This window comes from Pyrus communis, chromosome 1 (assembly GCF_963583255.1).
Source record: "Pyrus communis chromosome 1, drPyrComm1.1, whole genome shotgun sequence".
NCBI classification, from domain to species: Eukaryota; Viridiplantae; Streptophyta; class Magnoliopsida; order Rosales; family Rosaceae; genus Pyrus; species Pyrus communis.
Genome location: NC_084803.1, coordinates 22,851,041 through 22,923,129, shown reverse-complemented (window position 1 = coordinate 22,923,129; position 72,089 = coordinate 22,851,041). Strand labels below are relative to the sequence as shown.

At 37.3% G+C, this 72,089-nt stretch overlaps 5 protein-coding genes across 5 annotated transcripts; 2 read left to right on the top strand and 3 right to left on the bottom strand.

Annotated features, from left to right (window-relative positions):
• Window positions 1-29,653: 29,653 nt before the first annotated feature.
• On the top strand, window positions 29,654-34,612 carry LOC137717825 (AP2-like ethylene-responsive transcription factor AIL6). Its single transcript, XM_068457313.1, has 9 exons — window positions 29,654-29,880; window positions 30,228-30,834; window positions 31,162-31,244; window positions 32,941-32,949; window positions 33,052-33,140; window positions 33,238-33,311; window positions 33,400-33,450; window positions 33,574-33,650; window positions 33,934-34,612. The coding sequence occupies exons 1-9, from the start codon at window positions 29,727-29,729 to the stop codon at window positions 34,386-34,388; spliced, it is 1,599 nt and encodes a 532-aa protein (XP_068313414.1). The 5' UTR covers window positions 29,654-29,726; the 3' UTR covers window positions 34,389-34,612.
• A 358-nt stretch (window positions 34,613-34,970) lies between these two features.
• Window positions 34,971-36,022, bottom strand: LOC137745663 (uncharacterized). The gene has a single exon (XM_068485662.1). It carries the CDS (start codon window positions 35,746-35,748, stop codon window positions 35,107-35,109), a length of 642 nt encoding a protein of 213 aa, XP_068341763.1. The 5' UTR covers window positions 35,749-36,022; the 3' UTR covers window positions 34,971-35,106.
• Window positions 36,023-36,036: 14 nt separating this feature from the next.
• On the bottom strand, window positions 36,037-39,882 carry LOC137745655 (receptor-like cytosolic serine/threonine-protein kinase RBK1). Its single transcript, XM_068485650.1, has 8 exons — window positions 39,569-39,882; window positions 38,563-39,024; window positions 37,586-37,849; window positions 37,339-37,493; window positions 37,172-37,251; window positions 36,945-37,080; window positions 36,629-36,778; window positions 36,037-36,540 (listed from the first exon to the last, which is right to left on the bottom strand). The coding sequence occupies exons 1-8, from the start codon at window positions 39,579-39,581 to the stop codon at window positions 36,376-36,378; spliced, it is 1,425 nt and encodes a 474-aa protein (XP_068341751.1). The 5' UTR covers window positions 39,582-39,882; the 3' UTR covers window positions 36,037-36,375.
• Window positions 39,883-62,733: 22,851 nt separating this feature from the next.
• LOC137745545 (uncharacterized) lies at window positions 62,734-66,339 on the top strand. The gene is made up of 6 exons (XM_068485506.1): window positions 62,734-63,083; window positions 63,164-63,261; window positions 63,813-64,627; window positions 65,292-65,421; window positions 65,685-66,043; window positions 66,130-66,339. Exons 1-6 carry the CDS (start codon window positions 62,786-62,788, stop codon window positions 66,251-66,253), a joined length of 1,824 nt encoding a protein of 607 aa, XP_068341607.1. The 5' UTR covers window positions 62,734-62,785; the 3' UTR covers window positions 66,254-66,339.
• A 10-nt stretch (window positions 66,340-66,349) lies between these two features.
• Window positions 66,350-68,025, bottom strand: LOC137724810 (putative UDP-rhamnose:rhamnosyltransferase 1). Its single transcript, XM_068463498.1, has one exon. The coding sequence runs from the start codon at window positions 68,023-68,025 to the stop codon at window positions 66,595-66,597; it is 1,431 nt and encodes a 476-aa protein (XP_068319599.1). The 3' UTR covers window positions 66,350-66,594.
• Window positions 68,026-72,089: the final 4,064 nt, after the last annotated feature.

The window sequence follows — 72,089 nt, the reverse complement described above, 5'->3', positions numbered from 1 at the left end:
ACTGTATAAGGCTTGATATAACATACTCAGTGAGTAGATTGAATAGATATACAAGCAATCCAGGGCATGATCATTGGGAAGCTTTAATTCAAGTATTAAGATACTTAAAGCATACAATGAATTATGGATTGCATTATACGAGGTATCCTCCTGTACTTGAAGGATTTACTTATGCGAATTGGATATCTAATAGTACCGATAGGAAACCCACAAGTGGATATGTATTTACTTTAAGAGGAGTAGCAATATCTTGGAAATCTTCCAAACAAATATGCATAGCCTGATGGGAAGTCTATAAAATTAGACGAAGGCATAATACAATAAAGCAATGGCTCTCTAGTGGTGTAATTTATATTGACTATGTTAAGTCAAAAGATAATATTACGAATCTGCTTACTAAAGGTTTGTTTAGAAAGCAAGTTAAGCATACATCGAGGGGAATGGGTTTAAAGCTAATAAAGTAAAATGAAACTACCAAACGGAAACCTAACCGAGTCGATTGGAGATCCCATGGTCTAGGTTCAATAGGCAAATTGGTTTGGCTAGATTCAAAGAAGAAACACACTTACATACCCATTCCTATGATGGAAGAAGTATGGTGACTGCTGATGGTTGGAGGATACAATAGTTTAATGATATTGATACTTGTAAATCAAGTGGAATAGTAGCAGCCTATTCCTAATCAATATCACCTATATGAGAGTTAATTTGGGGTTGCATTTATGAGAATTACATGGCGACATTCTCTAAAGCTCTTATGAATCCAGGATTTGTTCATGACCAAAAAGAACACAAAATTATGAATTTGTGATGTGTTGGTGTGACATATGTTTTGCTTATTGTCTTGATTTACTGCGGAGATGAACAATTCAAGATTTTATATTCACTGTGTCATCTAGTAAATCCGATAAGTATATATTAAGGTAGGTTCAAGTCCAAAAGACACCTCTCCTGATGTATGTCACATTTATTGTTTACTCTCGTATACTCAAAATGTGGGGTATTGTTGAAGTTTTAAGAGTCCATGTCCCACATCAGGGAACATATGGTTCCCAGTGGCCTTATATAGGTTTAGTCCTTTATACTAGTAGTTAAGATTTTGACCATTTAGAAAAAGGATTGAAGGCTTGGGCCTTATGGTTATGTAGATTAGGTTTGTAAAATATAGCCTAATATAATTAATATTAATTAATCAAGACAAGGGCCTTGGGCCTTGGGGAACTTGAGGTCTTGGAAGTTAAAATTAAAAATTAATCAGTGATGCAGGACAGAACCAAGGGTATCGAGGAGAGAGAGAGAGATATATAACTTGGGAATCACTTAACCAGGGGCAATGAAGCTAGCTCACGTCGCTAGTCATGGATTTGCTCACACGACCAAGCCAAATGCTTGATCGGGGAAGGAGAAATCACTCACTTCAATTGCACAAAGCAAAATATATATTAATTCATTCAAGTCTACCATTCAAGGCTTTTTAGTACAATATTTATAAGTGTTTACAAATTAATAGACTTTAAGTTTCCATGACACCCTTACAACTCCCAAAATAACTTAACAAATTCCTAAGTAATTAAAATACAAAACCTTTGTTATTCCAAAGCATATTAATGGTTTCAAATTGTTTTCTCCAAGTCTACCTCCCACATCAATCATTCTCCTCTTCTCAAAAAAAAAAAAACTCGTCCTCGAGTTTCAATTGACCTCTTTCTTTTTTTTTTTTTTTTTTTTTTTTTTCTTCCTTGACCTTTTGTATGTCCAACCAAGATGTTCCACAATACCCAATTTAGCACCAAATTTTTCCAAGTTCCTATAGACCATGCACACATTAATCTTTTCTTCGTGAAAATAATCACCTTGAAATAGTGCTTCCAAATCACTTCTTCAAATGAGCAGAGAGATTTCAAATTGTGTTGAAAAGTTCTTTTATCAAAGAGCTCTCCTCTCATATCTTGAGCAACGAAACTGTCCAAAAAAGGATCATGAATGCTACAGATATTAAGAGCTTGTACTGCATGATATAGTTATTCCAAAGCATATTAATGGTTTCAAATTGTTTTCTCCAAGTCTACTTCCCGCATCAATCAGAGTTCATTAATTTTAATTTCGGATTAATTTTTTAATTAACATATTAATTAAAAACCGTTTTGATTAAGAGATACAGTTTTTAGAAAGAGTTTTGTACTTTCAAATACATTCAACATGTATTTGAAAGGGTATATATATTTGCAATCTCAGTTTCTAATAGAATCATCTTTTCTTCCTCTTTCTATTCTGTACAAAATTTCCAGAGAGTAAACACACAAAATAATTCACCAAAATTCTATAATCTAGTGTGGGTTGTAGAATTAGATAGTTGTATCTTGGTCGAGCAGATGTCGTAGAACCACAAGCACAAGAGTGGAACAGAAATACTGTTTAAATGACATAGCTTTTGCGCTAGCCTCTATCTGTGATTCAATCAAGTTAGTATAATGTTAATTCTTGTAATTATTTTTGTTATTTCATTTTGTATTGCAAGTTTTTTTTCGTTAATAAAGAATTAGTATTTCAAGTTATGTTATTTTTATTTATTTTTGAATTGTTCTCCAATCCCATATAGAAGTGAGTGTAAAAAGTATGAATGAAATAAAGCAAGAGTTTAAAAATAAGAGTGAAAGAAGAGTGCGGAGTAAATGTGATTAACCTTAAATAAATGCATGTAAACGAAAGTATAGAATGTAGCACATCCAAAGACGTTAATTACAAAGTTACTAAGAATAATTCCTACACTGAAGAGGGAAGATTATGCCACCACACCTAAACATCAAGTGCTCTAAAGCCTACTAATTTTGGAGGGGAACAAAATAAAGGGTGTCAGTGGGAAAAAAATAAAGATTTCTAAAATTAATTTACACTTTCAAACATACTAACCCTTCGTTGTAAAAACCTGTATAATAACACAAAATGATACTACATCGTAAGTATGAAAAACCAAGGCAATAGCAGGAAATCACTTATTAGAAAGTTGGTTTTGAGCATCTCTCGGAGCATCCCTAGAGCTTTTGTAGTTCAATGGTCTACAACATTCTTGATTCTCTGACAACTCCGGATTGTCAAAGATAAGATGCTTGGGTTCCACTCGTGAGGCTTTCGAAGTGTCCGGAGGCCTGATATATTGCATTGAACTAGGATCCTGCCTGTGGTGGTATTATTAACTATCTGATCTTCAAGTCATTCTGTGCGTTGATTCGGATCAAGAATTTCCATCAAGTCTGGGAGAGAGGTTCCGATAGGCTGTCCATTCGGATTTGAGGTACTTAGAAGTTTGAACTTGGAGACTGGGACTTGAGTTTGCGATGTAGTTCCATGAGTGTTATCCAAGGCCTTCATTCGCCTCTCGAAATCAAAATAGTTCAAACGGTTCCTTGCCTGAGAAGCCGTCAAGGTCTTATGGAGATCATCAAAACTAGCACTGATCTTCGTCAAAATAGTCTCCCAAATCTGGTCCATGGTAGGAGGTGCCTCGCCATCTGGAGTGGTTTTGTGGAGTTGCTAAGTTCTTGGTAAGTTGGTGGACATGGTGAGCGCTCGGTTATGGTGAGAACATGAATTTGGTTCTCAATGAAAGCATCAATTGCTGGAACAAATTTGTGTACCACGGGAACGAGAAGTTGTGCTAGAATGACCACCTACAAGCAAAAACAAGCAACTGTGAATTACTTAGGGTGCCACGGGGATGGAGAAGTTATACCAATGACTCTTCGATAGTCAAATGAGTATAACTCTTAAAACTCAAGCAGTGGTTAAGAGAGCAAAGTATGTGTATAAAAACGTTACTATTGCCGAGTCTAGGTAGCATATTTATACTAGTCAGGAAAGAGTCATTTTAGGATGTAGAATCCATATTAAACTGGGAGAAGCCAAGATGATATTTAACATAAGGTTTTTTTTTTTTTTTTTTTTTTTGGCTTCCTTTTTGGATTGTAATTACTTGCGATGCATGTTAATCCCTAGATTATAGGAATCTCCAAGAATATAGAAAATCAATCTGATCCCTCCTCCGATCAAGATTTCATGTCTTGCAAAGCAAACATGGTTGACCAACGAGGTTTGTGGACCTCGCCTACCATTTCGGAACCCAGCAGGGTGTGTGGTGCCACTGTTGGTTTGTTTAGGTGGCTTAGCCCTATCAGAGCCGTTGAGTCCATAACTAAACTTCTGAAGCACTCTCATTTCGATTCACCTTACGCTGGCCCAGGAAAATTCATAGTCCCAATTGGCTTACCTCCAAAAGTAATCAAGTTTGAAGGTCATTCATAGAGGCATCAAGGATACTTATGTTTTCAACTCAAAAATATCTAACTTTGGATTGGCCAAGCTTGATGAAGTGGATAATATTTGTATCCTCTTACATTGAGAATGTGCATATCTGAAAGGGATTAAAGTTGCTTTGATACCCTATTAAAAAAAAATTAAATCAATGAAGAACAAAATGATTAGGAAGTCAACCTCTCATTCCATTCCATAGACATAAAAGTAAAGAAGAAGATTAAAAAATTTCAAGAAGGTAATATGACTCAAAAAAACTACATCTTGTCAGACTTAATCTTTCAGTAATCCTGTTACAAGGTGTATTTATAAAGATCTAATTCTGAATATAACTGGAAAATCTAACCCTAGTAAGAAATAAGAAAATAATCATAATACTTAATCTACTAGAAAACCCTAGTCCATACAAAACAAACAAAAAAAAAATATCCTCCAATACAAATAAACAAAATTGCTAGCTAGTTTTCAACAAGTCTCCTGTCAATGATACAATATCATTTGAATTAAAAAGTATACATTTTTATATAATTGACATCAAACATTATGATAACGATATACTAGTGCCATATAAATATTTCTTACACCATGAACTGTCAAAGAACTGTTGCATGTTGGTCCTAGCTTGGAAGTGCCGGTTAAGGTACCATTTGAACTTCAACGTATTTTCCTAACATGGTTTATTTAGGAGTGTGTATACTAATATAGAAATCTTCTAATTATTGCAAGTAATTACCTACGGAAAAGTTTGGGATGGCCGTAGAGGATATATAGAGAATTGGTTTGCTGAACGGAAACACAGTCATGGCTCATGGCCATGCATGTGGATCTCCACCTACATATTATATAGAGAGAAACAAAATTACAATTTGCACGGTTGCATTGCATACTTGCATTATAATTGTTACAATTGAAAGCAGCCAAACAGCGTGCATGCATGTCTGAAAACCAGAGAAAAAGCTAATATAATTGATTTTTATGACTCAAAGAGGAGCCCAGAAGCAGGTGTCCCTCTCACAGTACTGATGTATCATAAATCTCATGATAAACATTGGATGAACGCTGTGAGAGGAGGCCACGTCTCATGCAAAATTAGCAGGGGCGGGCCCATTTGCTCAACTAATTATAATAAAATAAAACAGAAACGTCAAGACCTACTTTGCTGTTTTGCTTGCTGTTTTGCTGTTTTGCTGTTTTGCTGTTTAGCCATCTGTACTTTAGTTAACATGGTGTTTGTGGAACACTGTCAAACGATATATAGAATTTGAAAGTTTTCTTAAAAATAATCTGTATAGAACTCGAAACGCGTCTATTTGTATCAAGGGTCATAGATATGTAACTGCTTAAAACATTATCTTACCAACTTCTATAAAAATTGTTGACAATAACAGTATATAGCTAGCCTAACATAACCATATATATATATATATATATATATATATATATATATATATATATATATTATATCATGTCTATCGTGGTTTAGCTAGGGAGATGTGAAGTATTCAAGTGAAGTTTCACAAATCCAAATGTTAAACTGGAATTAAAACCATTATTGACTACGTATAGTGGTACTTTTAGTAAAGGGATTCTTTCTGGATCCCTTCCTCCTAATTCATCAAATCAGTAGATCCGTGTCATTGAAATTTGATCAAACAGCTGAAGTTATTATAACTTTTAAAGTAGGCCCCTGTTTGTAGTTGTTGGATCAAATTTTAATGGCACGGATCCACTGGTTTGGTGGATTAGGATGAAGGGATCTGGAGAGAATCCCTAGGTAGGTCGCATAATTTGCTAGTTAGGTCACATAATTTGGAGAGAATCCGTACTTTTATGCAATGATATTCTACTCTAGGTAGGTCACATAATTTGCTAGTTATTACTAGGTATCGAATTCCACACAAATTTTATACGTCATAGTCTTTCGTATAAGTCAAACTTGAGATGTCTCACAAACAAATAAAAAAAAAAAATTACCATTGAATCATAGTACTCCTTGATACCTAGAATAGTATTTAAACGATTATTCAACAATGATGCGCTAGTTTGCAAAAATTAATACAGGTGATACTATCAACATACTCTTTTTATTTTCCACACACCCCTCTCAATATTCGGTCGTCAGGTCGAATAAAATGAAGATGATCAAATGACAGAAATTAATAAAGAATATGTAGAAGGTAAAAAAAGATACGTGAATAACATCACCTTTAGTATAATGCAGAGGTGAAAGAATTACTATTATTAACATTGTAGTTTTTTTGGTAATTATCATATCCTAACACTGACTTTGACTGAAGTCCAAAAGCTCTAGGGTACGTTTGTTACACCGGACTGTTTCTAAACTGGATTGATTTAGTGAAACGTTTAGTGCAATAGCGGACTTAAAAAAAGAATAATAAAAAATTTTAATATTATATTATTTAATTCATATTTATTAATGTTTTATTAATACTTCTGTCTTTTTTTAAAAAAAAAAAAATTTATAAACCTCTTCTTCCTATTTTTATCCGTCCATCTCCCTCTTTTCTTCCTGGGCTAACTTCCATCTATCTCCCTCTTTTTGTCCCATCTCTTTCTTTGCCATCTCGATCTCAAATTGTAGAATAGGAAAAACCTTTGCTTCCTACTTTTCTCCGTCCATCTCCTCATTTTCTTCCTGGACTAGCTTGTGTCCCTCTTCCTTTTTTCCCCTTTCTCTCTTTGCCTTCTTGATCTCAAATCACAAAAAGGGAGAAAAGCTTGCTCTGATTCACCTGCACGTCCATGCAAGACCTAACGTTGTGAGTGATTTTGTAAATTTTTTTTGCTGTTTTATCACTTGGGTTTTATCTTCTGGATTTAGAAGATTAGGTATCAAAAATCAAACCACTTTCATTTTTCCAGGCCCCAGATCCAGCCGATCCAAACTCTTCTTGGAGCTGGAACCCAGCTATTTGAGACCTGTTGGGGCAGTTGGTGCGTTAGGTCGACGATTCAATGATAAAGGCTATGAAAGTCCAAGCTTTTCCGATGGATGTGCGGCAAGCTGCGTAGAGAATAAGTAGACTAGCATGGCAAATGAATGAAGCAGGTCTTAGCTCGTCCCATTATTTTCAGAAACTCTCACTAAGAACCTCTAACGACTCTATGAGTCCCTACGACTCCCGGCTAAAATCATTAATGTTAGTCCCGCATGATAACAAATACTGGAGTATACTAGGAGTTAGTCAGTCTAGTTCAATGATAGTCTAGTCTAGTCTAATAAAACTTAGTGGCTGAGCCAATATGTGTTCATTGACTGCTCATGACCCCAATAATTTCATAACCTCAATGTAAATTTGTAAATGACTCATTCATAACTGCAATAAACTGAAACAATGAGTCAAAAATACTATTACAACCTACATAGGGTTGGAAATGTGCCCTCAAACCTGCATAGGGTTTGTAAATAAAATAAAATAAAAGTATTAATCAATCTGCATAAAGTTAGAAATGTGCCCTCAAACCAATCATATGATGATACTTTACGGACATTTCACATATTAAACTAATCTAGTTTAATATAAAGGGCAAATATTATTGTTTTAAGCCGTGTCATATAAATGTTATATGCTTAAACGATAAGTCCAAGGAATATGTAATTGGGAGAATGTGATCTAAAGAAGTTAGATTCAAGAGACAATTCTCTTTCTTATACATATCCTAAACGTTCCTAATCATAGGATTGCCAATTGGGCATTGACAGTCCGTTAAGATCAATACATGCTATGTCTTCTCTTTGGGAGAGTGATTGGTCTCGAGTCATTGGTGTGATCGACACTAAGACAAGCATGTAGGTGCTCAATAAAGAATGAGTCCACTGAACATGATCAACGAGGAGTTCTCATACTCATGTCACATGAGAACTCATGGTTAGGATAATGCAAAGTAGTTATTTGACCTAAGGCATCATAGTTGTCTTGTGGTTAGGTCCTTGATCTTTGACTATGTCAAAGTCACTCCGTCAAAGCGTGTCCACGACATAGTTAGGGTTAAGCCACTTAGCCACAGAGGCAAGTTAATGCGCAACAAGGGATCTCTAGCCTTCAAACCGTTTGAGGGCGAATACATTATGATATGATTAAGAATCTGTGGCCAGAGTATGAATGAGATTTAGGAAGTCATTCCAAATTACATTCAAGGTAATCATATAAGTAAGAGAATCACATTGGATAGTAGACATGAATAACTATCAAACCAAACAATGTGGTCAAGAGTATTGTATTAGAGAAAGACTGTATTGCATTGTAATCCTAAAATGAATAGGTTCTCCACCTCTTCTGATTAGCTTGGGTGGCCATGACATACTGCTAGGTGTCACTCATGGTTTATGGAAGCCCTAAAGGTGAGTAATCACAAAAGGGAGAATTGAAAGTAAGTTTCAATTCACAATCGATTTGAAGAGTTCTAATCGCCCACTACCTCACTAAAAGGAACCTAATGAATCGTACACCGAGTAAGGTAGAGATTGAAGAAACAACGAAGATGAGTAAGGATAATTAAATGGTTTAATTATTTATGTCTAGGATTAATTAATATGTTAATTAATCAAACGAATATGTTTGTTATAGACCTTGGATTAGTTTTGGGCCACAAGACCCAATGGGATTTGAATGTCAAGCCCATTAACTCAAGTTGCATGACAACTTGAAAACATAAAGGGCTTGAAAGCCCAATGAACCCTTAATGGCCGGCCATATAGAGAGTGATAGTGAACTTGCCTTAATTGCAAGTTTGCCACTCCATTGTGAGGTAGTATAAAGGCAACTTTATAGCCATTTCATCCTTAGGGTTTTCTAAGGCAAGAAAAGAGAACACAAAGCTCTCTATTCTCTAATGAACGCCGGCCACCCTAGAGGAACTTAGCTAGCAATCTTCCTTCCTCTAGGTCACTCATCTCTTCATCAATGCTCTCCTTGGTGTGGAGACTTAGAGGTTCTCTATTTTGGGAACTTGGAGAATCCATTCTACCATCCTCATCCAAGAAATCCATGGAGCTAAGAAGTAAGAATGAAGGCCCTATCTCTTGGGTGATTAGCCTTTGCTTATACAAAGAGGAATCAACGAAGGTATAATATTTCTCAACTCACTTTGTTCTTGAGTTGAGTCTTGGCTCACCACACTCACTAGGCCTTGAATTTCATGGGTAAAGTTTTGTTTTTGAGTGCAACAAGCATGATTTTGCCTTTTAATTGTTAATTGCATGCATAGATGTTGCTCAAATGAACTAGTTTTCACAAATATATCCTTCACATAGGGCACCATTTGAAATTTCACCCCGAACATTTAAAAACTCAAGACCGGCCTTGACTGTTTGGAACATTGGACTGCATGTTTAATGTGATCTTAGAATATAACTGGTGATCGATCTTAGCATTCCTCTTAACTTAATGTGATCATAGAACATATTTATTGTGTTTGACAAAAAAAAGAAAAAGAAAAAAGAACATATTTATTGTGATCTTAAATTTCACCCCGTACAACATTAATGTTTGAAGTGCATATACTAAAAAAGAACGAAATTGTCACCGCAAAATATTGTCCTAACTTTGGTTAAAATGGGACGTTTACATTTGAAAATTATAATTAATACCCATAAAACATGAGTAAACTTGATATAAGTTCAATTTTGTAAGTCATTATTAGGTTTAGTCTACTTTGTTGGATATGTCCACTCACTAATTATCAACATCAGTATTCTATATTGATTAAATTGAAGAGTAAATTGTAGCAATAGTTCTTTAACTTTAACTTAATTGGAGTAAGGTTCCCTCAACTAAAAATCCATTACCATTGGTCCCTCAACTCTTCAAAACGTGCAGCTATGGTCCCTCAACTAAAAATCTATTAGCATTGATCCCTCAACTTTAATCCAATTAGAGCAATGGTCCCTAAGTTCTAACCCAATTGGAGCAACAGTCCATCAACTTTTACCCAATTGTAGCAATGGTCATTCCAACATAACTCATTTTGACAAAATTCTAATGAAGTTGACAAAAATGACCATAGCTACATATTTTGATGAGTTGAGTGACCCCAATTGTAGCCATGGTCCTTCCAACATAATTTATTTTGACAAAATTCTAATAAAGTTGACAAAAAGGACCATAACTACACATTTTGATGACTTGAGGGACCAATGGTAATGGGTTTTTAGTTGAGGGACCATTGCTCAAATTTGATTAAAATTAAGGGTCCATTGCTACAATTTACTATAAATTGAAATTATTGTTGTCTATCTATAGGATCATTTGTTACTTAATTTTAAGATTAAATTTAATAATTAAATATTGTTTCTCCCTACTAATACATATCTCAATTTTTTTTTCTACCTCCATCACATGTTAATTGTGTTAACTAATCTATGTTATATGTACTACCAACTTATCTACATTTCTTGGACTATTTTCTTGGATAATAAGTAGGATCAAGTTTTATTTATATTTGTATATTCTACCTTATGTTAAAATATATTTTATCAATCTACAGTGTAGGTATCATATGATGGAATACAAATTCCCTTTAATTATTTTTGAGAAAAGTGGTTAGATTATCATATTTAAATATTTTTAATTAAAATTTAGACTAAAAATGTATAAATTAAAATATTTAATTAAAAGAAAAAAAATATATAAAAACTAGACTAAATTGAGTAACAGTATAAATTTTTGACCCTTAATAAAAGAAAAACGTTTTATAATACCCCAAGCGTGATTTGAGTATTTTATCTTGAGTTACTAACTTACTACGAACCCTACGCCCATAAAATCCTAAAACTGTTGCCACTGCACACAACAAAACTCACTAATTCCTATGACCATTTTACCAAGAGATAACATAAAAAATACAATTAACCAAAACAAAATCATTGCAAATAAATAACTGACTTCTGAGATAGATTTACTGACTACATCATAGGTTTAGCTGGATAAGATAGCACTCGAGGGATATACGAAAATCTACAGACGGTAGTACTGCTTTTCACAAATCTTCCGAAATCACTGAGCTTAAAAGCTAGGGAGTGAGCCTTCTATTAATTTTGAAGAAGAAAAAACCCTGATGATCGGGGCTTACTGTTTCCCGTTTTCTCGGTCACTGGTCTCGCACTTGATCAGATTTCCAGCCGAAAAACAAAATAGCCTTTTCTCCCCTTGTTTGGTACCTTTCACAGCAAGAAAAAATGCTTAAACCGGCTAAGTTTACAGGCTATACTGCATTGTTGTTTCCTTGACCAATTAAACAGGGGATGTGACTCCTCTGACTCGTAAAGATACTTTCTCCCCGGTTTAATTTGCCTTTGTCGGCTTCTTTTTCCTTTAAAAAGGACAAAAAAAAAAAAAACAAAAGAAAACAAATCGGTGAAGGGAATATCGTCAAGAGTACATGTAGAACTTGCCGCTAAAGATCGAGTTCCAATGGCATGGTGCTAAAGGGATTTTTCTTTTTTTTTTTTTTTTTTTTTTTGGTTCAAATGGCACTAAAGAATAGTATAAGTTAAATGGAACGGATTCATTCTGTTAACACAGGGTTCATTCAGATCTATAAAATAGTTTATAATTGGTTTTGGGCCCTAGATGAGCTTGGAGACAGAGTCCATTAAAGAATGAGAAGATCAAGACATTGGTTCTGCAAGCCAGCCCAAGAATTCTAGATGACTATTTACATCCACCACGAGAACGAAAGATGATCACCATAAGACCGCTCATGACCTTGGATTGTCTACTGACTAGAAGAGACGAGCGCAGAACTTAAAGTATTTTCCGAGCGCTTAAGCCAGTTGGCAGACATGATAACTTTTCGGCACGAAGCTCTAAAGACAGGTCTATCCAGACATCAACTCCCAACCATGCGTTGCCCAATGGCAGGAAAGGAAGTCTATGAAGAGATATAAATGTTGTCAGGCTTACAGCTCATATAAGTGCTTTTCACTCTCTAATGAGAAATGTGATCGAGACACGTCGACCTGGGGAATGATGCAATTAGCTATGTGTAAATGTCGTTTCCTTTCCACATATTGAGTGGATAATAAAGGAATAGCTCATAGGTCGTATCTACGTATTCGACCCATTAAATGATAGGGCAATAAGAGAATTAAGAAACCAATACTTTTGGGGCTCACTTAAGGCCTATATTAAAAGGCCAAATACTTCTTCTAAGTGGTCAAACCAAGAGAGTAAAATTACACTACACTGTTTAAAGAGCTAATGTAATCCACTTCAAATATATATCAGACCGCCACAATGAACGTAGCCCAGTTTTTAGGGTGAACCACTTAAATCTTAATGTCAATTATCGAGCTTTATAACCCCAACCGGTTAAGGGCTGACTGTACTGGTTTTGTGTTAACATTTTGGCGTCATCTGTGGGAAACACATACTTTCTTGTTGTGTTTTCTACCCAGTTGAGCACTTTTCATGTTATGCGATCATATCTACTCCCCCAAGTATTATATGAGCAAAAGATTGAAAGAGAAAGCCTTGTCTAGTGGCCTTGAAAGGCTGGTAGATGAAGAATACGATAAAAGAAGGTTAGGCTAGTGAGCCTTGAAGAGAAAATAGAGGTTATCCTCGTCGGAGTGGGGGAAATGCATGACCTAGGCAATCTCCTTCATACACCAAATTCTATATTCCAGGAGAAGCATGCTGACCTCCTAGAGTAGGGCCTCCAGACCAAGGAGAGGATAGAAGGAATCCCCCAAAAGAAATGTTGACCAAGTCGGAGGTCACTCACTAGATGACCCATGTCATCCATATAGCCATCCTCATATATCGTTGAACTATAACCAAGGTTCTAAAAGACACTAGGCATTAGTCGAGCACTAGGTTGGGGCCTAGTGCCTAGGCGACTAGGTAGGGTCCAGACGGGCGCCAAGACGGACTAGGCGGATTTAATTAAATCTATTATATTTCGTATAAATAAGTGTATGTTTATACTTAAAATGTATATAATTTTATCGTAAAATAGAAAATAGAATGACATATATTATTAGCTATTGGAACATAATGAAAACATAGGGAACAAGCATATAATGTGTGTTCATTTAAGTATTTAACAAGTCTATTACAATTTATTAGAAAAAATAAAATGCAAAATGAAAGTTATCTATTTTCTACCTAAGTGAATCGCCACCTAGGCAGGTGCCTAGGCGGGTCTGGGCACACTAGGCGAGTGCCTAAAAGGTTTAGGCGGGCGCCTCAATAGGTTTAGGCACCATTTTTTAATTTTCAAATGTCTAGGCATTAATCGAGGCGGTGACCAGCCGCCTATTACCGAGGCAGAGATTTTTAGAACATTGACTATAACGATGCTCGCAAGGTAATAAACTAAAGTCTACATCGACCTGAAGAGGGCATTCAAGGAAATGAGGCTCAAACGATCGAGTTATAGGCTAAGGTTCGAGGCAAGAAGCCCACACAAGTGCCTTGATCTAAGGACCACCTAAAAGAGATGATGATCCATGAGATCAAGAGTGTGTGGGATCAATTAAGAAACGTAAAGAAGGCTTCTCAATCCAAAAGCCTCGGCTACTTGGAGGAAGAAGTCCTTCTCCCTTTCTATAAAACACTATTGTCAGAGCCCACTAATGGGACACCTATACAAGACTTTGAAGATGGAGAGCTAGGAATGACTATCAGACCTCTATAACCATCTTTATGGCTTCATCTACGATGTCGAATGAGTAAGGTATAATGAGGCCACCAAGTGTCGCTTGTTCTCGCTCACTTAATAGGGAGCAATAAGGGACTGGTTTCGGCAACTCACCCTAATGATGATCACCTCGTTCTCCAAGCCTAAACAGGTTTTTCTCGACCACTAAATGATTCAAAGAGGCAATACACCTCGACCGATTAAGCCTTAGTGAAACACAGTTTGATCGAATCCCTAAAGAACTATATATCTCATTTCAACAATAAGTATCTTGATGCAAGGGGTGCAATGAAGACACCACCCATAATGCCTTTATGGGAGGATTCCATGAGGGTAGCTTCTACTTTTATCTAACCAATAATCCCCTATAGATGTTCAAATGACTAGTACGGAAGGTAATGAGCTATTCCAAGGGTGAGTAATTGAATAAGGCCAGAACACTGTGCAATATGGGAATATAGGGAACACGAGACCTTTTATATACCCCTGCCATTCACACGCTAAGTAAGTAGTGAGGGTCGTGTACAACCATCCCCTAGAGAAGAAAATGTTTGAGAATTTTCAACCCATGGTAAAAATTTCTATTTTAAGAGTTAAGACAAGTTCAAGTTGTACATTTCCCGAGGGGAAATGTTCCAGCTCATAGAGCAACAGCTCTCATCACAAGAAAACCTTAACTGTTATTCAATAGAATGAGTAATAAGACTGAATAATTTCTTTATCATCGTGATCATGGCTATATCACCGATGATTGTCTCGACTTAGATGACATTGAGGTGCTCATCTGGCGAAGGTGGTTGAAAGAGTTCAGGCCAAATGCTCTGCAGCTCAACCAATGTTGGAAATGTGCAATAAATCCAATCATATGATCATACTTTACAGACATTTCACATGTTAAACTAAACTAGTTTAGTATAAGGGCAACTATTATTTTTAAAGTCGTCTCATATAAATGTTATACGCTTAAACAATAAGTCCAAGGAATATGTAATTAAGAGAATGTAATCTAATGAAATTATATTCATGAGACCATTCTGTTTCGTACACATATCCTAAACATTCATGATCATAAGATTGTCAATTAGGTGTTGATGATCCGTTAAGATCAGTATATCCTATGTCTTCTCTCCGGGAGAGTGACTGGTCTCGAGTCATTGATGTGTTTGACATTAAGACAAGTATATAGGTGCTCAATAGATAATAAGTATATTAAATGCGATCAACAAGGAGTTCTTATACTCATGTCACATGAGAACTCATGGTTGAGATAATGCAAAGTAGTCATTCAACCTGAGGCATTAGTCATTCGACTTGAGGCATTATAGTTGACATTTGACTGTGCCAAATACCCTTCATCAAAGGGTGTCCATGGCATAGTTGGGGTTAAGCTACTTTGCTATGAAGGCAAGTGAATGTGCAACAAAGGATCTCTAACCTTCAAAACATTAAGCGAGAATACTTTATGATGTGATTAATAATATATGGCTAGAGTATGAATGAGATTTAGGAAGTCATTCCAAATCACATTCAAGGTAATCATATCTTAAGCCTTAAGTTAGTTTCGGGTTTCGGGACCCAAATAGGTTTTGGTCCAAAAGACAAATACAGTTTAAGTAGTGTGACAACTAAAACAAAATGAGCAAATTACCCTAACTAACTAAGTGTGGCCGGCCATATAGAAAAGGGGACGGTGTTGGTGGACTTATTCCAAGTTTGCCACTCATTTGGAATGACTATAAAAGCAGCTTTATAACTTCATTCCTCATTAGGGTTTCTTTGATGAAAAGATGAGATAACTTTTTCTCTCTTTCTCTCTAGGAGGCCGGTCACATTGGGAAAGTTTACTAACATCAAACTCTTCCAATGCCACTCATATTCTTCCTTCATCATCTTTGGTGTATGAACTTAGAAGTCTCTGTAGACATGTAAATTTCATTGCATACAAATGATGCATCACAAGGCTCCACGTGGCATATGACTCATCACAAATGGACAAGTCATCAATGACATGTAGCACAAATCAAGCAAAGGAAATGTAAAACATTCCCAAAATTTGGCAAAAGGGAGAAAATCCCCCTTAAAATCGGCAAGAGGCCCAAAATCTCTAAAAAAACAGAAAGAAAGCCAAAACATCTTCACGAAATAAGCAAAAATTGAAGCTTGCTCACAAATAGGCAACAAGGCCGATAAATTTCGGCCAATATGAGGAAGGTGGCTGAAATTAAGTCACAAAACATGCCTAAATTCTCCTATGGATGAATTAAGACACAAATCAAGGCCAAATCCATCCAAAGTCATGGCTTTGCAAGTCTATAAATACAAGGATCCAAGACACACAAAGGGGCCGAAAATCCTACATTCAAAAGAACCTCTACACAAATCTTTGAAGACTAATATGATGCCAAAGCTCTCTTCGAATAACTCCCAACCAAAGCCGAAGCTTTCTTTCGACCAAAAGCCGAAGCACTCCCTTGAAGAATCAACAAGCACTTGTGCTGATTCCTTCAAGACTCTGTTGCAAGCTCAAAACTTGTAACGACATTCGATTCAAGATCAAGTCGTCAAGGCCCTTGAATCAACGAAATTTCACATCTACACCATCTTTGCTGCAGCTTTGAGGTGAAAACCATCCACGTGTGGTTTTCAAGCTCAAAACTTGAAGCAATCGTTCAATCGTTCGTTCAAGATCAAGTCATCGCAACCTTTCGATCAACAATTTATGCATCTACATCAAATTGGAAGACTGAATCAAAGGAAAATTGTAAACAGCGATTGTAACCTACAAATTCAAATCAATACAAATCTACTTTGTACAGTATCCTTGTTCGCACGAGTCTTCATTTCGTTGCATACAAATGATACATCACAAGGCTCCACGTGGCATATGACTCATCACAAATGGACAAGTCATCAATGGATGTGGCACAAATCAAGCAAAGGAAATGTAAAACATTCCCAAAATTTAGCAAAAGGGAGAAAATCCCCATAAAATCGGCAAGGGGCCCAAAATCTCTAAAAAACGGGAAAGAAAGCCAAAGCATCTTCATAAAATAAGCAAGAATTGAAGATCGCTCACAAATAGGAAATAAGGCTGATAAATTTCGACCAATATGAGGAAGGTGGCTAAAATTAAGACACAAAACATGCATAAATTCTCCCATGGATGAATCAAGACACAAATCAAGGCCAAATCTATCCAAAGTCATGGCTTTGGAAGTCTATAAATACAGGGATCCAAGACACACAAGGAGGCTGAAAATCCTACATTCAGAAGAACCTCTGCATAAATCTTTGAAGACTAATGCGCAACCAAAGCTCTCTTCGAAGAACTCACAACCAAAGCTAAAGCTTTCTTTCAACCAAAAGCTGAAACACTTCCTTGAAGAATCAACAAGCACTTGTGCCGATTCTTTCAAGACTTTGTTGCAAGCTCAAAACTTGTAACGACGTTCAATTCAATATCAAGTTGTCAAGGGCCTTGAATCAATGAAATTTCACATCTACACCATATTTGCTGCAACTTTGAGGTGAAGACCATCCACGCATTGTTTTCAAGCTCAGAACTTGAAGCAATTGTTCAATCGTTTGTTCGAGATCAAGTCATCATGACCTTTCGATCAACAACCTACGCATCTACATCAAATTTGAAGACTGCATCAGAGGAAAATTGTAAACAGAGATTGTAACCTACAAATTCAAATCAATACAATTCTACTTTGTACACGTGTTCTCATTTCATTCGTTACAGAATTTTCGTGTTTACAGTCTCCAACTTTGGAGACTTTTGGAGAATCCATTCATCCATCTTTCTTCAAGAAATCCATGGAGCAAAGAAGTAAGGAATGAAGGCCCTCTCTCTTAGGTGATTAACCCTTGCTCATGCAAAGAGGATTCATCAAAGATATAATATTTCTCAACTCACTTTGTTTTGAGTTGAGTCTTAGTTCACCACAACTACTAGGCTTTGAATTTCATGGTTTAAGTTTTGTTTTAAGGTGCATAGAAATATTCTTCCACCATTTAATTGTTAAATGCATGTATTATGTTGCTTAATGAACTTAGTTTTTCACAAATTTTTCTTCAATTGGTATCAAGAGCCTAAGTTTGGTATTTGGTGAACCCTGTTGGATTTTGTTGTTCATAGTGTTTGATATTGGTGTAACGGTTACAAGCATGTTCTTGCTTCTTTGAATGTAAATTTTGCTTGAAAATTTATCATCTCAAATGTTGTAGATGTAGTTTATATGAACATGAAATTTGGAACTAAAATTTGGTGCCTTTTGTTTGGAGAAATTCTGCCAAATCCATGGGTGGAATTTTTGGATTTTTGTTTGTCTTGTTAAAAGAGTTTTAAAGTGACATTAGAAACCCCTCGGTACCCTAGTTTGTTAATATGTTATTTCCCTTAAGTTTGAGAGGTTTTGGGGTGTCTTTGGGTGAAAAATGTTCATGGAGCTCTTATGGGTTTTCATGGATGTTCTTCAATGTTCTTGTTGGGTTCTTCATGTTCATAACAAGAACATAAAGTTTTGGGTGTTTGATTCAAAATTGTTTTTGAATTTTATTTAAAATTGGTTTGTAATAGTTGATGGGAGATGATTGCATTATTCACATCATCACCTTATCTATCACCTTACAATCACTTTTGTTTATTTTTTAAAACTTACAACAAAATTTTGACACCACTCTCTCATTACAAAACTAGCCACTCCATTAATGGGGTACTTTTGGGGCTTTTATTTAATTACATATAGTTTTGATACCTTTGTGTATTTGCACTTTGACCCAAAAGTTTACGTTTTTTTTGTAAAGGCCTCAAATCACTAAAGGACCAATTGTTTTGCTCCTTTAATGAAGTTTTTTTTTGTAATTGTTGAAATTTTTGGGTTCTAGTTGTAATTACATGAAGTAGTGAACTTTTGTATTTTTACAAAGTGACCCCAAAAGTTTGTATTTTATATTATAGCCCAAAAGTTTAGGTTATTGCATTTTGGCACAAATTAGGATGAGAATAAAATAGTAATTGGATTTTCATTTCATTTAGCTCCATTCAAATCAATTTTATGGACACAAAAACCAAATGACAATGTTGCATTCTAGTTTAATTAGTCAAGGCGTTAATTAATTAAAGAAATTGTGATTATGAACCTAAGTCTATGATAATTAAGCTATGTGATAGGCCATCTCTCAAATTTGTTTGAACCATGGAATGTGAAGATTAGATTTTGATTGTAATTTGATTGGATCAAATTTTGTAAAAGAGCATAAACTCTTCTTTACTTTAAAAGTACTCCTCTTATGCTTTTTTTTTTTTTTTTTTTTTTTTTTTTTTTGAGCAAATGATATTATCTACACTAAGGGGGAGAGGGGTAGGCTTAGCCTCACAATGGGTTAGCAATAATGTGGTTCAAATTTGTCTTTGGCGAGAATCAACCCTAAGATCTCTCACTTACGAGTGAAGAAGAATACCACTAGACCGTAGTACTAAGTGGTAAAAAGAAATTGTTAGTATCTCTTATGCTTTATTAGATATGCATGAAATTAGAGTAGTTGGGTCCAATGCCCAATAGGGAAACATGTCTTAAAATGATTAAACATGTAACTAAAATCAATCACGATCCCTAGACCGAGATCCAACACTAGGCTCGTATTAGATCAAATTGAAGGTTCATATTCATCCTAAGGCCCTAAGGCAGCTAGACAGGCCATCAAAGAATGCAAAGCTTATGTTACTAGTACCGTATATTCTTGCTTTAAAAAAAAAAAAATGGTTTACAAGCATATATCATATGCTACTAAAACAATCACATGGACCAATAGTTGTACTAGGACCAAATAATTTCAGTTGGATTAAAATGCTTATATGTGATGAGACCTAAAACCCTCAACCAAACCAAAATTAAGTTGACAAGCATGAGAGTTCTTTGAACACTCTTTTGTGGCCTCCCACTGTGGTAGGCTCTGGTCGTTTGTGACTTATACATCGTCTTCACCCTAGAATAGGAAAGGTTAAAGTATGTGCTTACACTTAGGAGGAGTCTATATACATACATGATGAAATAAGGTAGGCAACGAGTATAGCCAACATGATATAATTCTGAGGTTGTACTTGAACCTCTACATAAACAAGCATGGTGGGAATAACTTAACTAAGTACAATGACGCCAACATGATATAATTATGAGGCATCATCTCTAAAGGCCATACTAGATGGGTACTTACATGAGATGTAAATGACTAAGCGTGCTTTCTCATTATTACCAACATCATATAATTGCGAGGTGAGCTTGCTAATAGTGAGCCTCCTATACCCTACTAAAAGTTTCCTTTGAACTCTTGAATTCCTTTGAGAGATATGGAATTTGACCAAAAAAAATTGGTGGTGTTATTTGATTTAAAGACTTGAATCAAATAGCTTAAGATCAATCAACTTATATTCATTATGTATTTATTTACCAATATATTTGCAAACGTTATCCAAAACTTGACAAAGAAAAGTTGAAGGCTTTAGTTTCTATACTTGGTACCACAATGCAATAGATTATCTTGAATGGATTATATATGTACTCAAGTAGTCTCATCATCTCCATCTTCATATTGATAATGTATCATTGGAAAAACATGTTAGATATGTCTAACGTAATGAGGATATCACAACTACATGTGCTTATTCCTTTGTTGAATGAACAAAGGAACTTAAGAAGTTAACACAAAGACATGGACACTCCAGGTGCCATAATTCTTCACTTTCAAATTGTTGTATGAAGATAGAAGAGTTGTTTTGCACAACCCTTAGTCAACACAAATACTAATCCTTGTTTCTTTGTTATACGAACAAGGAACTTTAGAAGAATGCATAACGGCATGGACACTTGATGTGCCATGATTCTTCACTTACAAATTATTATATGAAGAAATGAGAGTTGCCTTTAACAACTCTTGAAATTTTGTAATCTTGTTAAGGAACAAGATAGTTGCTAAGGAACGATAGTTCAACAATATGGAGAATGATGATTTTGAACCATATTCACTAATGATGGTTTTGAATCATTGAGTGTTGAAGTGTTAAACCACTTCACTAGATGGAAACTAGGCTAGGACTTCACCTTTGTGTCCTTATCATAATGATTCACTAAGTTTATTGTAAACTATATAGTGAACAATTACCACACGCTCTCCAAATCATTTAATGTGTATAACACAATTAAAATAAATTTCAAGAAAGACAGTGGAAGTTTAGGGACCATGGCTATTGTAATCATAGGAAAAGTCAAATGAAGAAGGCAAAATAACTCCAAAGGAGTATACTTTCTTTATGAAAGGTTGGACAATGGAAGGGGTATTTGCAAGCATCGTCTTGCAAGTGTCGAGAGCACACCTTTCGAAGGTGGTGTAAATTGTTCTTGAAATAGTTCACAATAGTTGGTTATTCTACTTGAATGTTTGATTCTGTATTAGTAACTATGATTGCAAACATTATGAAAGAGTAACTAGTAAGAAGTAGAAGATTAGTGAAAAAAGAGAAAGTACTTCACATTTGGAATGTGAATAAAGATATAGATCTCTGCGAAAGCAATTAGTACTTACTTCCTCATAATGAGCTACCAAAGAAATTGGAAAAACAAAGATTGTCTTTACATTCCAATTTGAATAAGGAACTTAGTTCTGTCACTATAGTTTTAAGAGGTGGATCAATTTTTTTGTTTGACAAAACATTGTTCTTTATTAATAACTGGATTATTGTAATCTGATTAATTGTCTCTATATCATAGAGATGATGTGGTAGTGTTAACTGTTTAGAATATAATGATGATATAAAACCCAAAAGGTTACAAGGTAGCGACTAAGCCTACTAAGTTGTGACACCTCGACAAAATAAAATACAAGTTGGCCATAGATATCTATGGATCGTTAGGTCTGGATCCAATGCCTTCTTGTTAAATTTGTATAAGGGCAAAATGTTCTAATCTTTATTCTTTTGGAAAGAAGAAAGAGTCACAAAATTGTTGAGGTTAATTCACTTAGATGTTAGTGGCATATGTCCACAACATAAACCTAATGGATCATTCCTTTTGCGGATATACGAAGTATGGGATTTCACTAAGTTGATTCTTAGAAAATCTTGAATCAGACCATTTGCACTTACTTCAATAAAGGAAGAGCAGGCCTCCTCGATAGAAGGCTACTCATGTTGTATGATATTCATCAAATACACCCTCAGTTAGACTATCGTGTACTTCGAATAAACACAAGTCTAAATACTTTGCAAAAGGTTTCAAAGAATTCAAGAATGTAAGTTTATGAGTATGATGTCTAAATTATTAATCTTCTTAGATTTGATCAAAGGAAAATAACACTTTAGAAGAGTTTCCTTGAAAGGAATCAAGGAACATAGCATCATATGATAATGGATTTTCTCCATTAGGAGAAGAACGAACTCTAATTAGATATGATTTGTTAAATATTATCAAACTACCCATATCTAGGATATGCACTTCTAAGACAATATGATTGTCAATTAGAGTGTCTTTCGAAATGTTTCATAACTCCATAGGATGTAGTTTGAAAAAAAAGACAAGTCTTAATCAAGTTAAGATTTGGGGTTGTCATGCATAGGTCAATTGACTTAATGCATGTGTGCTAAAAAGCAATGTTTGTATGACCATAATCTTATGGGATATCCTTAAATTATCCTTTGGGTATCACTATTATAGACCAACTAACAAAGGTTGTTTATTGGATAGTTCATTGTAATCCTACAATGGGATTTGCCTAAGACCGAGCAAATGAATGAGGGACATAACTCAAGAAATGAGTTCTTTGAGAAACAAGATGACACCCAATGAACTTAACAACCTAGTTCCTACAAAATAAATAAAGGTATTAGAAACCCTCCCTTTTTGGTTCCTCTGGGAAAATCTGGGCCTTGCAGTAAAACCTCTTCTTCACATCATATGGAGTTAGGGTTCATGATTCTTTAATCCATCATGAAGTAATTATGACCATCGTCCTTGTTTTTGTTTTCGCTCAGGGATGAAATTTTTACCATCAAATCAACTCCGATTTAGTCCAAAAATGACTTTTTTTAAAGTTTAAGACGTCATCAACAAATCCTTATGAGAAATGTTTCTTGAAATATGCCATATTGACCTTTAAAATACCCAAAACATCCCGAAATGTCAATCTGGAAATGCTGCACACTGGGCCTTCTTCTTTTCCTCACCATGGTCAAATGGCTTGGAATTAAACTCTGGAATTTTAACACAATTATCTTGAAAGACTCACAAATCCACTCTCATTGAAACTACTCCAAAATTTCTTCATTTGGTCACTTTTTACCCAAAGTTGTTTAGCATGTCGATGGAGTGATTCACATGGGGGAATATGAATTCACTCTCAATGAAAGACTAATTGTTAGAACCAAATTCGCGGACATTCATGGACGGAGGCAAAATCCAGTCAAAATAATTTATGATCACCGACGAGAGAAGAATGAGGTTGATTAGAAGGTGTGGTTGAATCCATATAGGACTGCCTACATATCCCCTAGAAGGAGAATCAAACCATGGGTGTAGTTCTATGAAAGAATGGTGTGAGCCATCCTTGTCGAATAGCCTATGGTGGGGCTTTTGGAGATGAGTTCTCCACAAACGTGTCTACGCGTAGACGGTGCGTAAGTGCCTCTGTTATGCATAGAGAGAATGTGTGTGTAGTAAAGAATATAAGACTTAAAGAGGGAAGTCAAAGGGAGAGAGGTATATGTCCATAGGTCAGAGAGAAAGAGAAAGATAGAAATCCCTTGATATATACTCATGCTAGTATATTTATAGGGATCTTGAGAGTTCATGTGGAGAAATTAATCTTCATCAAATCAGGAGACTATCTAGGATGAGATACCCAATCTTCCTAGAATTTTGTGACAATGTTGCCTAATCTCAAATATATCCTAATTTGACTTTAATTAGGATTTCCTTATTTGGGAGTCAAGTAATATCTTTAATGAGCTTAAGCCAAGTCTACCTAACTACGGCTGTTTGACTTCACTTTGTATTCTGACATCATCTAACTATAGCTAGTCTGATCTGACTAAGGCTGGTCTGATCTAACTAGGGCTGGTCCGATCTTGCTAAGGTTGCTCAGCTTGTTTGCCTAAACATCACGTGTTACAGGCATTTCGGTCTTCCTTGCCACCTAAGATGCCGCATGTCTTGGGTCTAGAAAATCATGGTCTCACAATGAGGTTCTAAAGGAGGGAAAAAAAAAAAAACAAACTATGTGCATAGTTGTTGCAAAGAGGAGATACCTAAAATAACATTAAAGAGAGAAAACTCTTATCTTTCAATTCTTCTAGTTGGTTCACTATTACAATATCATGATGATGAGTCATGGACATCATGATTGTGAAGAGGCATATGCAAAGCGCTAGCGTTTTACACCAAAATACCATGGAAAGACAGTCCCTAAGCCAATTTTTAAAACAGGGCTTATATGGTAAGCTAAATTTTTTAACGGACCTATAAGTTAGGCTTAAACTGAAACCCTACCGAACCAAAACCGAATGATTTGGTTTCACTTCGGCTCTTGTTGTCAAACCAAACTAAACCGAACCATAACAAATATTAGTTTTAATTTTTGTCTTACTTCAAAATCAAACGGCACAAAACCATGCCTACCCCTACTTTCATTGCTTAATGATAGTCCGATGTAACTAAGGTTGAAAAGAAAAGGTAAAAAGTAAATATTGAAATCTTAACGAGGAGCAGGTGTAAAAAGAATTTTAAATTAGGGCGAGGTCTATAAAGACTATAAAGGATGCAGATAGACTAAAACTAAGCAAATTACATAATCTAAACTACATATTAATAAAACACCCATTGTCAACTAAAACCCTATGAAATTATCAGTTTAACCCTCTAATTCAAACTTAACATGAATAAGAAATGTGGGCAGAAATGTAATTTCTTACAACCACTCTTTTTTTTCAAAGCCTCACCTACATGTAATTCTAAAATATCTCTAATTTGTGCCTCATTTATGTCTCCTCGCTAATATGTCTCCTCGCTATATATATATCTATAGACACTTTTTTTGTGTCAAATATATATAGACACTGAATTAGGTATGGATACACACACACACACACACACACTTACTTATTGAACCATTTATAATTTTCTTGCTGAAATATTCATATATAAATTTGACTATTATATATTGTATTTTTAATTTTTCCTTAAGGATATGTACGGAGAAGATAATCCCAGTGAAGCATATGAAAAGCCATATTTGAAATAGAATTCTTCACTTTCTTTTCGTGGGTGTTGAGTTGCCAAGGTGAACAAGGATTAATGAAGACAAAAATGATTCTAGGAGTTAAGGATTGATGAAGACAAAAACGATTCAAAGCAGTGGGACTACTGCTTATTGGGTAAAGAGTTGAGTAGGAAAACTGAGGGCTTTAGTAATTATCGATTGTGCGCATGTTGTTGTTACTATTCTCGTGCAAAAAATACAAAGCTCCATTTTTCACTATATATAAAACTAGAACTGTGGTGCTCTATATTTCAGTTTGAGGCGAGTGAGATTATAACAAATATGAAATCATCATTCATAGTTGAGGTGACTGAGTTACACAAAACCAAAACTATAGTGTTATATATGTCTTTTAAATGCAAGAACTGATTTGTGACTAAATGAAAGCTCTTGCAGGTGCTTGGTGTCGAACAAATTTCACTCTAAAAACAAAGTAAAATTCATTCTTTTCAATCAAACTATTTTATGAGTCATTAGCAAATCAGAAGAACTGATAGTCACTACTTTCCAAACATCAAACTAAATAAGATGGATCTTTAAAGATTTAATCCCAAAACCGAGTAAATTCCTTGAGCACTCTTCTCATAGCATCTAGCACTTTCACATCACTATCATGTGTCTTCGTGGTGCTTGTCATTTGAGAGCTTATCAAAGCCTAATCCTTCGTTGTTGGTAATCGTATCTGCACCTATATGCATATATAATGACATAAAACTAGTCCTTCAAGAAGGAAATTATAAATGAAAAAAGAAGAAAGTATTAACCAATTGCAAAAGAGTTACCTACAATAAATTAACCATGCTAGTTGGACTTTGCGGATAATTGCTTATACAATTTTGGATCCTAAATAGTATTGCTAATATACATATAAACATAAGTGCAAAAAAAATATGCTTAGAAGTAAACAATATATTTAAGAAAATAAGTGCAAGCTTTTGTAGAAGTATGCTTGTATAAGTGAACCTATATACCTAGAAAAATCACATGGTTGTCCAAAATGCATATGCCCAGGCATTATATTGGGTTGACCAACCTAAATTTATAAAACCGTCCAAAATTAGATGGAAGTCATCGCTAAATGAAAGTAAAATAAATGTTCAAAACCATAAGTTTCAATGAATCCACAAATCACAAGGCTACATACCGATTGCAATATGGGAGTGTGAGGTAGAGCTGTTTGTATAGAACTGGCAAAGGAGTCCACAATTGAATATTTTAGTTCCTTATTTCAAGGCTTTTTCTTTTTTGTGGCTTTTTTCTAGAGCATTTGTTGGCCTCTTAGAACTTCTAGCAACTTTTTCCTTTTTTTTTTTTTTTTTTTTTTTTTTTTTTTATTCATCTAAATTGAATGACATTATCATTAATGCATATAGTCTCACTGAGCTCAGATGCACTCACTTGAGTTGGTTGTTGAGTTGCTTTCTCCTTCAAACATGCATCAATCTCTCCCAAGATCTTGTTCAGTCTTAATATAGCAATTTCATATGCTTTCGGTGACTCTGCTACTTGTGCTATTGATTGAATATGCAATCGACATAGCTCTTTATAACGCCTTACAATGTTGGCATTTCGGTCATCTTTACTTGAGATGTTGAGAGTAACTCTTACACTCCTAGACTTGATATTTTTTGTCCATCTCTCTAAGACGTACTGAGTTGGAATGCTTGTAATATTTCTTGTAGAAAGAACCTGTAGAGCATATGCACACAAGATTCCTGCAAAATCATACTTCTTACAACTATATAAAACAATATTGTATGTCGAGTCAAATCTGACTGTATGGTGCCAATTCTTCCTATGAGGGATGATTTCATATATGCTGATGCTTCCAATCTCACCATTAAAGATCAAGACACAATCATGAGCTTTGCATAACTTGTTTTGAAACCATTTAAGCACTGCTGGTGTATAAATACATGTTGCATGTTTTAATATTTCTACTGGAAATGACAATGCAGGGGAACTTTGACTTGCTTTAAATTTAGCTCTTAACTCTTGATACCGACGATCGTCAACCAACCTTTCAAACTGTTTAACAAATTGTAGCAAATCATATTTGTAGTTGACATACTTCTTGATAACACTATTCATACTTTCACTACGCTGAGTAGTAGGTAATATTAGCACAAAAAGTTTGCCACCCCTAAACTAATGCCCATTTCTCTTTTATGGCAAACAATCGATTCAACCAATCATCGTCTGTAAGATTATATTTATGCAGCATGTTATTCCAAGCATCTAGAAAATCATCTTCGTCTTCATGGTCGTATATGCAACTACTAAACTCCTTGGCAAAATCATTAAAATTGTCAAAAATACTTTCAAGTTGCTTAGCTGCATTTTGGTATATGTGCCAGAAGCATAAATGATGACATGTTTGTGGCCACTTCTCAAACAATGCTTTGGCCATTGCTGCATCTTGAACAGTTAGAATAGGTTTCGGTTTTTTATCAAACATAGCCTTGACAAAAGTATCAAATAACCAATTGAATATTGCAGCAATCTCCGCATACAATAATGCAACACCAAATACAACAGTTTGTTTATGATTGTTGACACAAACAAACATCGCAAAAGGCTTTCTTTCTTTATTTTTTTTATATGTGGTATCAAAACATACAACATCACTAAAATAATCATAATCCACCATCATCCTTGAATCAGCCCAAAAGATATTAGTAATCGAATCATCTTCATCCACTTGTATAGCATAAAAGAAATTAGGATCATTCAACTGCATTTTTGTAAATATTCCAACACTCCGCCTGTATCACCTAACTTCATCTTTCTTGTTCGCTTGGAATGCAGGTAGTTCTTATAGTCATCATAAATGAATCCAAGATTTTGACGACCACTAGCTTGTCTACTCATAAATTCGACACTTTCTCTTGGAGCAATTCCTGAACTATCAGCCATATTAGCTTCAACTTTTTGTGCAAGAGACATGTTCTTATGCGACCTAAAAAATGAGTCTTACAAGGACTTGATGTTGGGTGTGTATGCTCAAGAATAAATTGAATAACCTCATAGTTCTTTGCCGATCGACCACAACTGATATTGGGATCACACTTTTTTTTTTTTTTACGATGCCCTTCTGAAGAGCAAACAAAAAGTCTATCTGTCAACTTGCCATCCTCATTTGTATGAGCTTTACTTTTTTGAATGCTAAAGCCAACGGTATAAGCATATGCATTGTAAAATTCAAAGGCATCTTCTTCTGTCTCAAACTCCATGCCTAATACTGGAACTAATTGTTTCCGAACATCAGTTTTTTCCAAATCTACTGTTTCATTACTTTCATAGTCTATAACAGAATTCAAGTCAATACCTGTTTCATAATTCAGAAGTGGCTTTTCATATGCTTTCATTCCATTGGCTTCACTAGGATTATCTTCTCCATCCATGTCCTTAAGGAAAAAGGAAACATACAATATATAAGAGTCAAATTTGTATATGAATATTTCAGCAAGAAAATTATAAATGGTTCAATAAGAGTATATATGTGTGTGTGTGTGTATCCATACCTGATTCATAGCATGAAGTTCTTAGATCACCTTTCAATTGGGATGCAGAAGCTTGTTCATTAATCTCACTTTCTACAGAAAGCTTGAACAGAGAAGTTTGTTCACTCAACAGCCACGTAAAAGAAGGTGAAGAATCTTATTTGGGTTTGCTCACCTCATTAACCCAACAGTTTTTTATTATTGAGAATTGTTATTAGTATTCTTAAAATCTCATTTGACATTTTAAACTTTCTATAATTAGAAAGAAAATTACATTTATAAAGAATGTAGAATGAGATTTTTAGAATGCCAATAAAGTTAACATAATTAAGTTTTAAAGTAAGTTAAAGAACACGTGTCAACATATTAAGAAGACACAAATGAGACACATTTTAGAGACAAGAGAGCTGGAGCCGCCCAGTCCGGAACTTCCGCAACTTGTTTCAGGCAAAATTTCTTCCCCCGCCCCTAAAAGTCCTATTCACCCCCATTTTTTTATTATCTACTTTCTTCTATTCTTATATTAAACCACAGCTTCTTCCTCTTCCTCTCTCCTCCTTCACCTTCTCTCTCTCTTCAACTTTCAGCTTCTCTCTCTAAAAACCCAGCTCAACTTTGAAGCATTTGAGCTAAAACCCAAATGGGTTATGCATGCATTGTGCTTAGGAGTCGTTAATCAAACTTAATTAGCCAGCTTAACCTCGTGAGTATCGTTCTTCAGTAACGTTCAAGGCAGTTTCAGTTTTTTTGGGGGAGTGAGAAACAAAAATGTAAAAATTTGAAATTGGTTTTTTCTTTCAAGTGGCTGTTTGTTTGCTGAGAAAATTTAATTAATTAGTTTCTTTTTGTGACGATCCCTCCACTTTTTGGTTCCTCAGATTTATTACAAGCTGACAAAAAGCAAACCCGAAACGTCTATTAGTCAGATACAAATACATGGCTCCAGCGAGCAATTGGTTGTCCTTCTCTCTCATGTCTCCCATGGAAATGCTGAGGTCCTCTGAGTCCGATCAATCTCCCTTCGTCCCCTACGACGCGTCCTCCGCCGCCTCCCCCCAGTGCTTCCTCGACAACTTCTATGCCAGCAACGGTAAGTGGGTTCTTTCTCTTTTGTCCGATCGAGCTTTCTTTGTGCTCTGTTTGGTTGCCGAGAAAATAGTTTACAACCGGTTTGTGATAAGAGTTCACTGAGAAAATATGATTAAACAACATTTTTTTTTTTTTTTTGTCTTTAATCGCCGACTGAAATCTTATTTTTGGGTCACGTGAAAATCTGAAAAACTTGTCATCTGTTTGGCTGATGAGGGAGGTGAATCAGAGCAAAAGTACAAGAAATTTCTGTTTGGTTGGCGAGAAAATATAAATGTTCTCTCTATATCTCTAACTGCATGTGCGTAATAATCAGAGTTTTTGTTTTATTTTCCTTATTTTTTTAAGGGTGGCAAACGAACCCAAAATCCCAAGTGTTTTTCACAGACGGTGAGGATCAAAGAAAGCAACAAGGCCAGTCCGATTCGCCGAATCTGTCACCGTTCGTCGACCCACAGAGCCACACCCAGCACATCCCGAAGCTCGAGGACTTTCTCGGCGATTCGTCATCAATGGTGCGCTATTCCGATAGCCAAACAGAGACCCAGGACTCATCGTCCCTAACCCACATGTACGACCAGAGCTCCACCTACTTCGGCGGCGACCACCATCACCACCACCAACGGCAGGAAGATCTCAAGGCGATTACCGGGTTCCAAGCCTTTTCGACCAACTCGGGCTCAGAGGTGGAGGACTCCACGTCCATGGCCCGGACGACTCAGCATCAGCAGCAGCTCGCTTGCGCCGAGTTCGGGGGTCATTCCATTGAGTCGAACGGGAACGAGTTGGGGGTCTACAACTCCAGCTGCGCGACGAATGCTTTGTCGCTTGGAGTCACCACCAGTCAAAGCTCTTCCGATCAGAAGAAGGCCATTGTCGCCGTCGACAACGACGGCTCAAAGAAGATTGCTGATACTTTTGGTCAGAGGACTTCGATTTACAGAGGGGTCACCAGGTGAGAAGAAATCCATCCCATAATCCCATTTTTGTCATTTAATTAATTAATTATTGAATTAAAGTTGATATTTTCCATATTTAAAAAGGGGTTTCTGATTAAATTTGGTGGGAACGCAATGCATGCGTCTGGGAGGGAATAATTAAGGGAGTTGGGCTTTTAATAAATGTTGGGTTTTGGGCTTTTAAATCGACTTTCTGTGTTAATTGTGGGGTTTGAGGATTTGACTGATTAATTTAAGCTAATGAAAAAGTAAATAAAAATGGATAAAAAAAGTAGAAAGACTGTCTGCTACTCTGAATCTATCTGTGTGCATTTTTGGCGCAGACACCGGTGGACGGGTAGATATGAAGCGCATCTGTGGGATAACAGCTGTAGAAGAGAGGGTCAGGCCAGGAAAGGGCGTCAAGGTCTCTCTCTCTCTCTCTCTCTCTCTGCATTCTGTGTTCATAGATACAGTATAAAAACATGTGTAATTGTTTTCACTTATAGGTATGGAGATTTTCTAGTATGCTTTCGTATATCTATGTGTAGTCGTTAAATCTTTGGTCTGATGCGATAATGAAGATAAACGGTCAAAAATGTTTGTGTATATCATAGTCCAGAGCGTAATAGTATTTTCCTACACATAATGCATTAGAGTAAAAACTGTAGCACTGAAAAGAAGCTTGCATGCAAATGCAATATACACAGGCAAAACCAATGAAGGAAACCTTCTTTTTCATTAGTCTCGCATGATTGATTGATGCTGTTATCTATGTACCACAAATTGGTACGTTCGTTTACTGTTTCGTCTTTTCTGAGTTTACCATCTTTTCTTTTCTTTGGATAAAAATTCTCTCTCTTCCTTTTGTGAAGATTTTAGAGATTATTTTATCTTATATTATGCGTTTTTTTTTTATTATGTATATTCAATTTTAAATTAAAAAATTTAAAATAATTTTTAATCGGCAAATGAACGGGCACAATGAGGTAATTTTTGAATCCTCGCAAAAAGAATGCCGATAGGATCCTGTACCCTTTTCTTTTCATTTCTCTGATTATATTTCTTTCTTTCAATCAATCTTTGACATGATCAGATGGGCCGCCATTTTGTTCATCTGGGTTTTTAAATTTCCTTGCTTTGTTGTCTCACAGTTTCTTCCATCTCCTTCTTCTCCACCTGTGAATTTACAGAATTGCAGAGCTCAGCGACTCTGATATTTTTCTGACCACCTTCAACTTTTGCTTTTGCTTTTGCTTTCATCTCCCTCTCTCTACAATTTTGGGTTTGACTGGAGCACCCACTTGAATTGGTTATTATATTATACTCCTTTAACAACGCCGAAACTTGTTGAAAGTGACCTCCCTGGACTGGAGCCTGATAAAGTGCGAGACCTAGATTCTGGTCCATACTTGGTCAACTTGATGTGTGTAGTAGGATGGGGGATCCTCACATCTATCTGTTCATTATACATTATGCAATCAGTATTTATTAAATATTGATTATGTTTAATTTTAAATAAAATAATTTAAAATAATTTTTAACCACACGATATATAATAAATGTATAAGATGTAAAGATCTTTAAAATTCTCATAAAAAAAAGAAGGGAAAATTTGAAATAGGTCCAATTTTATAGGCTACCTTTTGAAACAGATTCAATTTTTAATGACTTTTAATTTTTGAAATAGATCTAATTTTTAGTTAATTTGATCTATATCAAAAAACTAGTAAAAAGAATTTGGATAGCTTCCAAATCCATGTATAGTTATTTGTACTATTGCCTGCGAGGTAAAAAGTTAGATAAATATTGGAGTGTAACTTTAGACAAGCTGAGTCCAAAAAGTAAAAGAGTAGTTGTGATTGGGACTTTTATCCATAATTTCACACTAATCGACATTAAATTTATTTAAATTATAATTAGTAGAATTCAAATTTAAGCGCAAAGTAGAGAGAAATTATTGTTTTAACTAACTTGATCAAGTTCAAATCTTCTAACATTATTTATTTTAGTTGAAAATTTTGACTGCTATTTAAGCTGATGTTGAATTCTTTTTACTTTTTGCATAAAATGTGGGATTATGGATATATTGCTGTCACTCAACCACTGATCCGGTTCTACAGTTTACTTGGGTAAGAAATTTATATTTATTAATTTAATTGGAGTAAAAATAAATTTACTTCTAATTATGTGACTTATATTTAAATGCTGATTAAACCTTGTGAAATTTTCAGGTGGATATGACAAGGAAGATAAGGCAGCAAGGGCTTATGATTTGGCTGCTCTCAAATACTGGGGTCCTACCGCGACCACCAACTTCCCTGTAATGCACAAAGAATTAATTCTAATATTTCGAATGTTCTTTTGTACTGAGAAGGTGGAGGGCAAAGTACTTAACAATTTGGTTTTCAAATTCTCAGGTTTCAACTTACAGCAAAGAACTGGAAGATATGCAGCATATGACCAAGCAAGAATTCATTGCCTCTCTCAGAAGGTTTGCTCTGACTGACCCCCTTGGGATTTGTTTTTTTCCGTATGTTATGCGGTTAATTAAACATTTCTCCCCAACTTTTCTCTTGCAGGAAAAGCAGTGGTTTTTCAAGAGGAGCTTCTGTTTACCGAGGGGTTACAAGGTCAGTACATCGATATTCAAATCATTCTTCGTTACAGTTTGTTTCTTAAACCCTGAACTGTTATATATGTATTACATAAGCAAGTTGTATTCCATTTATGCATTGTTTAATTCAATATTGCAGGCATCATCAACAAGGCAGATGGCAAGCAAGAATAGGCCGTGTTGCCGGGAACAAAGACCTATACCTTGGAACATTCGGTAACGACTTTAACCAGCATGTTTTGTTTTGATCTCTATGGTACTTTTTTGGCTTAAAATTACTTCACAGTGACATACTGATTACTTGAGACAAATTCAAGTCTCCTGAGTTGATCTTAATTTTGTTTCTCAAGCATGAATTCTTTAGATACCCTGATTGATTTGTTAGTTTTTATCTGGATTAGTCTGTTACCGCACCACATTGAAATTGGATGCTTCCTGGTCCTTGGAAGAGAATTATCCTGCACATTTTGATAATGTCCTGGCCTTTTATTGTGGACAGCTACTGAAGAGGAGGCTGCTGAGGCGTATGATATAGCGGCCATAAAGTTTAGGGGTATGAATGCGGTTACAAATTTTGAGATGAACCGATACGACGTTGAAGCTATTGGCAAGAGTTCTCTTCCTGTTGGTGGGGCAGCAAAGCGCTTAAAGCTCTCACTCGAAGCAGAAGAGCAGAGACCATCTGTGAACCATGATCAGCAGCATCCTCAATGCAGCATTGGGAGCAACATCAATTTCACTTCCATGCAGCCAGTTCAATCCATACCATGTGGGATCCCATACGATGCTGCAGCTGCCAACACTTACTATCACCACCTCTTCCACCAATTTCAACCCAACTACTATGGCGCGTCGGATTCAGCTGGACTGAACCCTAACGTTGCAACTCAGATGAGCATGATGCCGCAGCAGCCAGCTGAGTTTTACATTTGGCCTAATCACCAATCCCATTGATAAGAGTACCAAACAGTACTCGTCGGCAATAGGATTAAACAGGACTTGTTGCATTAGCATGTTAGCCGCTAACATTATCCGGCTGACCAACATCTGACCCTCACTCCAATCCACCTCTCAACCTTAGGATTTAGGATTAGGAAAGGCATAGGAGGTTTTTTGTTTGGAGGCTAAAGTTCTGGATAGACAGTAGGAAGCTGGGTTTTGTATCTAAGGTGGGAAATGTTGAATGTTGTTGTCCATTACTTTGTTTAAGAATTTTCTTTTGTTCCACGCTTGCATTCTCTTTGATTTTGTTCGTTCTTCTACTCCGCATATAATATATGAATTCGGATCAGATAAGGCCCGGGGCAGAGGTTCGAGCTGCCGATGGCCGGACTGGTTGTCGGACTGATCGGTAGGGCAAAAAACAAAGGACAACACAATGCACAACGCTCTAGCCAACCTGCCTAATCTGAATTTGCTACGACGATATTTCAACAACTTTGAACTAAAACAAAAGATTTTGAACTCGAGTGCAAAAAGAGATATGCTCTAACCAACTTGCCTAATCTAGGCCTGCTACAACAAAGGTTTATTCTGTATATTTTTACCATGAGAAAGAAAATTCACTATATACTGCTGCTCAACGAAAACAAATCTCACAAATATTACAAAAATATGGGCCTTTAAACCCGAAAAGTTAATACAATCCATCAAATCATACCAATCTCATGGGCTAGGATCCTAAGCGATCCAATCCTTGACGGGCCAAATCCGACCCGGAATCAACCGTCAAGGCCCGCTCAAATGCGTCTATGGCTTCATCCCTCATGCCCTTCCACTCGTAACACTGACCCAAAAGACAAAATGCCGTCGCATCCCCCTCCGCCCGACCCAGCTTGACCGCATCCACCAGGTCTTCAACCGCCGAGTCCACCCGGCGCCTCCGGTTCAGCCCGAGCTTCAACTCGGCCCTCTTCACCAAAGCGTCCCCGCGCTCCTTCTCCGAGAGTGACTTCACGCAAGGCGGCGACAGAGCCGCGTCGAGCGATTTCAGCGCGGAGGTTTTGTGCCCCAAGAGATCGAGTGACAGGGCTTTGAGGATGTGTGTGCCCGGGTCCCTGGGCGATAGAGACAGCGCCTTCTCGGCCTCGGTGAGGGCGTTTTTGGCGTGGGCCTGAGATTGGGCCTTGTGAGGAGTGGATCGGGCTCGGGTCAGGAGATGCGACCCGTGGACGAAGTGGCGGGTCGATTGGAGGTTGGCTCGGTTGTTGGTTCGGAGCTTGGTCAGGACGTTTCTGGAGAGATTGTGTATGGCGAAGAACATCGCTAGGGTTAGGATCAGAAGGCCGACCTGCAGCACTACCTCCGGTGTCATTAGATCGAACGGCGGTGACTGAATCCAATTGGATCTGGGTCGTTGATTTGAGTTTCGTACAGAGAACAGAGGCGAACTGAACCCTGGTGGTAAACTTACTGGTTGGTGTTTGCGTATAATGATGTGCAGGGTGCTTCTGCAAATATTTATTTTCGTTTGGGTCCCAAAATTTTCAATTATTACATTAATGAACCAATGCAAAGATTGAGTGACAAATTGATCAAGGAAAACATTCAACTTGATTCAGAATTGTTTACATGAAGAGAGAACATAAACACAGCCATCACGGGGTACACTTTGTTAAAAGTAACTTCCTTTTGCTAGATATTACGGTATGTTATGTTGTCAGGTTATCAATTCCAATCGTTCAACTAGTAGAGCGTCGGCTGCGTTCAACGTCCGAATGTACAATTTTCTAATTAATCGTTTCATAACATAACATACCATGCCACAACGATAACAAAATGCCACTTTTCCTAGTATTCTCTACAAATACGTAGCAATCAATCAACAGTTGCTTCAGTTCGAGTGCCTGAGGCAAGATACAGCAAAAGGGTACTACAATCCCAAAACTTTCACACTGATAGCTACAAAACGAGAGGCTGCAGGAGAAAGAGCAATGGCAGTCTACTGATCCAACACCAGTTGCCGGTAGCGGTTGAGATCGGTGAGGTAGTTCGAACAAGTGTAATCTTCCAAGTCACATGCCTCTAGGACCAGTGATCTCACTGCTGTAGACTTCTTTCTCAACTGATCTGCGACGCCATCCTCGCCCTTCAGTATCTGCACTACCTGCACGCTCACAAATTCTCAACATTCGTCAAACTTGCGTAACGGTTGGGCAGACAAATTAACTGGAAACAAGAAACTGATATCATACCCGATTCATGAATGGACGCTTTGTGGATTGATGACTGATGCACATTGAAGCCGTTACCATGGCTCTTTTCATCTCAATCGGATCATATGCATCCTCCAGCCGAGGATCTGCTAGTTTCTTCATATTATTCGCATCTAGAAGCGGCTTTGCCTATGTATAACACAAGAAAAATTGCCTATTGAACTTGCAATTTTATGATACATGGAGATGGGATTGAACTCATGATCTATCCTAATTCTAACGGCTTTTCCACTTCTGAATTTCGTAAAGGCAAAAGGGGCGTAAACACAGTAAGTTTTACATAACATTTGCTTACCCATATCACAAGGCTTTGCTGAGTTGAATCAACTGCACGCCGACCTGACAGGAGCTCCAGTAATAAAACCCCATATGCAAACACATCAGTCTTCTCGTCGACAATTCCATGCATGAAGTACTCTGGAGACAAGTACCTGAAACACATGAAGGTTCGTAAGCCTGAAAACGTATGACGAATGAAAGTTAGCAATCATAACAAACGAACAATTGAAACTGCGAGCTAACCCGAAGGTGCCTTCAATAGGGAATACAACATGGTGAGTCCATTTTTCCGGGAGCCACTTTGCTAGTCCAAAATCAGATATCTGCAATTACAGTTAAAGAGAACTCCGATTATGTTTAGAAAATCCATACATGAGAAGTTAACCAGACCTGAAGAACACAAGAAATACCTGAGCTTCATAATCTTCGGTTAGTAATATATTAGAGGCTTTGATGTCCCGGTGAATGATGCGCCTGTGGCATTCGTGATGGAGGTATCGCAGACCTTGTGCTATCCCAATTGCTATCTTAAACCTGACCTTCCAATCCATACATTCTGACGTACCTGATACACAGAATAGCTTCTCATCAGCGAAACTAGAACACGATACTGGAAGAAACAAACGGATTAAGAAAACGTAAACACAAATGCGGTACCAAAGAGTAGAGAAGCTAAGCTGCCATGTGGGGAAAATTGCAGGACAAGGTGCAAACCACCGTCGATGCCAAAGCCAAGTAGGCGAGCAGCATTCGGGTGTCTTATGTGTGCAATAATCCCAAGCTCTGCCAAGAAATCGCCAACTCGATCCTCGTTTTCCTTTTCGTTATCTTTCTTCATTAGCCTCTTTACTGCTACAACTGTTCCATTGTATAAGAACCCCTTATAAACTTCTGCTTGCCCACCTTTGCCAATCAGGTTCTCTGCCAAGGATTATGCATTCACAACTCAATAAGTGAACTAACCACTTCAATTATTCGCGCGGCCTAGATAAACTATAGATCATTTTCAGCTGTCAAAATAAATAGATGATGATAAAGAAAAACAAAAACATAAATTGGAAATATTTTGAAAAAATGGATCCAACAAAATAGTTAGTAGCAGTAAAAATCAGAATCGTGCCAAAGGTAAAGTCAATTGCAATGGCAACCTACATAATTACTTAGCATTAATATGAAGCCAGATTTTTCTTCCGTTTCTGATTTTCTTAAGAATTTTGTTGTCTATTGAATTTTATAAATAAATGGTACTGTTTTTGTTTGAAACAAGGGTAACGCAACCCCAAAATTTCACCTTTCATTTTAGTATGTTTTATCACTTTCCGGATGGGGATTATCACTTTTCCCATCGCTTTGCTCGATAATAAAAGGATTTTTTTTAATTATTTTTTGATTTTATATTATAAACGAGGTAGTTGAAACTATAAACCTAATCCTGGTTGGCTGAAACCATTATACTAGAGTAGTGTGGTAAAGCAGCCAGGTCCCACAATTGACTTCCAAACAAAATTTAGTCAAAAAGCTGGACTAAAAACCGAGAACGACTTACATAAAACAGAAACCGCCCCAACCGTCCTAATAATCCAAAATCTGATTCTATTCCCAAATGAATAACGTAATGGAAAACAATGGCTCACCAGGTTTGAAATTGCCAGTAGCAGCAGCAAGCTCAGCGTAATCAAAGTTCCTCCATGACGGCTTCGTAACCGACATCTCATCAGCGCCTTCCTCCTCCTCCTCCTCCTCGGTGCTCCAAATCCGTGCCAGTCTCCTCCTCAAGTTTCTCCTGGACAGTTCGTAGCTGGCAGCTAATATTGGAATGGTCGAAAACCGCCTCGCTGACTTCTTCTTCAAGGCATCGAACATTCCCTTGCCTCTCATCTGCAACCCGTTGCTGCGCATTAGCGTCCTGTGCTGGCCCATTGTCTTTTCGGAACAAGATGACGAGGCGCAGCTGCTGCCGCTGTAGTCTGAGTCGGTGACAGGGATATCCAACACGCCCCTCGGTGACGGGTCTTCCTCGCACGACTCCATCTTCCTCAGACCGCCTTGTGATTCTGATTCCATTTCTGGGTTTCCTTTAGTTTCTCCTACGGTCTCTGCCATTGCAATGCGCCACCAAATCGTTATGAAATGAACAAAACAAAAACAGAGCAAAAGCAAAACCAAGACAAATTTCTCACTATCTTAAGATTCCATGTTTTATTTTCGGTTTTTCAGGAACCAATATAACAACGAATGATTAGATTGGTTAGAATTTCGCAATTTAGTGCAATTTTGTAGAACAGCGCGCTCGTCCTTCTGCAACCCAATTTTGAGCAACAATTCTCGTAATTTAAATTAGATTAATTAGAACATCGCCTGAGTTAATAAATATATAGCGATGAAAGATTGAAAAATATAAAAACCCTTGAAGGGTTGCAACACAAGCCAAAAAAGGAAGAGGCGGAGGAGAAGCATATACAAAATTTTGTTCCTAAACTTTTCTTTTGCCTTTTCAGGTTGATACACCAAAACTTCCCATTCATTTTTCGCAGCCGATCAGCTTCCCTGCACCCGCCCACGCAGGGTCACAACAACCGACCGGCCGCCGCAAACACACAAAAAAAGGAAAAGTAAAAACAGAGGAGGGGCAGAGCATACCTTCCACCGCCATGGTTTAGGCTTCGCAGGGTTTCCCAAATTACAGGGTAGGAATTCCGGAATGGGACCCCACTAAACCAGAAGAATAAAGAAGAGGCCCTCCTGAATACAAAAGGAGGAAAAGACTCAACTACATTGAGTTGTGGAGGGAGGGAGACAGAGACAGAGACAGAGACAGAGACAGAGAGAAGGCAGGAGAATAAGAACAAAAAATGCAGAGGGCAAACTTTTAGAGAGAGAAGTAAAAATGGGATATCTTTAGGAGGTGGTTATTCTTGGAGGATCAATATAGGAAACCCAAATTCCCACCACAATTACCAACTTGGATGTCATTGGAATATATACACACAAATACCTACACACACACACAGATATATATATATATATATATATATATATATATATTTGTATATATATGTATATATATTTGTATATATATGTATATATTTTGCTATTTTTGTACACCTGCTCTTCTGTGTTTTGTTTTTGGATATGTTGTGCCCAAAACATCTTAATTATTTAAATGGTTTTTTATTTTATTTTATTGGGTAGTGATGTAATCGCAGCCGTTGCTTTCAGGGATCGTGATTTTTGCCGTGATGAGAGGGGGGAGTGGGGAGTTAACGAACCAAAGGGCGACTGCCAACGGATGTAATTTGTAATCCGTCTTATTTAGGAGCAAGTTAATTGAGTTTCCTGTTTTGTAAATTATTATCCATATAGTCTGTTAGACAAAGAATAAGAGATACGGTCTTGAATATGTCAACTCAGACAGAAATTTACACACAACAGCGTGTATACTTGTCTGTCTTTGTATCTCTTATCAGATTGTATAAGATACACTTTGGTCAAAGAAAGGTATTTCGTAAAAACAAATATTAATGTCAACCATAGATGACGTTTTACAATAGTTTTAGAAGACAATCATACTGCATGCATATGCACTCTAGTGCAGGTTTGGTTTCTAGCAATTCTCTTCCTCCTTAACAACTAACAATTAACCCACTAAAAGCAACTCTACCCCTAAGTGCGACAATTATTTCCTTAATGAACAATAATGCCCGAGTGCATCTTCACCCTGTTAACTGAATGCCGGGCCAATTAATAATAAAATTTTATTTTTCAAAAAATAAATAAAAAAGTAATCTTATCTTATTTTTCTTTTTCTTTTTTCTTTGGTTTGTTTTTGTCTCTTTTCCTCCCTCCTTCTTCTTCCCTCCCTCCCCTCTCCTTCCTTTTCTTCCTCCGTCTCTCCCTCCCCTCCCTTGTTTTCTCCGTCCATCCTTCCCCTCTCCCTCTTTTTCTTCCTCTCTCCATCCGTCCCTCCCTCGCTCCGTATGTCCTACTCTTTCTCTCTCCCCCTCTCAAAACTCAGAAATCATGGGAGCCATAGCCACTGACAAGGCCTCCCCAGCTTCCTTTCTCTACCCCAGAGAAGCCGGATTCCTCCACTTCGTCTTCTAATCCAAATTTCTCGACTGCAGGGAAGCCAGACTCCTCCCTCGCCATCGTCTCTTGTTCCGACACCTTGACCTGTAAATTTTTTTTTCATGATGATGTTAGCATGACGTCATATCGCCTCAGGCACAGAGGCAAACGAGAATGGCCCGATTGCTAGGTTTGGGAGGTTGGGCCCACCGAACAGCTCCATTGATTTGTGTGGGCTGGAACTGTTTTTGTTGGGGTTGGGGGTTTGAATCACAGAATTGCAAGGACAATCGGGAGGGGGTAGAACTGGTCTAATGCTATCGCTGTAATACAAAAATAATAATGTGAACGAAAGTTCGACGAATTCCTTACAAGAGTAAAATTACAATATATTGATTTTTCAAATAACAAAACTTTGACATGCGTAAAAAAGGAAATCCAAATTCTCTATACGGGTTTGTCAAGACATACAAGTAATATGAGTGTATTATTGTGTGGTGACGTGGTACAATTATTTTACATGTTATAATATGAGTCTCTAAAAGTGGCAAATAAATATGAATCATGTGTTAAAATTACAAAACCAAGTTTTGGAGATGTACGTAGTTGGCATTTCTTACATACATATGAATTTTTTATTTAAATTATGAGCAGAAAGGAGTCTAGATCATGTGTTAAAATGAAATGAAATGAAATATGTGCGGTGCGCATGCAAGAAGAAAAAGTAACAGCATGAGGTAGTTCAATCATGTAATATTAGACAAAGAGGCATTTTATGCCATCACTATATTCCGACAGGAGAAAGGTTTGGATAAAAGAGGTTTTTAGAGAGGTTCTCACGCTCAAGCCTCCTAATGAAGGTCGACACATAACATTGTCTACCAATTAAAATTTACATGTGATATGTAACAAATCACGTATTGGTGCTGGAAACCAAAATCCAAACGACAAAAATAGTCACTTAGTACTACGGTTTAGTGATATTTTTCTTCACTTGTAAATAAAAGTCTTAAATGATTCTATCCAAAGATAAATTTGAACGAGGCTAAGCCCATTTCCTTTCTTTAGCGAAAATAATATTGATTGTTCCACAAAAAAAAAAAGGGGGCAAAAGTAGGTTCTTCATGACCCATCTGAAAGTGGTGCAGCCTATGTTTTAACAACATAATTACGAGAGAGTGATTGTTTATTCTTAACGGTGAACAAAACTCACAAAGAGATCTTCTATAAGATCTTATTGCCAAACTCATCCAATCGTAATCGAGGAACTATTATATGAAAACTCTTGACTTCTCTGAAAATATGATTACTTGTCTAGTAGGAAATATACTTTTACAAATGAGTAGCAACTGTAGCATAAGAACAATTGTTAAAATTATCATATATGTAAGAAAATCGAGCAAGTCTTTTTTGAGTATTTAGATGATTTCGTAGTAGTAGTAAAGTCATGTAAAAAGTTTAGGACCTATTTAGCGCTGTACTTGAATTCAACGTTTTAACTTCAAAACACTTTTCAAGTTTTAGGTATTTAAAACTTGTTTTGTCGGATTACTTTCAAAAACTAAACTCAAAACTAACTTAAAAATATAACATATTCTTTAAAGACACCAAAATTGAGTTTTTAGAATTTTTAAAACTTAAAAAGTCACTTCTTTCTTTTCCCTCTTTCCTCCCCTCTCACTCCAAATCTCTCTCTCTCCTACCCTTTTTTTATCTTTTTTCTCTCCTCAAATCCCCTCTCTTCGTTCCCTCTCTTCTTTCTCTCTCTCCTCCTCTTCTCTATCTCCTCCAATCCTTTTTGTTCCTTCTCTTTCCTCTGATCATCTCTTACCTTTTTCTCCTCCTCTCCTCCGAGCCTCTCTTCTTAGATCTCTTTGTCCAGTTTAAGTTTTAAGAATTAAAAACAATTTAAATCTCATGCAAAACAAGTTTTTAAGTCTTAAAGAGAATTGTTTTCAAGAGATGTTCTTAATAAATGTTTTGAAAAATGATGAATTTTTTTTAATAGGATATCAAATAGGCCCTTAATTTCTGGAGGTAATTTGAGTTTCCAAGCAGTCTTAACAAAAAAACAAAAAAAAAAAAAAAAAAAAAAAAATTTCCCATCAGAAGATGGTCTGTATTAGGTGCACATATCTTTCATGACATTTATTGGCCAAGATCTCTTTCTACAAGTTCAGGTGATGATGAGAAAAAGAAAATGTGATAGATTATAGGTTGGATCTCATTTCATATGTCAAAAAAGAAAATTTGAGGGTGTAAAAGTTTGGAACTAAGAAATTCATTTTTTACATCGAAAAGATAAGGAACACCATACTAAGTTACTAACACAAATAAAATTAGAAAATTCCATTAATTTCAACGTGATTTTTTTAATCAACAAAAAAAAAAATCGAATTCAAGACCTTTTACCAAATATCTAGATAAATATTATGTATAATTTTTCCACTAACTAAAACTTCAAAGTTCAAGCCCACTAAATATGTTTTTGTGAAAGCTGCTGATGTATAACTATATAAATTCAAAGAAATAAACATTTTTCGTGTATTTGAAATATTCGAGAAATGTGAATGTTTTTCAGTAAAACGTCTTCTTTGAAAAAGTGGACATATGCAGTTGACTCCCAATTCAATCCATTATCTTGCTATTAAAGTCGTGATTTACTTGACAAATGTTGATATGCGTAATTGTGATATTTAATTAGTAATGTAACGAAGATTAAATTTTGTAAATTAAATAACATAAAAATTAATGATTGGATTATTATTTAAGTTTTGATAAACGAGCTTATTTTTATTGATGACAAATAATTTAGTTTGCAAAGTTTGTCTACAAGCTTAGTCTCTCTAGCATTACCCAGCTGCTGATTGGGTTAATACTTAACCAGCTATCGTCTATTTTTGTCTACAAATTTTGTCCAAATAACATGAAAATTGATGATTGAGTTATTATTTAACCAGCTATCATCTTTCTTTTTTTTTTTTTTTTTTTTTTTTTCATATCAACCATTTGTGTACTACTTATTAAAACAAAACTTAACAACATAATAGACCTAAATTAAGTCAGTGGTTAGAACAGTGTGACCGTACTTTCGTGATATGACTAAGCACGATATATTGCAATTAAAGTTAGGGTGATGTTATTTACATACTCATGTTTACCTCTCACACACTCCTTATTAATTTTTGTCATTTAATATTTTTTTTTCTTTCAATGCATTCGATTCGACAGCTAAAAATTGAAAGAAATGTGTAAGAGGTAAAAATAGGTGTGGATAGCACCACCCTTAAAGTTAATTGATATGTCAAATGATGTTGTCACCATCATAAGCAATAAGCACAAACATTATAGTTAAGTGGGTGAACTAAACCCGTTAATATGACTTAGTTGGGAAACGGTTTTACATTAGACATAACATACATTATGGCCATAACCCAACAAGACTCACCAACCTCACCAATTAAGTGGGAAATGTCACTTCAGTAAGACAAGTGCGTTTAACTGAATTCCTTTCATGTCTTCAAACTACTTGGTAGATCCGTTACAAGATATCAACATAAATAATGTAATCCAACAACCAGATTTATACATGATTCCTATTTTAAAGGGTTTAAGAAACACAAGGGAGTGAGTGAAACAGATTTATATGATTTCTCACCTCAACTTTCACTTGCTATCTAATTTCTGACCGGTTTGGTGCTCTAAAATTCATAGTGGGACACCAACCCAGATATAACAAATAAAATATGAGAGAGAGAGAGAGAGAGAGAGAGAGAGAGAGAGAGAGAGAGGAGCTTAGGGATGATACCAATCTACGTGGGTTAGTTGAGGGATGGTTAGCATGGCTTTCCATTAGTTTTAGGTCTTTCACAGTGTGACTGAGCTTGACTCAAATAAAGAATCAAACGCATTGAGTTTATTCTTTTATACTTTTAGGCTTTCACAGCAGTGTAAGTGAGTTTGACTCATACATACAAGAATCAGACGCATTGAGTTTGATTCTTACAACATAATTGTTACGGTGGCGTTAGTTTAATAGATATAAATTTTATCTATTAATTTTGGGATTACTCTACTATTTGGTTATTCTATTCTCTTCCTAAAAATGTGTCATCTATTGTATAAAAAAAACAAATTCATAAGTTTAATGTATGAAATTGGTACCAGAGGAATATCCTGCAATTAAAAATCCATATATGTGCTTGTCTTTATGTAACCTTGCCTTACACGAGATAAACTTCTTTGGGCTTCACAAAATGGCAGCTCCTCCTGAGCTTATCACCTTGTGGCACCGAGAACAAATCATGCAAATGTTGTTATGATGATGAAGTTGATGCAAATATGGATTCCATGTCTAGTCAGTTTCACCAGTCAAACACTTGAAGAATGAAACTGACGTGAATCCAAAAGGGGTCAGTTTAAAGATTTGAAACTTGGAAAACTTGACCAAAAACACAAAACAAAATCACAAAGACAATACAACCCAAATATGCAACAATTTGAGTGTTAAGTGCATGAATGTGATTTTGTGGCTGGGGTTTCAAGTAAGAACACAAGAGGCAGCTACAAGCTTGAAAACACTCTTGATATAAAGTATGAATCTCCTAGCCACAAACTTAAAACAAAATCACAAAGACAATGATACCCTAATATACAATGCTTTGGGTGATTAGTGCATGAATGTGATTTTGTGGGAAAAGGTTTCTAATAAGGAACACCAAGAGGCAGCTCAAATGACACACCCCGACCGAAATCAGGGCGTGCTGGCTGTCAAGTGAGGGTGACGTAACCATGTGCACAATACAGAAGCAAAAAATATAATAAAAGTACGAATAAATCAAAACCAAACTACACACAAAGTAGTTAACACACAAGTGCAAAAGTAAGTGTGAAAGAAACAATACTCAGAGCACAGAAAACCTAGTGCAGTCCAGAGAAACAAACACTAACTAAACACACCCAGAGGTGGTCTTACACTGGTGGTAATCTATCAGATATGCCATGGATTCCTTGTAAGCCACCAAAAGAGCAACCCAAACTAGAACCTGGAGGGGCGCAAAACAGAAAGTGTGAGTGGGCAAAAACAAAGTTTTTCAAAATCATTTCATTAACAAAAGTTCTAACCCCTCACCGTAAAACCTGTGTAGTTTCCCAGAAAATAGAATATACACATATATCGAAAACATGCTTAGAAATATGCCATGTTGAATGCCTCTACATAAACTGTAAGTAACCCAGGTAATGTCAGTCAATGCAATGTAATATGTTAGCTGTAGTCACCTAACATGACCTGTACGGCTGAATCTAGAGCTCAAATCTCCAACTCACTAACTGTACCTGCACACAAGTTGGAACCACCTAAAGTGGTCTGTACGACAGGACTGGGTGTAAATAAATACGCTCAAGTGCTACGATCACGTGAAGACTGGGTGAATAATAGCGGGTCACCTACAAGTCGGAACCACCTAAAGTGGTCTATACGACAGGACTGTGCACCTAGCTTGGATCCAGGTGAACATCACGTGAAGGACTGTGCCCTACTCTGGGCGGGAGCACTAGCACCGAGGGTGCAGGTTATGAGCTCTCTATGTATCTCATATAACCACTACGTCACACTATAAACTATAACTTAACTGGCACTTACTTGTACATCCGCAGGACCAAACATACATATATGCAACTACTAATGCATAAATAAATAGGCAAACGCAATGCATGGCATTTAAAACATATAAACATTCCATATCATTTTTTGGGAAAACCACAGTATATAGGTATATACGAAAAACCAAAAGCCCAATCACTGGTATGTGGAAGGGTCGTAACCCCTTTGCCTCGAGTGACTGCGCTCGTCCTCGGGATAGGTCTCACTTATATGCGAAACAACTATAAAAACGTCAATTTAAAGCACATAACCAAAACTAGATAATAACTTCTCATACAATGCTCAAATGGGGTGTGTGAATACACCAACGTGATCTACTTAACCTCACGAACATCCCCATAGTTTTAAAATAATTTTCCGACCTCCCACGGGTTGCCACACCCCAGCCAAGGCACTGCCAAATGCGCCGACCATGTGCGGGCACGTGCCTGGCACACGTGTGGCAACCCTAACGGCGTTAGGGAATATTCCGTTAAAACTAACAGATTTCGTTAAATTTAACCTGATGCCGTTAAGAATATTCCATCCAAACTAACGGAATATTCCGCCTTCTTCTCCGGCACACCTCCGGTGCCGTCGCCATTGCTGGAAAACAGGAAAATTTTCAAACCTTCGTTTCTCACTTATTTTTCAACCAAATTTCATGAAATTGGTACCAAAATGAAGCTTACAACAAGTAGAACAAAACCTTACCACTTTCAAGCCCTGAAATCCATGAAATCTCGCCGTAGAAACTTTGCAAAATCTGGCCAAACCTGTAACTCACAATCCCGACGTCCAAATCCTTCCAACGAACCACCCTGAGCTTCTTAAGGACCTCACTAAGCTTCCTACAAGCTTCAAATTCCTTGAACAACAACATTTCACTTGTGCATGAACAGCGACCAAAACGGAGATTCCTGGTTCGACGTGAAATCGAAGGAATTCATACCCAAAATTGATATGGTTAAACTCGTATAGTCCTCACGAACACAAAGGTATAGTTTTCCACCTCGATCTACAATGTTTTCATGGGTTTTGGGTCTTGTCCGTACGAAGAAAGAAGAAGAAGAGAGAGAGAGAGTCTTCGGGACATAGAAGGTATACGGGAGAAGGTGATGGAGATGAGGATGGATGTGTGGCTCAGATGTAACCAACCAAGCCCTCAAAATAACCACACAAATGACAAATAACCACTAGAAGCAAAAACGTCATTCCACACCTGTGGTACGAATAATTCGGGACGGGTTATCACAACCTACCCACCTTAATAAAATTTCGTCCCGAAATTCAAAACAACTCAAACTAACCACTAGTGATCAAAGAATAACCAAGGATACAAATCTCTCATCCGATCTTCTGTCTCCCAAGTAGCCTCATCCGCTGAGTGATTCCTCCACAAAACTTTCACTAAACTCACAGTCTTGTTCCTCAGAACATTTTCCTTCCAATCCAGAATCGTTACATGTTCCTCATCATAAGTTAAATTCGGATTAATTTCCAATGGCTGAGGAGGTTTCACATGCGACGGATTCACAATGTAATGACGAAGCATAGACACATGAAAAACATTATGCACTTTAGCCAGCTTAGAAGGCAACTCAAGTCTGTAAGCCACTTCACCAACTCGCTCGGTGATCATATACGATCCGATATACCTGGGACTTAGCTTACCTTTCTTTCTGAACCGCACTACTCCTCTCTACGGTGACAACTTCAAAAACACCCAATCACCCACTTCATACACTCTGTCAATAGCATGCCGGTCCGCTAAGCTCTTTTGTCAATCCTGGGCCGTCTTCAGGTTAAACTTAATTACCTAAACATTTTAAGTAGTCTCATCTACAATCTCAAGGCCCACCAAAACTCTTTCTCCGACCTCTGACCAACACAATGGTGTACGACAAGATTTACCATACAGTGCTTCAAATGGGGACATGCCGATACTCGAATGAAAGCTGTTATTGTAGGAAAATTCCATTAAATCCAACCGTTTGTGCCAAGCATCGCCAAACTGTAACACCGAAGATCTCAACATATCCTCCAACATCTGAATAGTTCTCTCTGATTGTCCGTCTGTCTGAGGATGATATGTCGTACTATAGAGTAATCTCATACCCAAAGCTTCCTGAAAAGCCACCCAAAATTTAGAAGTAAATCTTGGGTCACGATCCGAGACAATACTCACTGGAACACTATGGTACTTCACGATCTTCGATATGAATAATTCAGCTAATCGGCCCAAAGAATAATTTTCCCTCACTGGAATAAAATGCGCTGACTTAGTAAGCCGATCAACTATCACCCAAATGCCGTCAAAACCATTATGTGTACGAGGAAGCTTGTACACAAAATCCATAGTAATATTTTCCCATTTCCACTCTGGAACGGGAAGCGGCTGCAACAACCCAAACGACTTCTTCCTTTTAGCTTTAACTTGTTGGCAAATGGCACACCTACTCACATATTCATCTATCTCTCTTTTCATACCCGGCAAATAATAAAATGGTTGAATGGTATGATACATTTTAGTAGCTCATGGATGCATCGCATAAGCTGAGATATGCACTTCATCAAGAATTGCTTTCTTTAATTCCAAATTATTTGGCACAAACATTCTACTCTCCTGCATAAGCATGTCATCCGATTCATGAACTCTGAGGTCTTTCCTTTTCCCCTGATTCCTTGCTTGAATTATTTCCTAGGTTTCTTCATCAACCATCTGGGCTTCAAGTACACGATCAATTAAAATCGGCCTAACTTCAAAATTAGCAAGTAAAGCTACCTCCTGATCTTCTACCTCTAACCTCACTCCAGTTGATCTCAAGTCTGCCAGAAGAAGAACACGACTAGTGTACAACGCATTGATACGGCCCTGAGATTTTCTGCTAAGTGCATCAGCTACCACATTCGCACGACCAGGGTGATAATCAATCGTGCAATCATAATCACTAAGCAGTTCCAACCACCTCCACTGACGAAGATTAAGATCCCTCTGGGTGAAAAAGATATTGAAGACTCTTATGATCTATAAAGATCTTGCATTTTTCTCCATAAAGATAATGTCTCCACATCTTCAAAGCAAAGATAATGGTTGTTAACTCTAAATCATGCGTAGGGTAATTCAACTCATGAGGTTTTAATTATCGTGCATCATAAGCAATCACCCTATCATGTTGCATCAGTACACATCCCAGACCATTTAAGGAAGCATCACTGTAGACTTCGAAATTACCACTATCATCCGGGAATGCCAAAACAGGTGCATAAGTGAGACAATACTTCAATTGCTGAAAACTCCGCTCACAATTATCATCTCACTCAAATTTAACATCCTTCCTCGTTAACCTCGTCAATGGTAAAGCAATCACGAAAAAATCCTTTACAAACCACCGGTAATAGCCTACTTAGCCAAGAAAACTCCTCACCTTAGTGACGGTTCATGGTTGCTCCCACTTCTCCACTGCTGCTACCTTTTGAAGATCCACCAAAATACCTTGAGCAGATATGACGTGTCCCAAGAATGCCACTTGATCTAACCAAAATTGGCACTTGCCAAACTTAGCATATAGTTGGTGTTCCCTTAACCTTTTCAACACCAAAGTAAGATGTCGAACATGCTCAGATTTAGACCTAGAGTATACCAGGATATCGTCAATGAAGACAATGACAAACCTATCCAAATACGGCTGGAATACTCGGTTCATCAGATCCATAAAAGCTGCTGGTGCATTCGTCAATCCAAATGGCATTACCAGAAACTCGTAATGACCATAACGAGTTATGAAAGCTGTCTTAGGGACATCCTCACTACTGATCTTCAACTGATAATAACCAGACCTCAAATCAATCTTGGAAAATACACAAGCACCTCAAATCTAATCAAACAAATCATCTATAAGCGGCAATGGATAACGGTTTTTAATTGTTAGCCGATTCAATTGCCAATAATCAATGCATAGCCTCAAAGTCCCGTCTTTCTTCCTCACAAACAACACTGGAGCTCCCCAGGGTGAAGTACTAGGCTGAATAAAACCTTTATCCCCTGTAACTGGACATTCAATTCCCTCAACTCAGCAGGAGCCATACGATAAGGAGTCAAGGATATAGGATTAGTACCTGGAAGCAAATCAATGATGAACTTCACATCTCTGTCTGGTGGCAATCCAGGTAAATCGTTAGGGAAAACATCAGGAAAATGCCTGACTACCCTTACATCATCCACACTACTAGGAGCAACATCATTCAACACCACATGAGCTAAGTATCCCTGACACCCTTTTGATAACAACCTTTTTGTTCGCACAGTAGAAATAACGCCATGTCTCACCCCACTCTGCTCCCCTACAAATGTAACCACAGGTAATCCAGGATGATAGAAGGTAACTATTTTCCTGTAGCAATCAATATTGGCACGATTAAAATGCAACCAATATGTGCCCAAAATCACATCAAAATCAACAATATCTAACGGGATAAGGTCAGCTGGCATAACAACATCCTCCACCATCACTGGACATCCTGGATAGACACAATCAACAATACATCTTTCCCCTCTAGGCATAGCAAACTCTAAATCATACCCTAGAGATGTAGGGTGAGGTTGCGTCACTTGAGCAAATGTATGAGAAATAAAATAATGTGTAGCACCACAGTCAATCAATACTCTAGCAAAATAACCAAGGATATTTAACGTACCCATGATCAAGTCTGGATTATTCTGAGCATCCTGCAGAGAAATATTGTGGATACGCCCCTGGGTCTGCTGTCGTCCACCACGACCTCTACTAGTTTGACCACCACGACTCTGCACATTACGCCCCTAACTAGGCTGACCAGACTACCTTGAAGATCCCGCACTACTAGTAGCAATCTCTCCCTGCTGAGTCTGTCCTCCCTGGTACCACTGAGATCCACCCACTGGAATAGGAGGATACGACATATAACCACCTGAAAACTATGGATACCTACTCTAAGAATAAGGATCTTGAGGATATGAATACTATCCTGGAGCATAAGGAATGACATCACCATGATAAAAGTAGGCACCACCATGACTTATCTGCCCGAAACTATAAGGGCCTGGGACCTGCTGGATTGGTGCAGGTGGTGGCAAGAAAGACTGCTGGGGCCTCTGCTGACTCTGGGGACAATTTGCAGCCTGATGTCCCATCTACCCACAAGTGAAACAACTACCGCTGCCTCTCCTGCACTCTCCAAAATGCCGATTATTACACCTGCAGCAAACCGGAGCCTTTCTTCTACCAATATCCCCCTGTCTCTGGCCCCTAGGACCCTCAGCAAACCTACCACCTCTTCCCTGACCAGTGGCACTAAAACCACCGCTGGAAGAACTGGAACTAGTCCCACCTCGCTTAAAACTTTAGGTCTTGCGAGGTCTTAGAGATGCCTAACCCTTGCTTTTGTCGTCTTTCCTCTGATTACCATCTTTTTCTTCTTCCTCACTCTCACTAAGCATGTTCTCGGAATCCTCAATCCTTAATAGAATTTCATAGAACTCCTGATAAGATTCGCAAGGGGTAGTGGTCGCCATAGAATGTCATTTTTTCTTGGTACCCAAAAGAAAACGACGAAGCATCTCGCCCGGATTGGCAGCAACCTCCGGATAATAACGAGATAAATCAGTGAACCTCCAATAATACTCGTTCGCCGTTAACTTCCCTTGCCTCAATTCAGTAAATTCTTGCTTTTTACGATCAATGTACTCAGGAGGCATAAACCTTTTCCGAAACAAATGCTTAAACACTTCCCAGTCAACCCTTTCTTCTGGGATCAAATGACGGACCTCTTATTCCCACCAGGATGACGATTCCTTACCCAAGAACCATGATATCATCTCAACCCACTTCTTTACAGGAAGATTCCCCTGATTATGAAACACTCGGAAAGTTTTTTCAATATGGTCTAGCCACTGCTCAGCTCCCTCAAAACCCTCGTGGCCCTCAAACTTATCCAGCTTCAAATTGTACATGGTCTCTAAATGAGTCCTTTGGGGAGGGTGGAGTGCCGACTGCATAGTTGTAGTAATAGATTCCCCCAATTGAGCTACATCAGGGAAACTAGGCTCAGCAGAGTGACGTGGTTCCCTACGAGGCGGCATAGTTGTGACAGAAGACACCAAAACAATTAAAACACTCACAAAAAAAAAAAAAAAAAAAAGCAGGACTGCCAAACCTAGGCTCTGATACCAAACTGACACACCCCGACCGAAATCAAGGCGTGCTGGCCGTCACGTGAGGGTGACGTAACCATGTGCATAGTACGGAAGCAAAAAATATAATAAAAGTACGAATAAATCAAAACCAAACTACACACAGAGTAGTTAACACACAAGTGCAAAAGTAAGTGTGAAAGAAACAATATTCAGAGCACAGAAAACCTAGTGCAGTCTAGAGAAACAAACACTAACTAAACACACCCAGAGGTCATCTTACACTGGTCGTAATCTGTCAGATATGTTGTGGATTCCTCGTAAGCCACCAAAAGAGTAACCCAAACTAGAACCTGAAGGGGAGCAAAATAGAAATTGTGAGTGGGCAAAAACAAAGCTTTTCAAAATCATTTCATTAACAAAAGTTCTAACCCCTCGCCGTAAAACCTGTATAGTTTCCCAGAAAATAGAATATACACATATATCGAAAACATGCTCAGAAATATGCCATGTCGAATGCCTCTACATAAACTGTAAGTAACCCAGGTAATGTCAATCAATGCAATGTAATATGTTAGCCGGAGTCACCTAACGTGACCTGTAGGGCTGAATCTAGAGCTCAAATCTCCAACTCACTAACTGTACCTGCACACGAGTTGGAACCACCTAAAGTGGTATGTACGACAGGACTGGGTGTAAATAAATACGCTCAAGTGCTACGATCACGTGAAGACTGGGCGAATAATCACGAGTCACCTACGAGTCGGAACCACTTAAAGTGATCTATACGATAGGACTGTGCACCTAACTTGGATCCAAGATGAGTGTGTGGTGCGGGAGGTGAACATCACGTGAATAACTGTGCCCTACTTTGGGCGGGAGCACTAACACTAGGGGTGCAGGTTATGAGCTCTCTATGTATCTCATATAACCATTATGTCACACTATAAACTATAACTTACCTGACACTTACATGTACGTCCGCAGCACCAAACATACATATATGCAACTACTAATGCATAAATAAATAGGCAAACGCAATGCATGACATTTAAAACATATAAACATTCCATATTATTTTTTGGGAAAACCACAGTATATAGGTATATACGGAAAACCAAAAGCCCATTCACTGGTATGTGGAAGGGTCGTAACCCCCTTGCCTCGAGTGACTGTGCTTGTCCTCGGGATAGGTCTCACCTATATGCGAAACAACTATAAAAACGTCAATTTAAAGCACATAACTAAAACTAGGAAATAACTTCTCATACAATGCTTAAATGGGGTGTGTGAAGACACCAACGTGATCTACTTAACCTCACGAACATCCCCATATTTTTAAAATAATTTTCCGACCTCCCACGCACCGGCCACGCGAGGGCACATGTCTGGCGCACGTGTGGCAACCCTAACGGCATTAGGGAATATTTTGTTAAAACTAACAGATTATGTTAAAGTTAACCTGATGTCGTTAAGAATATTCCGTCTAAACTGACGGAATATTCCGTTTTCTTCTCCAGCACACCTCCGGTGCCGTCGCCGTTGCCAGAAAACTGGAAAATTTTCAAACCTTCGTTTCTCACTCGTTTTTCAATCAAATTTCATGAAATTGGTACCAAAATGAAGCTTACAATAAGTAGAACAAAACCTTATCACTTTCAAGCCCTGAAATCCACGGAATCTCGCCGTAGAAACTTTGTAAAATTCGGCCAAACTTGCAACTCACGATCCTGACATCCAAATCCTTCCAACGAACCATCCCGAGCTTCCTAAGGACCTCACTAAGCTTCCTACAAGCTTCAAATTCCCTGAACAACAACATTTCACGTGTGAATGAACAGTTGATGCGAGAATTATACGCGCATAAATTAAACCCTCTTTTTGTCAATTGTAGTATAAGTATATAAGTAGGGATCGTTTTAGACCGGGGATTAGGAGGGATTGTTAATCACTTGGATTTGACTCAAAAACGTAAAAACACAATATAAAACACTATACTAGACTCAAAGAATGCAAAACTAAACTTTTAAAACACTAAGACAAACCAAAAGACTCAAACATCACCCAAAACACTCAAAACTGCCTTAAAATCACTTTCTGGGCAGTTTTGAGCACTTTGGTGAATTTGGACGAATTTGTGTAACAAAATGAATCAAAACTCTTATAAACACAAACTAAGACACTTTCTAACTAAATTAGACAATAAAGTAAAGGGGGATTTAGGTTTTAACGAAATTAAATAAAATGCACAGATTACAATTTAAAACAGAATGTAAATATGAAATAGATGGAATTGAATGGATGGGAACCTAGCTAAGGGGTTCATCTCCATACATGTTACACTTGCATAATAAAATGATTTCCAATTGCATTTCAATAAACCATGAATGCTCAACACCCCAAGTTAACCGTGATGCACTAATTAACCTTCAAATCTTCCTAACGTTATTGAATTGGATGATGCATGCGACAATTCAAAACATTCCCCACAAGTTCCCTACATGATTGCATAATAGAGATACAAGCAAGAATCATTACGCTCTATGAAAATTATAAGTGTTGACGAGACATTCGTTACTATGGATTGCATGAAACTTATGCCAAGAATTCGTTTAACGCGATTGTTTATAAGCAACCTCCACTACTTGTGAATATAAGTTCGTAACTATTAGGTGAAACTCACTTATATTCTAGCGTCATATTCATGCATGAAAATTAAGCGTGCACTCTCAATTAAACATACATAAATAAGTTATCAATCAAACAGTTAAACAAATTGAAACCACAACTTATGAAACGCAATTAGAAGTAATCAAATCAAAATGCAAGCATAAATATATATTTCGAATCACCCCCTAACAAAGGGGGGTTTAGTTCCTCATAACTTTGAAATCAAAGAAACACCTAAACATTCCAACAACTCAAACTTGAATTGTATGAACGTTTAGGCACTCTTCTCTTCCATTCCTCATACGTACAAAACAAAGAGAATTGAATTTAAACATTGAAATCAAAGAAACACCTAAACATTCCAACAACTCAAACTTGAATTGTATGAACGTTTAGGCACTCTTCTCTTCCTCGTTGTTGTAGCACAAGGTCTAAGGTAAGGTTTGGTGGTGTGAATGGTTTGGGGAGTGGTGTTTGGATTAATAGGGAAACTCACGGCACAAAGGGGGAAGTGTTGGTGGTATGTACAATGGAATGGAAGTGTTTGTGACTGAAATGTGTATGAATAAGTGTGAATGAGAATGAATGCAATGGATGCTTATTTATAGGTGAAATGGGGGGGAACATAACAGCTAGAAGGGAATGTGGCTGCATGTTTGAATGATAAAGGATGCATGTGGGTTGGAATTGCATGTGCAATGAATATGTGGCTGCATGTGCAAGGGGACAATCTGAAAATGCATGTGAAAGCATGTGTTGGCTGCAATGATGAAATGGATGGGAGTGCATGTGGCTTAATTAATTAAAGGGAGTGCATGTGCAATGTTTTAAAGGATGGAATGCATGTGAATATATGGAAATCTGATGGGAATGGGAGATGCATGTGCTGATTTATGCATGTGATTAAAGCTTTGTATGAATGCATGTGGCTGAAATGGTAAAGGATGATTATGGTTGCATGTGGGTGGAAATGCATGTGGGAATGCATGTGGATTAAAGAGAGAGAATGTGGTGTAATGATGAAGTGGAATAAGTGCATGTGGATGTGGCTGATTTGATTTATGGAAGATGCATGTGGATTAAAGATGAGTGAATGATTATGGGTGCATGTGGATGAATGTGCATGTGCAAGGTTGTTGTTGTGATAAGTGATAAGTGTATGATATGATAAGTGAATGATATGATAAGTGAATGATATGATAAGTGAATGATAAGATAAGTGAATGATATGATAAGTGGATGATATGTAATGATATGTGGGAGTGTGGCTGAAATGAAGGAGTGGAATGTTGGAATGTTATGCACGGCTAAGGATATAGGAAAGGTTTAAATGTCCTAAAACTAAAGGGAACAAGGTTCCAACACTTTGGTCTTTAATTAGGTCTTCAATTTCGTCCAACACTTTGGCTCCAAGCATAAGCTATCCATCCTAAGCCCAAAAGTGCTCCAAAAGTCTCCAAAATGCATCTTTTTGCTCCTTTAGCCCTTTGGACCTACAAACACACGAAAATAGCTTAAAGTACTAAAATAACTAAAGAAACATAACGTAAATGCACGAGAACAAGCCATTTAAGTCGCATGAATATGCTTCTATCAACAGTGACCAAAACGGAGATTCCTGGTTCGACGTGAAATCGAAGGATTTCCTACCTGAAATTGATATGGTTGAACTCGTATGGTCCTCACGAACATAAATGTATAATTTTCCACCTCGATCTGCAACGTTTTCATGGGTTTTGGGTCTTGTTCGTACGAAGAAAAAAGAAGAAGAGAGAGAGAGTCTTCGAGACGGAGAAGGTATACAGAAGAAGGTGATGGAGATGAGGATGAATGTGTGGCTCAGATGCAACCAACCAAGCCCTCAAAACGACCACATAAATGACAAATAACCACTAGGGGCAAAAATGTCATTTCACACCTACGGTACGAATAATTCGGGACTGGCTGTCACATCAAAGCTTTAAGAACACTCTTTTGAAACATGTAAAATCCCTAACCAAAGAGGATGAAAACCCTAGCTGAGGTTATATAGACAGATCTGATTTTTTGCACATCCAACAAGGACAAAAACCACTTGTCAACCCAGCAAACAATGTGAGCAGACTAAGGGCCAGAAACTGACCACCAACAAAAAAGTGTCAGTCAGCCCGTGTGGGTTGTCTTAATTAATTTGTGTGGCTAGACAGCTGGAAGTCAACATGCAAAACTAACAAGACAATCAAACTAGACAGAATGCAACACAAATATAGATATGAAATGAACATGCATGAACAAACCTTATAAGGTGAAATGTGTCACATCTTAAACATTTACTCCAGTAGCAACAACCCATAATCAGAGTATAACCTAAAACTATATTGAGCATGCGTGTGGTTCAATTACAATATTTGACAAGGAAAGCCAAACCTAAGTTTGACAAGGAAAGCCAAACCTAAAAGTTTTGACTTCACAATGTATTTTTATTTTTATACCCCACCACTTCACATATTCGAATTATGAGGTGATTTCTATGTTGTATCTCCTCCCCTTCTAAAATTGAAGATTTAGATTTGAGAATCCATCATAATGGAAGATAAAAAAATTGAGAATCCATGACTTTGTAGCAAAAAGTGTTCTAGAAACGCATAGCATACTTGGTTCTCCATTAACTTCATAACACAATTATAAGCATGTCGATGTTGTTGAGATCACCAAAACAATGAAAAATATGAAGTATGATCCTTCTAGGGTTTTCCACCTTATGGTTTGATATATTTTCTTGTACTTTAGATTTTGGGGTGAGTTACAACGAACAAGTAATGGGAGATTTTGAAGAAATTCTTGAAAATCTGAATTAAGCTTATTTGCATTGGAATTTAGTTTTTAGAAATGTTGGTAGAATTAGCAAGGAGGGAGAAGACTGCAAATATCATTCGTGAACATGATCTTGATCATAGCCAGCAATCTGTGTGGATTAGGGCATTGTTAAACAACAAATTCACAAAATAAAAAGCTAAAGAATTTACTACAAAATACTTACATATTAAGCATAAGATTTTTGATATAATATATTACAATATTCCTCAACACGTTTTCATGTTGTGAAAACATTGCATGACAACTTCATTACTAATACTATCAAATATCTCTCTATATAAAAATAACCATGTTATCATTCATCCATTGATATCCCCCCCCCCCCCCCCCCCCCAAAAAAAATTTCTCAATTGATTCTTCAGAAATTTCATGGCCGAAAATGCTCTTTCAACTTTGGCAGTTGCACTGGAAGAGTTAATGTTAACACCACAAACATGTAAACTAGTTATACACCTTAATAATGTCACAAGCATGTACATTTTTTTGTGTATAAATGGGGGCATCCACCCCTCTGGGCCTAAGATGACTCCGTCCATGATCTTGATGTCTACATGAAGGTATAAGAAATGTTGGAGGAATGTATATTATCAAAAACTAACTTTGATAAAATTTTCTGTTCATATTTTATTTTTTATTCATCAAAAATATTTTTTTTTTTCAATAAGGTGTCAGTAGTTTCATTGCTTAGAGTGTTGTTCTGCAAGGGAGGTGAAAGTGGTTTTGAGAGTTGAAGAAGATAAATAATCTTGAGATATACACATTAAAATTCATTTGAGGTGTATTTAGAATTTATTTATTTATTTTTTAACTTTATAATTCTCCTTGCATATTAGGTATATAAGTGATTTAATATCAACATTATGTAATAATATTATTCCTACGAAGACTACTTAACAAATACTAGTTCTATTAGCATTAAACATAAAATAATATAAAAAAAAAAAGAAGAAAAAAAAAGACAAATAATGAGAATTTCCACATACAACTGTTACCATGTATACAGACTTTTATTTTTGGCTTGGCATTTAACTTGAATAAATCAAATAAAAAACAACAGGTTCTAGAATAAGAGAAGGTTTTGATCACACTATGTCAAGCAAAGGAAAAAACATACTATTAGAAAAAAGAAATACTATCAAATCCAAAAGAGGTGTAGTCAAATGAGGATTTAGAAGGATTTTAAAACTTTTTAAAGTGAAGATTTGATAGGATTGTAGATTTCAAATGGATTTTCAAGGATTCTTATAAACTTTGATTAAAGATTTGAATGGATTTTGAGAGGGTTTCTTGTCATTTAAAAAATTACCTTTTAAATGAAAAATAAGATTAAAATTAAAAAACTTGAAAAATAATGAAGAGCTTTGCTCAGTTCTTCCGAGTAACCCCAAACTCCATTGTCCTCCACCAAAAGAAAAAGAAAACGTTGCCCAGATTTTCTTCCTAACCCAAAATGCTGATGCTAAACCAAAATTTCTTCCAACTATAAACCATAGGGGTGGGGATAAAAACCATGAAGCCGTGAAACCGAATCGAACCACTACAAAATAAACCGTTAAAACCGTGTTAACCAAAAAAAGTCAATGTAAGTTCAAGAACTAGACCAAATCATTCATACCGGTTTCAGTTTTAGTTCTCATGTTGGTAGAACCGCTTAAAACAAAACTAAACCAAACTATGAATATAAATAATTTTTATAATTTGAGAATGTATTTGGTAGTTTCATCTAAGAATAAAAATATTGATAAGATGTCTCATACCAACATCTAAAATGTAAAATAAAAAATTGTGTTTAGTAGCTGTTGTGGGGTTTTTGTGTCAAATTTGATGGGCTTGTGTTATAAAGAGACAAGCCAAAACCTTCATGTCCCCCACTTAGTTAGCGAGGACAAGGCCCAAAGCATCCCAAAGGAAAAACAAATCCTAGTAATGCTTTGTTCTTCTTCCAAGTAGCTCATGGGTGCTTGGTCTGGTGCTATGTTGAGTAGTTATGGCATTGAAGTGCTTTTAGTGCTGATGAGATACTTCCCTCGGTGTTGATGGAGTATTTGCCTATGCACTGGTGCAGTGCTTCCCTAGGCGCTGGCGGAGTGTTTAGAGTGCTCCCTTAGGCATTGGTGGAGTGTTTTCCTGGGCACTGACGTAGTGTTTCTTTGGGCGCTGACAAAGTGTTTCCTTGGGTGTTGACGAAATGTTTCCCTGGACGCTGACAAAGTGTTTCCTTTAGGCACTGATGAGTGTTTCCCAAGGCACTGACGAGGTGTTTTCCCTCACTCGTTTCGGTGGCTTTGAGGAGTATTTGTTAAACTAACAAACACTAGGAGTTAAAATAAATAGGCTTGACATGAGAGCATGAGGTGAGAGAGGTAAAGACCCATAAGTTTAGTAAATGAGATGGCGTGATTCGTTTTGCTGTAGTTAGCCTATAATTTAAGAGAATGATTCATAAGATATCTAGTAGTGGTTGAGCTTTTAGTCATGATGGCTGGTTGAGGCTTCTAAGGTAGAAGATGAGTGGTGAAAGGTAAAAGCTTAAAGTTGGAGTCTATAACTTACTGGAAAGCTTGCAGCAGTCAAGCAGAGGTTTTTGCAGCAAGAATGAGGGTTTCCTGTAGGATGAATCTCATTTTCCCTAGGCATTAGGTTGAAGGGATGTGTTGGAAGGGGTTTGGTTTGTAGATTGGGTATCTTGTAGTAGATGAAAGGAGACATTAGGCAAGGGAGAACGGAAAACTTAAGGCTAGGCTTGTGGCTGGTGTAGGAAGCTTGTAGCAGGCAAATGAGATTTTCCATCAGTTAGGGGAAGATGTTCTTTCCCTTTGCTTGCAACTAAGCACGGTGTTTCTTTCTTGCTTGTAATTGAACTGATCTTTCCCCTCTCTTTGATCAAGGCTTCCAATTTATAATAGGTGATGGTTATCCTTAATTTCTATTGGATAAAAGGATATGCTGGAAAGAACTTGTCCTTAGCAGGTAAAATAAAGAACTGAAGCTACCTTATGTCCAACGAACAAAATAGGGCATATAGGAGATACTTATCTCGAGGAGTTCGAAGGCTAAGCAAGATAAGGCGGTTACGACTCAACTACGTATCAGCCAATGGGCTTTATTTTTTAGGTTCCCATCATTGCTTTGACAAATGTATTCCATCATGCCACGTTTTTACTAAGAAATATTACATAGTTGGGATTCATGAAATTGTGATATCATGATCATATATATTTTATTTGCTCATCATGCATGTCTACATCGGTTACTAAATTACTCGTTTGGGGCGGGACCAGTTTCACATGTATGTTCAAACGTACCGTAATGCTCACATTGGATCCATTACAGGTACCCAAACTAATTGCTTTTGCATCTATGACTCATATTTGACGTGCTTAGCGCCATTTTCACGTATATGTAGTACTCAAGTAGATTATTACACATAGCATGTTCATGTAGCTACTTTCTGCAAGGACTCATATGTAAGCATAATTTTGATGAGCATGTTATATTGTTATTGAGATATGTGTGGTTTACTCGTATTCTTAGAAGAATTATTTTATATTGATACTTGGTTTTCATACTTATACATAGTATGATTTTGAAAACTATACAGATTTTACAGCAATGAATTTTTATGTTGTGGAAAAACAAAGGTGTTTTAATAAATCCTTATATTTGCCCACTCATACTTTCTGTTTTACGCCTCTCTAGGACTTAGTACGTAGCTGATTTCTGTGATGAGCGAGTAGTCATTAGTGACTCTGATTATTAGTTTAAAATAATTTTTGGATTTTAAATTTTTTTTATTCATACTTATTACGTAATTGAACAGTATGATTCATTATAGTCGACCTGCATATCTTGAACGAGCCCTTAATATTCCCTGGCATATCCATTCCATCGTGCACGACATTTAGATTCTAGCTTGTGAGTTCCTTTCTGTGGAGTGGAAGCATATTTTCAGGGAAACTAACTTTGTGGCGGATGCGTTAGCTCATTTCGGTCTATCTATCTTTGAATGAGGATCCTCTCCGGATTCTCTTTGTGAGAATCTCGGAGATTCACCAATCACGTCCGTTCATCGTATATCGTAGGTTAGAAATTATTGTAAATTTTTTTTATTTAAAATTGAATATAAATAGTATTTGACGAAAACTGATCGTACGATGCACGATGAATAGACGTGATTAGAAAATCTCCGAAATCCTCACAAAGAGCATCCGGAGAGGGTCTTGATTCTCAATGTTTAACCCTCACTTTTGGGACCACTGTTTCCTAAAGTTGCTCGTCCTGCTTTTCATCTTGACGTGCTGGAACAAGTTGTTCCAGAAGTTTTGTTCTTTAATGCATTTACCTTATAAAAAAAAATTTAAATATGAAATAAAAAAAAATAAAAAAAGTAAATTTCTCGAGTCCCCACCACCGCATCCAAGTCGTCCCTCCCTCTCCTTTCCCCCAAATGGCTCTACTCGGCGACGACGGTCGTGGTTATGAGCTCGCCTGTAAACTCGAATCCTGCAACGTCTGGCGCACATGGCTCGGCGATTCCACTTACGCCCACTTCGCCCCCTTCCTCAATTCCCCTTCAACCTGGGAAGCCTTCATGGACTCAAAATCTAAGGCTCCCCTCCATCTCCAACTCCGCGCTCGAGCTCTTCTTTTCGACAAGGCCTGCGTTTCCCTCTTCCTCCGCCCCAATTCCAACTTTTCTGCCTCCTCTTCTGCTTCAATCGCTGTTTCCAAGCTTAATCCCATTTGTGAGTTTCTGAGTCGCTCATTGCTTTCGTTTCGGCTTAATTTCATTGCTTCTGATCGATGCCACTGTTTTTGGTTGCAGATTTGCAGCTCCACCCTGACGACGTCTACTTCACTCTGGAGAATTCGTCTCAGGATGGGGTTCAAGTTCAACAACGTGACGCTTTGGTGCCGTCCAAGGTATGATTTTGGAGCTTTCGTCGATTGTCCCATGAATGTGATGTATTTGGTAAATTGAAATTATTAAATGGATTAGGTATGTTTATGCATTTTTTGTAGTTTCGTTATAATTCTACATTATGTGAAGTATATGTATGGAATCCTTTAATGAAAATGCGGAATTAAGTCTCATTGGTTTACTTACAAATTCCACATTTTTTTTCATATGTTTCAAATACTTGGCTACTGAGAGTTCAATGGAAATGGGTGTATAAACCAAAAAAGTCCTCAGATTTCATCTCGCAGAATTCCTATGGCTGCATTGCTGGTTATCTCCTCTTTGTTTAGCAAAATGTGCCAATTCAGTTGGCGAAGTTTATTTAGTGCTGGATCCCGAACAATATGAACTCTAGAATCTAACATTCTAGTCCAACCTAGTGATGTCATTTATAAATTGAGCTACACTGATGCATTTGTGTCAAAAGAAATTTTGTAGGAAAGTGAGCAAAAAAAGTTAGAAGTTGAACTGTGGAGAGTTCTTATATAACTATAGTTTATTACTGTGTTTGCAGACTCAATCTAAAGCAGCTTTTGGTGCTGGATCAAGATATGGAGAATCTGAAATTGATAACATACCATTGAGATTCAAAAATGATGAGCTGTCTGCGACATGGTATAATCAGTTTATTGAGAGATATAGAATGGGCAAACCGTCTAGGTTGTCATCAGGGGAGCGAGAATCAGAGAAACGTACTCCGGAGGAGATGTCTGCTTACCTTAAACTTCTTGGGAGGCATAAGAAAAGACGCGTAGCTTTCAAAGAAGATCCGTATATGGGATTTGGAAATCCCATCCAAGATGCATCACACTTGAATCCAAATTCCCTTTTAGATGGTAGTAACTCAATTGATAGTGAAACATCTTTTTTCCCAGAAACAATGTTTACGTTCAACTGTGTTCCCGATAGTGCACTTCCACCTTTGAATAGAGTGGATGACAACCTAAAAATGGAATGTTTTGGAGTTCTTGATACATTGCCTCAGATAATGACTAGGAGTCCTGTTATGCTTGAGAGGCTTGGCATCAGGCCTGAATACCTCAGCATGGAACGAGGAATCATACACCGTGGAAAAAATGCTTTTGGAGGGAACAAAAAATGTCTTAGTCAAGAGCAAGCAACACAGTTATCTAAAATGGTAGTAGCTAGGATGATGATAAGTATCGGGTTTGAAGGTACTACAGAAGTTCCAATTGATGTTTTCTCCAAGTTACTGAGCTGCCATATCCAGAAATTGGGTGGCAGCTTGAAACTTCTTGCTGATAGTTACAGAAAGCAGTGCTCAGCGCTTGAACAACTAAAGATGTTCCTTCAAACTGTGGGATATGGGTGAGTTTACGGATCTAAGTTTATACTTTTCTCTTTTTTGTTGAGTATCTAATTGTAGTTTCTTATAAATTACTGTCGCATTGTTGGTTCATTTGTTAATATTTTAATTATGATCTTTTACTTAAGCGGGTATGAATTTTCATGGGTTAGACAAAAAGGAAAATGATTGATCAAAATAGTTTGATGTTATGTTTCTACAGTATTTTATGCACTCGTGATGTTGGGTAGAGACCTACTAGTTGTAACTTTCATGAATATACTTCTACATTGTAGGCTCTGGATTAATGAATAAATGAACTGCTTCCAGGGTGTTTATTACCTTTGTAAGAGTATTCTCTTTGAAAAATTTGCTGCAGACACTCATCTTAACAAATAATCTCATAATGGAAGATGCCCCGTAAATGTTAATGTGATTGTTATCTTTTAAGCACAAGTGAATGAGCAATAGAAGGGCACATTATGACTGTTAACATAATTTTAAGAATCGGTTTGTCTGTGACTTTGAGACTGGCATAGCAAAATCTAAGGATGTTAGGTTTGGACTTTCAGTTTAAACTCTTCACTTTCATTATCAACATTGTTGTGTTTGTGCAAGTTAGTCACATCTAATAATTCAAGTTTCTAGTGTAATCCATTACTTACGTGTTTTTGTTTCTTCCACAAGTAATTTTGGCTCTCTAGTGGAGCAAGTCAAAGACGGCTCCAGGAATTTTCAGCAAACTCAGCAGCAAATTCACGGAATCCAGTCTCAGTTGCAGTCACAGCACCAGAATCTCATTCGACTACCCCAACAAGTATTGATAATTTCAAATGTTTCCTTAATAAATTTACGTTTTGATCCTGATCCTTGTATATAATTTATTTATGGGTGGTTAATGGGTTATTTGTGGAGGTGCTGTACATACCCCCTCAGTTTCCCATATAGCTTCTTAAGTTTATGGAGTTGTAGGGGCATTGTAGTTTCCGAAAGCTGATCTATTTTCAGGAAAAAAAAAAAAAAGTTGATCTCTGCATAGTATGACATCATTAACAATGGTATATTTTATTACATTGTTAGGTGAACCAACAGATGTCTCGACAAATGCATCCGCAGATGCAACAAATTGCCCATTCAAAAAATGTGCCTTTTCAGCAACGGCAGCAGTTAGAAAGAATGCGAAGATGTCAACCATCCACTCCTCGAGCAGGTATGGATACGGATAAGGAAAGACCAATGGTACAGGTCAAGATTGAAGCCCCATCAGAGTTACCCATGGATGGTAATGCCTTCAACAGTTTCAATAGCAGACATCCACAGGTGCAGTTTAGGCAGCAGCAAGTTCCTCCAACGTCGAACCTTACAATGTCAAATGTCCATGCTCAGTCGGGAAATCAATTTAGACAGATGGCTTCCCAAATTCCTCAAATCCAAGCGCAGTAAGGAAAATCTGAATACAATTATTACTTACTTATCCATACGAGTAATGCTTCACTGACTTTATGGAACTCTCTCACGTGTGCAGGAACATGAGTGTTCTGAGGGCTCCACCCGTGAAGGTTGAAGGATTCCAGGAATTGATGGGTGGAGATACTTCATCAAAGCACGACTCGGACGAAAATAGGCTGACCTCTCCCTCAAGTAAATAACTTGCCTGCATCTTAACAGTCAGTATAAACTCCTCCCTTCTGTGATTGCTACCTGTTCTGATCTTGTGCCTCTTACATCTGTTGTAATATGCTGACTGTTGCTTGATGCATATATAGTTTGATGACACTACTTATTTTTTAGTTTCATCCACACGGCGCAATGTGATTACTTCTATTGGTCCCCCACTTGCCACATCAACACACTAACGAAATTTCTAATGGAACTTAACGGCGGGGAAAACATTGATATGCAAGGCAAAACATGAATGACCAAAATTTATGATAAAAACACAATTACTTAAATAAACATCAGAAGATACAAAGGGATAATACAAAAGCATTCAAACCTTATGTACATTCTTTTCAAAATACTCAACGCATTTGTCCATGTATCTATCATGGAGGTCCTTGTCTCCAATTACAGCACTATATTCTTTGGCTCCATCCCTGTAAGCCTTCCCTTCCTCATCCACCATAACCAAATTCAGCGACTCGGCCACCGCATTCTTCGTAAACGATCCATCTTCATCGTTTCTTGGTACCTCAATGCCGACCTTCCTGTCCCACAACCTAGCATTCAGCCCTTGGTCATATATAAAGGGGAACATAATAAGAGGAATTCCACAGTGTAGGCCCTCTATGAGGGAACTCCAACCGCAGTGAGTCAAGAATCCCCCAACTGCCTTGTGAGCCAAGATTTGGCGTTGAGGAGCCCAAGTTCTCCAGACCAGCCCGCGACCCGTGTTTCGATCCTCGAACTCATCCGGCAACTTCACCGAATTACCGGCCGTTGATCCATTCGGCGTCCTAAGAGCCCAAAAGAATGGCAACCCAGATAGCTCCAACCCAAGAGCCAATTCGGTGAACTCTTCTTGAGTAGGATTAATCTCGCTCCCAAGTGCAACGTACACCACAGTAGCTCTCTCTTGCTTGTCCAGCCACTCACAAGCTATGGACCAACTGCTATCTTCTTTGTCTTCAGTATCTTGCACCGAGGGTGGCAACAAGCCCACTGGAATCGCAGGCTTGCGGGAAAGCTCTGGAACCAAATCGAGCCAGTCCCCCTCAATTTCTCTACAACTCCGAAAGAGGCATACTTGGGAACCTTCAACCGCTGACTTCATACGAAACCAATCGCTAATGCCGGAAGCATTATGTTCCAAAGCGTCAAACAATTTCTTGGCTTCGAAAAGCCTAAAAAATAGTTTTGAAGGGAAGGGGACCCATTCGGGCGGGACAGTAAAATGTTCGGGTAGTGTTCTAGGACTATAGCGACTTAGTACATCCGGTAGTGTTGGTCCGAAAGCACATGCGGTGTACGTGTTGAAGCCCCCAAACATAGCTCGCGAAATTCCTAAGTTGGAAGCTATTGGTGGTAACCAGTAAGGAGCAAAATCGTAAATAATCCAATCCGGAGTGTGAGTTTGTAGGAAACTGGTAATACCTTGCTCGAGTCCATCGTGTGCCAATTTGAGGTACGGAATTAAGTCATATGGCACGTCCATGGTGGCCTCGCCGTTCTCCGGGAGGTTTTCGACACGGGGAAGCGGGATTTGGACCAAGTCGATCAAAGGGGTCAAGTTTGGTGGGATTTTCGGGAGGCGTTGGATGTTTCTTGGAGTGGATATGAAGGAGACTTTGTGGTCTCTTTGAGCTATGTGCTTGGCGACCTCAAGAGCGGGTATTATGTGACCAAAAGCAAGCCATGGAAACAAGGCTATGTGAAGAAGCTTCTTGCTAGTAATAGGTTCAGGTTCTGTTAAGGAGCTCATTGTAGTAGGGTTTGAGGGTTTGAGGGTTTGAGCTCATCCGGAGGTTCACATTTGCCTCTTATAAATAAGCTAATTGTACATGCATGGTATTATAATACTCGATCGTCAATACGTTGTTGTTGTCATTTACTTTTCAGAAACTAGTGATTCTCCGGCGGCGTTCGGCAGGAGAGTTGCTAGGTTCTGGGTCTTACTCTTTTTTTTGTCCTATAGCCTTTGAGACCGTGGAACAAGTCATCATATTGATTTTTAAATGTGTAAATGACCGTTATACCCATATATATACCACAAAGGACTTGTGGCTTGTCTACTAATCGGTAATCAGATTGAGAAGAATTTAATTGAGGAGGAATTGAATTGAGCAGCAATCAGAATCATATTTTCGTTAAAATTGTTTAGTAAGGTTGTCTGGAATCGGAGTAGAAAAGACATTGATCTATATAAATTGTTTACTAATTCACATGTTTAGAGGAAACTCTAGACGTATGTAGAAGCCCCTTTACACGTAGATTTGTTCAAATTTGACATAAAAGAATCATTTTTTATTTGCTTCTAACTCTTAATCATCCTGCAAGTGACATTTTACCATAATGGTAGAAAGGTTTTGAACACTTGCATGATGACTTGGATTCAAAAATCTAACATCTAATATAACAAAATTGATCGTTTGACAAAAATAAAAAATAAAAAATAAAAAAAATAAAGAAAAACCTCTTAATAACCCTAAAGCCTATTAGATAAAATTTTACTCCATTTTCTCTCTCTCCCCCTCACTTCCCCATCTTTTTCTGCAGCCACTTGACCAAAACGCTCAACAAAATTTTAACAACAAACTCCCATCCAACGGATGTTGCCCCAGTACATTGTACCCACACTTCGGAACACATTCGTCGTTGCGGCATCATTCCAAATCACGAAGGTTGGGTGGTTCGTGCTGTGAGGGAAACAAATATGAAGGGGCAGGAATATATATGGGTATTTTGGGTAGAAAATTTTGATTCCTGATGGAACGTTCTACTCAAAATTTAAATACCACCTCTATAGAGGTAATCCAATTTCCTAATATTTGGTGGTCTCCATAGAAATTATGATTCCCCATTTGCTAGTAAACGTTAGCATTGGGAAGAGTGCAATTCTGTTTCTCTCTATTCCAATCTCGATGGGTAAACACGCCATTAGTGGTTTCTTAAAAAAATAATTACACTAACAAGTTTTTGAAACAAAAAACATGAGAACCAAATGACTGATAAACTTTGCTATTGTTGTCACTTTATCGTGCTTATCTAAACTTCACTTCGTCCTGCTTCTCTGAAACTCCTCTCAAGCTTGTTTAAAACTCTACTCAAATAGCAGAATGAAGAACTTCACTTTGTCTGAAACTCTACTCAAGCTTCTTTGAAACTCTACTCAAGCTTCTTTGAAACTATACTCAAATAGCAAAATGGAAGAACGTAGTGACAACTATGGATCCTGAAAACAAACGGAAAAAAAAAAAATAAAAAAAAGGAGGTTTTTTTTACAATTTTTATTCGATTGGTAAGTTCATACTTATAGGATAAATCAAAGATATTCCACCATATGGGTATTAAACCTCCTAATTATTTATTTGATAATTAGATGAAAATCAAGAGATATTTAGATTGAAATATGCTCGAGATTTTTATGAGCGTTTTAGGCATTGTATCCTTTTCTCAACCACTGTATAAGAAGGTTTTGGAAAGAGAGAAAGATGAACAAAGAAACACAAGTTTTTCCATAGTTCAAATATTCTAGTTAGGTTTCTAGGATAGACCTTTAAATATTCTAATTAGGTCTCTAGGACAGTCACTTTGGCCCTAGGTTTTGGGAGGCGAAAATCAAGGGGCAACTCGACATATCGACGACCTTCAAAGTCCCAGGCGTTCACGAAGGAGTCTAATGAATGGAGAACTACGAATGGCTTGATGCAGCCATGAAATAAAAGAAAAGTTTTTGCATGGTTGAATCTTTAAATGTGTTTTGGTCATGTCTCGGAGGTGAGACATGAAGGTTGAATGGGTATGTGGTGACATCATGTGCCGATGCTGAACGTATCTTCAAAATCAGAGTGTGACAGTTTAACTAAAATATAATTTGGATGTATAAAGTAAGTTGAGTGCAGAATAAATTTATATGAGTTGAAATAAAAAATTTTGAACCATGTGTTTGTGATTCCATAAAGTTTATGATGGTCAATATTTGTCCGCGCCTCTCTTTTAGACTTTTTGAAGGAGTTTGTATATAGAGAGCTACTTTCAATTTACTTTATCAACACCCATAAACCAACCCACCAATAGATGATATGTCGAAATAGGCACCATACTGGAGTGCCCGCAGCAGATGCGGATTCAGGACACATTATTCCGATGGTCATACGTATAAGTTTATAAATATTTTTTAGACATATAATAATCTTAAAAATTAAACCATAGTTCCACCATACATAATTTATAACAAATAACAATACAAAATTTAATTGTCCGCAACACGCTTTCATGTTTTGAAAACGATGCATTATAGATTTATTATAGATTATCTAATGTTCATAGAGGAAAAAGCTTTCTTTACTGAAGTAGTAGCAATCAATAGAATTAAACCCAATGTAATTAGCAAATACACATAATTATAAAATCATACAAACCAACTCCTGACACAAAACTCAACTCATTCAATAGTTTAAGTAAAAATATGCATCAATTTATCAATACAGATACTAAAAGTCTAAAACACAAATATCAATTAATCTAAATAAAAACCATACATGATCCAATTCATTAAAAGAAACAAATTTTCAACCAATTCATTAAAACAATTAGAAATTTAATTTGAATAAGTTATGAAGAACTTACTTTGGAATTTGAAGATGAAATTTAGGTGGTGGTTGAAATGATCGCCGGAGTGGGGTGGTAGGAGTTGGGTGTTACAGATTGAGTTTAGTGGGATTGGAATTCGAGAATTGGAATTGGAACTGAGTTTGGGATTTGTTGTAGCGAGTTTACTTTTTTTCTTTTCTTTTTAGTTGTTACTTGCCTGCCTTTTTTCTTTTTATAAAGTAACCTGGTCCATAACGACGTCATTTTGGCCAATTAAAATTAATATATATATATATATATATATATATATATATATATATATCAGTGGGAGTTGACCCTAAAAATTACAAAGCCTACATGCCGCATAGGCTGAGTGACTAATGAGCTAACTACGTCATTCGGTTGATGCGGGCCGTGCCAACTCGTCGATCGAGCTTGGCGGAGGAGTACAATTTGTTGATGTCGCATTGAGCGTGTTACTGACTTCTTGATCTTGCAATTACGGCCGAGGAAGGAACAAGTCTCGGCCTTCGGGTTCTCAAGCCTGAAGACAAGGTTGCTAGTTCTGCGAAGTTCACGAATCATCGGCGCTGAATTCAATCACAATGATTATATTCGTAAGAGTATAAGCACGTTGAATCGACACCAGACTATATGGACACAAGTACTCAAAAGAGATGTATGTCTTGATGGTAAATGTGGTTCGGCCGTCAGAATGCCGAACTCTAAAACTCAGTTGTGAGTATCCAATCATAAAATCACTCGGCGTTCAATGTGCCGAATGTCGTAACTCATAACACCTTACTTCGCCGAGAAGGCTAATAAGATGACCTCTGCCAACAAAGATTTGGAAACCCTTCTCAACCGAGACTTGGATAAGTAACCAGTCGGCCTCGACGCAGTGCTGTTTATCCAAACTAAACATGTTCGTTAGTTGCCTTCACAGTGTTGTTTATCCAAACTGAAGATATGTCGGTAGAAAAAGAAAATAAAAATCTCAAGATGTTTGAGAGGTTTGTGCAGGGCAGTTGTGTGTTGAATTGGAGGGAGCTCGAATGATGCACTCTGCTCTCTATTTATAGCAGCAAATCTTCCTTAAGATCGAGTTGAAACCATATTCAGATTAGGACTTCTTATTCTGATCCAACCTCATCTCGACCAATCCTACTCCTATTAGGACTTTAAACTCACCCCCTTTTCAAGTCGGATTCATTTCCGACCGAGAATCCATAT

What these genes read in the sequence shown, in the direction of transcription:
- LOC137745655 (XM_068485650.1), bottom strand. An exon ending in CTTAGCTTCTCTACTCTTTG is followed by an intron (nt 37,494 to 37,585) that starts GTACCGCATTTG and finishes TCTGTGTATCAG; the next exon opens with GTACGTCAGAATGTATGGAT. An exon ending in AGCGTCCATTCATGAATCGG is followed by an intron (nt 36,541 to 36,628) that starts GTATGATATCAG and finishes GTGAGCGTGCAG; the next exon opens with GTAGTGCAGATACTGAAGGG.
- LOC137717825 (XM_068457313.1), top strand. Translation starts at nt 29,727, where the DNA reads ATGGCTCCAGCGAGCAATTGGTTGTCCTTCTCTCTCATGTCTCCCATG. An exon ending in CAACTTCTATGCCAGCAACG is followed by an intron (nt 29,881 to 30,227) that starts GTAAGTGGGTTC and finishes TATTTTTTTAAG; the next exon opens with GGTGGCAAACGAACCCAAAA. An exon ending in CCGCGACCACCAACTTCCCT is followed by an intron (nt 33,141 to 33,237) that starts GTAATGCACAAA and finishes TCAAATTCTCAG; the next exon opens with GTTTCAACTTACAGCAAAGA.
- LOC137724810 (XM_068463498.1), bottom strand. Translation starts at nt 68,025, where the DNA reads ATGAGCTCCTTAACAGAACCTGAACCTATTACTAGCAAGAAGCTTCTT.
- LOC137745663 (XM_068485662.1), bottom strand. Translation starts at nt 35,748, where the DNA reads ATGACACCGGAGGTAGTGCTGCAGGTCGGCCTTCTGATCCTAACCCTA.
- LOC137745545 (XM_068485506.1), top strand. Translation starts at nt 62,786, where the DNA reads ATGGCTCTACTCGGCGACGACGGTCGTGGTTATGAGCTCGCCTGTAAA. An exon ending in TCATTCGACTACCCCAACAA is followed by an intron (nt 65,422 to 65,684) that starts GTATTGATAATT and finishes TTACATTGTTAG; the next exon opens with GTGAACCAACAGATGTCTCG. An exon ending in ATTCCTCAAATCCAAGCGCA is followed by an intron (nt 66,044 to 66,129) that starts GTAAGGAAAATC and finishes TCACGTGTGCAG; the next exon opens with GAACATGAGTGTTCTGAGGG.